Source organism: Akebia trifoliata, chromosome 7, assembly GCF_017979445.1.
Source record: "Akebia trifoliata isolate Shusen 1 chromosome 7, ASM1797944v1, whole genome shotgun sequence".
Lineage (NCBI taxonomy): Eukaryota > Viridiplantae > Streptophyta > Magnoliopsida > Ranunculales > Lardizabalaceae > Akebia > Akebia trifoliata.
Window position 1 is genome coordinate 27,058,316 of NC_141381.1, and position 72,089 is coordinate 27,130,404.

General features: G+C 33.7%; 4 protein-coding genes across 5 annotated transcripts; 2 read left to right on the forward strand and 2 right to left on the reverse strand.

Annotated features, from left to right (window-relative positions):
* Positions 1-2,196: 2,196 nt before the first annotated feature.
* Positions 2,197-8,689, reverse strand: LOC147398679 (28 kDa ribonucleoprotein, chloroplastic-like). The gene is made up of 4 exons (XM_086447937.1): positions 8,138-8,689; positions 7,937-8,038; positions 3,345-3,597; positions 2,197-2,537 (listed from the first exon to the last, which is right to left on the reverse strand). The coding sequence occupies exons 1-4, from the start codon at positions 8,639-8,641 to the stop codon at positions 2,443-2,445; spliced, it is 954 nt and encodes a 317-aa protein (XP_086304063.1). The 5' UTR covers positions 8,642-8,689; the 3' UTR covers positions 2,197-2,442.
* A 3,232-nt stretch (positions 8,690-11,921) lies between these two features.
* On the reverse strand, positions 11,922-16,750 carry LOC147398680 (putative galactinol--sucrose galactosyltransferase 2). The gene is made up of 14 exons (XM_086447938.1): positions 16,441-16,750; positions 15,755-16,014; positions 15,572-15,662; positions 15,402-15,450; positions 15,173-15,264; positions 14,960-15,067; positions 14,741-14,860; positions 14,247-14,657; positions 14,002-14,143; positions 13,512-13,579; positions 13,249-13,383; positions 12,926-13,152; positions 12,415-12,503; positions 11,922-12,328 (listed from the first exon to the last, which is right to left on the reverse strand). Exons 1-14 carry the CDS (start codon positions 16,617-16,619, stop codon positions 12,035-12,037), a joined length of 2,265 nt encoding a protein of 754 aa, XP_086304064.1. The 5' UTR covers positions 16,620-16,750; the 3' UTR covers positions 11,922-12,034.
* A 6,842-nt stretch (positions 16,751-23,592) lies between these two features.
* On the forward strand, positions 23,593-31,620 carry LOC147398681 (proteasome subunit beta type-7-A). 2 transcript variants are annotated; one of them, XM_086447939.1, is made up of 9 exons: positions 23,593-23,746; positions 23,848-24,008; positions 28,259-28,400; positions 28,638-28,734; positions 28,842-28,911; positions 29,027-29,131; positions 30,949-31,047; positions 31,171-31,261; positions 31,404-31,620. In XM_086447939.1, the coding sequence occupies exons 2-9, from the start codon at positions 23,865-23,867 to the stop codon at positions 31,478-31,480; spliced, it is 825 nt and encodes a 274-aa protein (XP_086304065.1). In that variant the 5' UTR covers positions 23,593-23,746; positions 23,848-23,864; the 3' UTR covers positions 31,481-31,620. The 2 variants fall into 2 exon arrangements, with proteins under 2 accessions (XP_086304065.1, XP_086304066.1); XM_086447940.1 differs by having other exon boundaries at positions 23,608-23,746; positions 23,832-24,008.
* A 17,886-nt stretch (positions 31,621-49,506) lies between these two features.
* Positions 49,507-51,396, forward strand: LOC147398682 (cytochrome P450 71B34-like). The gene is made up of 2 exons (XM_086447941.1): positions 49,507-50,439; positions 50,558-51,396. Exons 1-2 carry the CDS (start codon positions 49,552-49,554, stop codon positions 51,170-51,172), a joined length of 1,503 nt encoding a protein of 500 aa, XP_086304067.1. The 5' UTR covers positions 49,507-49,551; the 3' UTR covers positions 51,173-51,396.
* Positions 51,397-72,089: the final 20,693 nt, after the last annotated feature.

Sequence of the window (72,089 nt, forward strand, 5' to 3'; positions counted from 1 at the left end):
AAATCAGCCTATTCCAAAACTTCTAACCCCATCAAAAGTGATTTACAAAAAATGTTTGGCACAAAACTTGGCAAACTTTGGGGCTGTTGAACCGCTCCCTATATATATATATATATGGATCCCGTTCAATGGCTAACTTTTTGGCAAAACATTTTTCAAAACATGAGTTAGAAGTTTTGGAATGGGCTGATTTTTGGTGAGGATGATCTCTACGGTGAGGAGATCATCATCACCAAAAATCAGCCCATTCCAAAACTACTAACCCCATCAAAAATGGTTTACAAAAATGGACGATCTACGATTTTTCAACTTGTAAACATGGATTAGAAGTTTTGGAATGGGCTGATTTTTGGTGAGGATGATCTCCTCACCGTAGAAATCATCCTTACCAAAAATCAGCCCATTCCAAAACTTCTAACTCATGTTTTGAAAAATGTTTTGCCAAAAAGTTAGTCATTGAACACTATCCTATATATATATATATATATATATATATATATATATATATATATATATATATATTGAAAAGATAAAAAATAATTATTTTCAATTTAATAAATTTATATACAATCTAATAAATTTCTATCAAAATTTGGATTGTATCTCCTCTTAAAAATGAACATATGATAAAGAAAATACCTGCATCATATACAATCTAACATTCACATAAAGATGAAGGGTGTTTTGATAATAAAGTAATGATAATAAATTATTTTTGGTCTTAATAGCAAAGATGAAGGATATTTTGATAATTTCTTTTTATTTTTTAAGGTTAAGTTTGATTGAAAATTTAATTAAAAATTAAGGGTATTTTGGTAATTCTTTTTTATTTTTTAAGGTTAAGTTTGGTTGAAATTTTGATTAAAGATGAAAGGTATTTTGGTAATTCCCTTTTGTTTTTAAAGGTTAAATTTGGTTAAAAATTTGATTAAAGATGAAATGTATTTTGATAAAAATGAAGGGTATTTTGAAAGATGAGGGATATTTTGGTAATTGGTAAAGATGAATGGTATTTTGATAAAGATGCAAGGCATTTTAAAAGATGAAGGATATTTTGATAATTGGTAAAGATGAATGGTATTTTGATAAAGATAAAGGGTATTTTGATAATTTCATTTTATTTTTTAAGATTAAATTTAATTGAAAATATGATTAAAGATAAGGGGCATTTAAGTAAAGATGAAAGGTATTTTGGTAAAAATGAAGGATATTTTAGAAGATGAAAGGTATTTTAATAATCTCATTTTATTTTTTAAAGTTAAATTTGATTGGAAATTTGATTAAAGATGAAAGGTATTTTGATAAATACACTTAAATCGTTTTACGTTTTTGACTTCCCACAAAAATCATTTGAAGAAAACCCTATTGAGCAACTTCTTTTAAGAGCCACTTTTAGACTTCAATTAAAATCTACTGTAGCCAAAAAAAATCCAAACGAACATCATTTATCTGATTTTTTTGAATTAAAAAAAAAAAAAACTGACTCCTGAAGCTATACAAAGAACAGGGCCTAATAGTGTTGAAGTACAGGAGATAGTAGATTCTGCGTAGTAGAAAATTTAAGACTAAAAGTTCATAATCATCAAAACCTGATTCAAAGGATTTGGGGATAAAGAGAATTCTTCAGATGAGTCAAGCGGGAACTTTGACCAAGGCTCTGAAAAAAGTCCTCACTTCAGTGACTCCTTGTATCACATGTCAATCTCTTAATGGATCCCTTATTGTTGGAAATCATCAATCACGCTGGGTTCAATGGAATGGGTCAAGGTTTATGGCATGACCAACACATGGGACAGATAATTGTGGTCAACACCAATTGAGGCTTCCACTTGATTTGGACCAAGGTTTGAGACTCTTGTACAAGCCATCATTTTAGGGTTATTTGATTTTGAATAACCCACAATATTATTAAGGAAAAAGCTCATAACAAACCTACAAATATAAGAAGAAGAAGAAGAAACCTCATGTTAATCAAAACAAAGCTACAAAGACCATCACATCTACTTTTTTTTTTTTTTTTTAAGGATCAGTAAAAGACAATCCTGTCTTTCATGTGAGAATAGTAAATGAAAATGAAAAAGTCTGATCGTCAGTGAAAATTTTCTATTAAACCCAAACAAAAAATTAAAGATACATAAATTGACAGCTTCAGGTAAATTGCAGTCTTCCAGTTGCATCTTAATTGGATTTACGAAATGATAATAAATTTTAATCACATAGAAATGGATACTGAGTGATCATAAACACACCAAACTAATTAAAGAAAGAGAATAAGTAAAAGGTCATCTTACGAAAAGACTTTCAACTCCTAATCGAAAACTTTCCCTTCACTAGCTAATGCAAAATTAAACAAAAAACCAATTGATTACTAGAAATACTCCATTAGAAAGGAACCTATCAGACTTACAAGAAATTCAAAAAAGGCTCTTAGATCTCTTTGAATTAAAAGGAGCTACGCCTTGGTCTCTCCTCAGCAACGTTCACCCTAATTGCCCTCCCATCCAAACTCTGCACAACCAATAGCATGGATTCAGGTTGTTTGCTCAACAAAGAGATGACATAAAGAAAAAGAATCTTGGAAATAGACAAGAGGGTTTATGATAAAATCATGATGATTTAACAATATTTGCAAGTCTTAATACTAACAGGTTTTGGCTTTCTTAAGGTTGCAACATAAAACTATATAATTAAGGTATAATCCCACTTGTATGGAATTCTAATTTTTCCGACGCTAATGTGGCATGTACAATGGGGTCAAGAGAACCCTAACTCTTGACCTTAGATAAAATAAGGGTCCAAATACTTGACAATGTCTAAGGAAATATATCAATTCTATTTTGTATTATGTACCCTGGATTTATACTTTAACGAAAGGGTAAATTAGCCTTTGACCTCCTATGGTTTGGAATAATTCCACATTAACCCACTACCATTTTGATAATTGCACTTACCTCCCCTTTCATAGACATTGTTAAAGTTCAGATGTCATTTTACCGTTTAACCCTCTCATTTTATTTTATTTTTTTAATAAAAAAAATGGTTAAATTTCAAAATTATAAAAATGTCCCTCTCTAAGCATTCACACTCTTAAAAGAGAACCCATTTTTTCAAAGAGATACTTTTTGTTTATTAAAAAGAATAACATTTTGAAAAGGGTAAAATGGTCTTTATAGAATGTAAAAAATCATTTTCTACCTATTTGATTGATGGCAAGTAGACGGAAGGGGGCCTGTTAGTTAATTATAGAGGAGGTAAGTGCAACTGTCAAAATGTTAGGAGGTTGACTTAGAATTATGCCAAATCAGAGGGGGAGAAAGTGTAATTTACCCTTACTGAACGCCCATCCAATTCGGTCTGTGTGGACATTGTTACAAAGCCGAACCCACGTGAACGCCCAGACTCCCGATCACAAACGATCCTTGCATCCACGACCTTACCATGTTCACTGAACACCTGCTCTAGACGAGTCTCATCAACTTGCCATGGCAGGTTCCCAACATAGATTCTGCAAGCAGACTCAAACACTCGAGCGGGACGTTCTGGCCGAGACCCTCTTGGAGCAGCCTTGTTTACTGTCAATAGCCTTCCATTTATATCCTGTTTCAAACATTAAGGGAACTCTCAACCAAGTGAATAAAACCATTGAAGTTTCATTAAATGTCTACTTTAGTCACATAATAGTATATAGAACATTGGCACAAAAATGATAGAACAATAGTGGAAGAGGTAAATTGATGAGAACAGAAGATTTTGAGGAGGTCTTGCCTACATATTATAAAACTCTTGGGTGGTGTTATGGGTTTAGCCCCAAGTTACCAAATTCTTTCCTCGCATTCTGAAGTGTGAACTGATTCACCGTACAGTTCATTTGGGGTTTGTGGAATACAATGGACCATCTACCAACAAATCTGTGAACCCAATTGTTGCGGTTCGCTGATTTTTTTTTTTTTTTTGTTGGGCTCTAGAACCGAAATGTAAAGGTACAGCGTACTTGCCTGAGAAATCCGATTATGTCACCATGCTTTCCTTCTCAAAGACATCACCCCATAAATTTTAGCTTCTTTTCAGTGCAAGAGTCATCATCGACGAAAAGTGTATTTGATTCTTCACCATTTTCTAGCTGCTACCAAATGAATATTTACTTTCTAGCATGCCTTTTGGAATATGAATAATTGACAGTTAGAATTTGATTAATATGATATTTAACCTTGATACACAATGTTTTTTTTATGAAATAATTTTTTTCAAGTTGAATGTATGTTTTGGTTTCATTTGCTATTTTAATATGCGATATGTATAATAGTTTTTTAATGAATGTAAATATATGTGGGTGGGTGGGTGTGCATTGTGCACAACAGTGCCACTGGTGTACCCAAGGGGGTTTGATGCGTAGGCATCAACTTCCAAGTTCCAAGAGCAGCTCATCCCAGGAAGTTCTTTGATTTAGGTGGCCACTACCCACTAAGGCCATGGTACACCCCCTCTAAACCTTTATGTTGAAGTAACAGCCTTCATGTACATGATGTACTGAAACTATTCAAATTGTGTGTGATTTATCATCCAACAAACGAACATCATAAGCTGTTCTGATGCAAGGGCAACTAGATAAGAGGAAAATGGAGTTGAATTGCACTATTTTCCAAAGATATAAGTGCTGTTTGTTTTGGTCGTTTAGAAACATCTCACACTAACACTTGTTGAGTAACTTGCACCACCTAAACTATAGATAACTGTTAAGCAGTAGTGTAGTACATTAAATATTGTGGATGAAAACCATATTCTACTAGATTAGAGTTGAGATGAAATCCATTAATATCATTAGAGTAGCTCCTGGGAAATTGCATTTCCTTTTAACACCTGTAAATTTTTTTTCATAAATTACACCCGACAAATTATCCCTTATATTGGCAATTTCAAAAAGTGTGTGTGTGTGTGAGAGAGAGAAGACCCGTGTAATATGGGCTTTAGACCTCTACTCCCTCCCCTTAAAAAAATCTCCAGGCCTGCCAAAGACTGCTCACTTACGAAATAGGCCTAAGCCTATGCCAATGGACTCGTGACATCCATGCACTGAGTTGTCAAATGACGCACGTTAAGAAGGCCCGAATGAAAGACCCAAGCCTACGTGCACGGGCCCATCCAACAAAGTCCTACAAATGAAGACTTGGGCAGTCAGTTTGATAATGATCGAGTGACATTGCTTCTTCGGTCCGAACCAAGGAATCCCTTAGATATGATGCAAAATGGATTTTGTTCTATCGTTGATCAGAGATTTCTATATGAAAAATACGAATCGGAGTTTGAAGAAGGGGAAGGAGAAGGAGCCCTCGACCCGCAACAGATAGAGGAGGATTTATTCAATCACATAGTTTGGGCTCCTAGACTATGGCCAGAGAGAAGATTCTAGCCCATCCAGCCTCCCTATTTTTGAGGAGATTCTCTGCCAGGATGGGAGGTTGGACTCCTCTTGTTGGGTAGAAGAGGTTTGACCCTTTTGTCAGGTGTAAAAGAGGTTCAACTCTTTCGTGGGCTAGAGGATCAATCCTTTTTGGGTTTTAACCCTTTGCTTTACTTGTCACGGGCTTTTTGCATGGCGCAAGGAATCTTTCTTTAGGAATTCTTAAACCGTGGGCTCCATCTCCATAAGTTCTTGCTGAGGACTCATCAAAACAGCCCTTCCCTTCCTTCCTTTCACCAAGGGAGCCCTTTTTTGCTTACGCGCCTCTGCAAGAGCCATTATTTCATCTAGGCCGATTTCACCCCAAATGAGGGGCTTCGGATCCCTTTATAAAAGGATTATACAAAGAGTCGACTAGGCCTTGTAGAAGCGAAGATCGATGTCTGTCCCAGCCACATCCTCTTGTCACACAACGAGTAGATGTGAACAAGAGCAAACGATGGATAAGTGCACACCAATAGGGGAAGAATAACTATACCACTAGAACTGATATGGCATAAGGATAAAGAAAACAAAGATAAGAGAAGGGCCTGCTCAGCCCCGAACATGAGGTCCAATGATACCAGACCTACGATGCTTGTAAAAGGTAAGAGAATGGGAAGCAATAGAAACTAAACTAGTAAGTGCAATATCTTTCACACAAGAAAATTGAATCCTCTCCATAAACAATGACAAGTCATGCGACCTTAGCCTGCCATTAAATAAAAATGAAAATATATGGTCAGTACGGTATATATTCCTTTTGAAAGGACAACCCTCCAAGTCCAATACTAATAGCGATGCGTCCATGCGAAGATGGGACTTCTCCAAACTTGTACAAAATTTGGTTACTTAGGGAAATGAGATTGGGATATTGAAAAAAATTCAGGCAGGTTAAATATCCCCCCAGCAAAAGCATCTAGATATTTGTACACTCTAATATGGGCATTTTGACAGGTGAATTTGAAAAAAATTTAACAAACCCATAACTTAACTTTCTGATCACTTCAAAAAACTTTTAGGACAATTAAAAAACTTCTTGACAACACATGCTTTTCATCAAGACTAGCAAATAGGTAGTTGGGGATTATATAAATGGGCACATTATAATCAAAACATAAATAAATGGAACTTAACAAATAGGTACAAATCACACAAGTAATCAAGCAACTTTAATACCACTTGACAAGATAAAAGAGCATCTTCAAGATATAGGTCATGGAAAGATGCTATAATATATCTTACACTTTGATCAAATCCTTTAGACTACGAAGTATAGTAGAATCCTGAACATAAATTACTCAATCAGTTCTTCTAGTTTGAAGATTAGATATTACAGATTTAAGAACTATTGTTTGTTTAATTGCATCATCCGCCCACAGCACTTTTACGATAAACCTAAACCACTATTTACAATAATGAATTAAAAAATGATTTTCAAGTTCTATAAATACAAAGGATCGGTACCAAATAAAAAATGTCATCACCAGTATGATGTTAAACAGAACAAGGATCATCTTACTTAATGGATGGTTACAACTATCAAACTGAAGTATGCTCCAATGTTCAAATGTGAATTGATGGTCTCAGAACTCTGTTCAGTTGACTCAGTTTATGAGTTGGGTGCAATACCAAACTAATGCTCTTCTTTATCAAAATATACTAGCTCACTCAAAGTTGATGTAGCTGACTATGATATTAACTTTTTACTGAGTTGGACACAATGAACTCAGAGACAAAAAGACATCCACATTCAATCTTATTCTACAACTAGTAGAACCCTGGATAGACAAAATGGTGTATGTGTTGGTGTCAGATGCTAGTGCAATGCGAAGTGTCAGAGACATTAAGCCCCTGGTTCCACATGTTGAGAGATCGCATAATATAGAAAGAATGCAGTTAGATAAGTTGATTTACATTAAAAATGAGATAAACACTTTTGAATAACTCTAAGATTTCTTTGGTCACATGCCAACGTGTCTTGCATGTGAAAATAACAAGGTATCAACAAAAATCAATTCTTTGATGGATTGCCAGTAGTGCATAGGTGCAAACCAATATTACTACCAACAATTATACAAGAAGTGCAGTTAAACCAGCACCCATTCATGTTTACAGAATAAAAATTTAAGAGTATCAAATAGCCAATCTAATATTACTAGTACCAAGAGATGAAGTCCCAAAAGGGTTTTATAATTGCATTATAGTTGAATAGACATTAAGAACCTAAACCATCAAAATATCAAACTAAAGAAGATTCGAGAAAATGAACAAGAGATGTTGCAGCAAAGCACGAAAACCTTACAGATTGACACTTATTTGAAACAAGTACATTTCCACACTCAGTGTCGAAAAATGTATATTTTTTGTCTAAAAGATATCTAAACAGAAAAGATAAATATTATATTCAAGCAACAAAATTAATAAATTTTCCCCCAAAACAACTCAATCAGATAATAACACAGCCATTACTAAATTGAACTAAAAAAACAAACTTACATAACGGTGGAACATCTCCACAGCTTTCTCAGCTTGTTCTACAGTATTCATCGTGACAAACCCGAACCCACGACTTTGATCAGTCTCCCTATTGTAAATTACCTAAAAACAGAAATAAATCCATATATTGAAACTTCAAAATTCAACCATAATTGGCTAAAAAACAGAGACAATAACCATTAAAAGTGAAGAAATTTATACCTCGGCGATCTCAACAATCCCAGCTTGTTCAAAGAACTGAGCCAACTTCTCACTATCGATATCATATGGTAAATTGCCAACAAAAAGCTTGGCGTCTTCGGGTGGCTCAAACCCATCGTCACCACCACTATCTTCGGTTTCTTCGATGCTCCCCTCTGCAGTCCCTTCGCTCTCACCTTCCCAATCCGAGAGAACAGCTTCGGTCCCCTCTTCTTCTTGATTCTCCCACTTAGCTTCATCTTCTTGGACTTCGTTTTCTTCCTCTTGTTGAGCCCAATCTGAGGTGGAGGCAACCATGGAGATTAGATTTGATGAAGAATTCTTGTTTTTGATGGGAAGATATGAAGGAAAAGAAGAGGAGGAGAGGTGAAGGAATTTTATGGGTTTTGAAGGGAGAGAGAGAAATGGGTATGAAGTTTTGGAGATGAAGAGAGTAGGGAGAGAAGTTAGGCAGGCGTCTGCCATTGATAGAGGCTTGAAGATAGGTGTAGTTGCAGAAGACATGGTGGGTTGAAGCAGAGAGAGAGAGAGAGCGGATAAGGTGTAGAAAATAGAAATGCGAGTGAAGGCGAGTAGGTTAGTTCATGTTGTCGGACACAAATCTCCATGCACTCTAATTAATCCACGTCGTAGAGTTAGTTGACCTAAACGTAATATAAAATTATAAAGGGTATTTTAGAAATACCCCTATTAAATGGGTGATATTAGGTTTACCTCCTTAACAAATGCAAGATTAGGATTACCCTTGACCATAAGTCAACATTATTTTTACTGATGTTTTAACGGTGAAATTTTGATTTTGATTTTTTTTTTCAAAATCTTAAATTACTAAATAGTCTTGATAATCGTATGCCCCCTCTAATATACGCTCCCATTACAGAACTGTAAATCATTTACCTCGGGATACATAAGAAATAGATTTATTATTCTACATATCTCAAGGCTAAGGATATACGTTCTATGATGGGGCCGCAAAGGGGCGTACGTTAGAGGGGGCATCAGAAAATTATTATTCATTACTAAATCAAAATTTCATTGTTAAATCATCAAGAAAAAACAACATTGACTCCTTGCATTTTGCAAGGGTTAAACTTAATTTCTTTAATTTAACATGAGGGTGTTTCTAAAAGAGGAAATTATTAAAAAATCTAAAAAAACGTAATACATTTTTTATAATTATCAAATCAAATCCAAATCGGCACTTTAAGTATCGAATTTAAAAAAAACAAAATTCAAATGTCGAATTTTTTAAAAGAGAGAGAGATAAATGCTAAATTTTTTGGCTCACATCCTAACAAACATTTGATATGTGGCACAATGACATCAACAATAGAAAGAGCTTCTCTCTCTTGTCCATTGCCCACATATTTATTTTTTAAAATTTCAAATCTTAAGAAGGGTTATTGGTTCCACATGGAAAATCCAATAACACAGTCTTTTAGATTTCATGAAAATATTCATATTTAAAAAAATTATATTAATATTTTTCTAGCTTGATCCAAGGTGTTGAAAATGGATGCCCACCGAGCATCCAAATTTAAAAATAAAACTCAACGGTGAAAAATAACTATTTTTTATTTTTTTTATTTTTAAGTTCATATAAATTTTTCCTCTACAACTCCATTGCATCAGATCATGTTTTTTAATGTCACAAGGTGATCAAATTAGAAAGTTCACTTCAGGAGAGAGAAAGTGGTGTTGCCAAAAATAATGTTTATTTAACATTAAAAAACAACGCCCTTTTCTTTCTCTTGCCCATAGTGAAAAATAAAAAAATAAACTTTCTAATTTGATCACCTTATGGTATTCAAAAACATGATCAGATGCAATGGAGTTGTAGAGGACAAAATTATATGAACTTAGAAAAAAAAAATTAAAAAATAATTATTTTTCACCGTTGAATTTAGGTGCTCGGTGATTACTTATTTTTAACATTTTAAATCAAGCTCAAAAAACAATATTTTTTTAATTTTTTTTTTTAATATGAATATTTTCATGAAATTTAAAAGGTTGTTAGATTATCAATGTGATAATCAAAGTGGCCCCAACGACCCTTTTTAAGATTCAAAATCTTAAAAATAAATATGTGGGCATTGGGTAAGAAAGAAGTTCTCTTTATTGTTGATGTCATTGAGCCACATATCAAATGTTTGTTGGGCTATGAGCCAACACGTGATAGGACATGCGTAAAAAAATTTAGCATTTCTCCTTTTTCAAAAATCGAAATTGATCAAAATTTGATTTTTTTTTTTTTTAATTCAGCATTTTAAGTGTTGAAATTTTATTTAATTTTTTTTTTAATTCGGTATTTAAAGTGGCAATTTGGGTTCTATTTGATAATTATAAAAAATGTATTACTTTTTTTTATAATAAATTTTTTTTTCATAATTTCCTCTTTTTAAAATACCTAATTATAAATAGTCCTGGTTGATGGTCAATTAGTCAAATGTGATTGGACAATGCAGTGCCCTACGTATATTATATGAGTCTTGGTGGTAACCTGAGTATCGATACTGGATAGGGTTGTAAATGGGCAGGCTTTGGGTTGGTTCAAGTGGGTCTGGCCCAAATAAATTTGACCTACGTGCAGCCCGGCGCGGCCCACAACTTTTCTTCATTATGTTTTATAAAATTAATTAGCTATAACATATTATAGATGAAATTAGAGAGCTGTTATTGGCACCCCAATTTTACTTATTACACCCCAATTTCTTAAAGTATTTATCATCCCCCAGTTAAACATTAAAACATACTCATCAAACATTATAAAGGTTTGGGTCAAATTATAATCTCAACATTACAAAATTAATTATAACACTCATTCAAACAATCAGTTGTTGTTTACTCGTATAAAATCTCAAACCCAAAAGATAGAAATAACGGAAGAGCTTCGATTTGCATCTCAACTTTGACTAGTTCTTAACCTTATTTTCTTTAATTTTTAATTAGGGTGTAATAAGTAAAAGTTGGGGTGCCGATAACAGCTCTCTAAATAAGGATGTAAGATATCTGGCCAATGTTGGGTGGCCTGACGAGCCTAGCTGAGTCCAGCTCTAAATATGAATTGGACCTAACATGGCTTGGCCCAAACGATTAATCAGGTCTAGTCGTAAATTGGATCCATAATAGGCTCGGTCCGTTCGACATTGGGGGTGGTATTGTCAGGCAACTACATCATGATATGGGAATGATGTAATGGGCTTCAGCTTTAATTGGGTGCTCAAGATAACTTTTTAGAACTTATTTACGAGAGATTTACCGGGCAGACCTATCTGTTGCAATTTTATTACAAAAACTCCCCTACTTTATCAAGTTGTTACCTGCATAAACCTTACTTTATGAATCATGCTACCATGACTTATACAGTAAGATTTCAAATCTTACTAAGGGTCATTGGACCCACATGGACAATCAAATTAGCAAATCTAACAAACAGACCTTTATATTGCATGTAAAAACTCAGATTCTACAGAAAACATTAAAAGAAAAAAAAATCTTTTTGATCTTGATAGTAGATGTTCAAAAACTCTCAAATTTAAAATTAAAATTCAATGGCAATTTTTTTTTTCAAATTTTTTTGTTAAATTTCTTAGAATTTTTTCCTTCGTAATCTTATACAGATTACGTCAGATCATGTTTTTAAACACTTCAAATTAATGTGGTTAGAATCCACTCCAAGATATGTTTAATTAACAAATTAACTGCAACATACATATTTTACTAAAGTAGGAAACAATTTAAGATACTTTGTTTTTTCAAACTAGTTAACTTGCATCTTATAGTATATTTTAAATAGCCATGAGCACACTTCTCATAGGAACTGAACTTTGTTACTTTGATGCAATAATTTTAAAAGCATAACAAGAGATAGATGCAAATTACTTTGATGCAGAAACCTCAATAGATAACTTCGATTTCTCGCACATTGCTTTCATCTTGAACATAAGGTGGAAGTTGTAATGTCAAGAACTCAACCTTAGCGTCGTAATCGAATGCCTCCTCTTTTGTATCCACAGTACAATACTTTGGCTTTGTGCTCGAATATGCTCCAAAACGACCACAACCTCGCACTTTGATCTTTATCGTACAGCTTGAAGAATCCTTGGTGCAGTTTAGTGCTTCAATCGCTCCTCCTGAGTTATACATGTCAACCAATCCAATTGGTGCAAAGTGAACCTTTAGGTTGTATTCCTGGTGCAATAACCTTGCAAATTTTGGTAACTTGGAATATGAGAAATGGACAAAAAATGAACCATAAAGGTGATTGACAGACTGACCCTAATTGGAGATATTGTATATACTTCGCATTGTAGAACACCTAAACCTACTTCAATGTTTTCGTTCTTCGATAGTCTGGAAAGAGATCCTGAAACAAAAGATGAACCATGTAGTTGGTTAAAACATGAAATCAAAATGTGAGAAACCTATATTACCTGGTTCATCGGTTCACTTGGTTCGAATTTGGTTCCGTGGTTCGCCACTCTAGAATGAACCCATTTCATAGGGTTAAGTAGAGATAATTTGTTCCTTGGTTTGCTTGTGCCCATATATAATTCAAGAATATAAATTACAAGTACAACTATAATGTTAAAAAACTCTAAAATAGAAACAAATTGATATAATAATCCAAATTCTAAAAATAAACAATGAAAAAAAGATAAAAATTGTTGCAAACCCATGCTTTGGTTTGCCAAACCCAATCAAAATTCATGGGTCGGACTAGTACCAATGAATTGGGTAACATAGTGAGAAACGATACTTGGGTAGGAAGGGAGATTGGAAAATTACCTGAATTGAAGGCATAAACAGCACAATCACCAGTCCAATTCTCACCAGTAACATCTTCGAGAAATTCAACATTGTTGGGACTGACACGGCCCAAAATGGGCGAAAGCTTAAAGTCAGACACGAGCTCGCTCTGATCTTTCTTTATGCAAGGCCAACTTCCCACTCCTTGGCAATTAAAAACGCCTATAATTCCCGATAACTTGTTCAAATTCCAAATCTTCAGTAGGCTGCAAGATCAATTCATGTAGTGACCATAGTGAAACTCATGTACTTCTTTGAAGTTAATTAATTGGAGTTTAAAATATATACTTGAGGAAATTCACCTTTTCCCATCCATGACGGGGTCCTCAAATAAACAATCCCGAGTAGGCCGGCCAGCATATCTTGCCCTTAGAACACTTCCATCAGGAAGGACTAGCTTCTTGAGAATCTTGAAATCATGTATGCCTGGTTTGTCACTTTATAGAGCAGAGAGGATTAGTAAACAACTTACCTCACTATGAGAGAGAGAGAAATAGAAGCCTAGTATGAGAGAGAGCTTTCTATTAATGGGATGGAATCTTAATTGTTAGTGGTTTCTACTTACCTTACACATACCCCACATCCACCCAAAGCTCTAGCCACGGCATGGAATTCTGCTGCTTCGTGTTTGCTCTGAGATTAAGAGAGAAATGCTCTTAATTTCTGAAATTCACAAGTACTAAAGCCTCAGTTTTGAGCGAGACTGTTGAGTGAATATTTTCCTCAACTCTCAGGTGTGTCATGCCCCATTTAAGCCCCCATGACCCTCTTATATTTATAGTTCTCCCCCTCTCCAACAGATCGGTCTTTTGGAGTTGGTTGGTTAGCATGGTATCAGAGCGCTAGGTTCGTCTAAGTCACGGGTTTGATTCTTTCCACCCGGAGTGTTGAGTATATATTTTCCTCCACTTTAGGGTGTGTCATACTCTAGTTAAGCCCTGTGACCCTCTTATATTCATAGTTCCCCCCCTCTCCAACAGATCGGTCATTTGTTACAGACCACAATTGAGTCAACTCAAAATTCAAAGACTGTAACCCAATGTATCTCATCTTACTTGGAAAATGTCCCAATCCGGTACAACAATCTCCCCTAGAAAAAAACTGTTGAATGCAACGGATGCAACATGTAAGGTCTGAAATGTTTCTTCCCTCGGCATAAAATCCTCTGATGCTCTGGCAACGGCGCTCTTTTTTGAGCTGAAAGCAACCAAACTACTCATTAAGATCCTACTACTTGGTTTATAAGCTATCATATATATATATATATATATATCTGAAAAAAGAAAAGAAAAAGGTAAACCTGTAAATAGTATCTGTGTTGTGACACATGCAGCAAATTATATTATTTCCTTCAAAATTTCTCGTGATTGACTCCTCAAGGGCCAGCTGATATTGTCTGGTCAATGAGACCCGTCCTCCGTAGCCGGATCCCAGAGTTTCTATTACATTCTGCACATCTACCTTGACTCCATCAACACCTCTACTAGAAAGGTAACCATGAAGGTCATCATAGAACTCATATATCTTTGAAGGATCTATAATCCCAACCCCATATTTCGCCAAGCTGTCCATGGCAATATCTCTAATGTTCCCCGTGTGACCCGAAGTCATAATTGGGTATACGATCTTTGGGTTGTATTTCTTCAATGCTTCCGATGATGGTAACAGCCCACCCCAATAACCAAGCAAGGCATGCCACATGTAAATACGCCTACAACATCCAATAAATTTATTAGTTCATAAATACTGAAAGTTAGTGAAAATCAAATTTGGTGGTTTGATCAAGAACTATACTTCAATCCGTATCTCTCTTTGATAGCCTTGATGAACTCACTGAAATCATAGGATGTACTACCAAATTTTATGTCCCTAAACTTTTTGTTCTCTTTGATATCTACTAATCTACTTGCAAACCTATGGATCAACACAAGATCAAGTGAGGGGGATTAGAACCAATCTATAAAGACGACCCAACATAAAGGGTAGCAGAAAGTATTGGTAAATAACACTTACTGTGTCCCTTCAATGAGCGGTTCACCTTCCTTTTTGAATTCATTTACTGTTTCTTGCCAACCATCGTCAATGATCAGAAATCTTGCTGGACAGCCCCCTGTAGATAAACTGCAAAAAAAAAAAAAAAAAAGATTATTAAATCATGTCTCTTGACTGGGTTATTGGTCATGTTAGACTGAATAAAGATTGAAATATCATATTTTATTTTAGAACCTTTCAAGTCCCTCTTTTATTCCTTGTGGATTGACTTCAGTGTAGAAAGCATCCCAAGTACACCACCCAAACCAATCTAAGTTTGCTGGGATCTGTCAATTAAATCACAAAAAAAGACATTTTTTTCAATAAAATAATTTTCACCCGAGAAAATCTTCCAATTTCATTGCGTTGTCCGTGCTCACAAACATGCATAAAATATAAATTGAAGATTCGGGTTTTTGCTAACCTTCTTGCTCTCAATGTGATTGAAGGTGCCCTTGTGTTTCTCTAATATCCTACACCCATTTCATGATTTAAAACATAGTAACTCAATTACTTTAAAGAAACATAATAGAATGACGTATATCATTTAACGATAAATCAATTAGGTAATCTTGATGTTTGAAGCAAACCCACTTAATGGATTCCTTCATGAGCTCAAATGGGTTATCCCCCGAATTGACAAAAACAGCTTCTTGAGCTTGTGAGGTTTGAACATTAGGGTCCCCTGTAGAAACAAACTGTTTCGATGAGACAATCGAATATAAATCAAAAAACCCAAAACACAAACAAAACTAAAAGACCAACCAACAAACTAACCGCTTTCGATGTATAATTGAAGCTCATTGGTAGAACTACCCTGCAAACTTGTACGAAATTCACCATCTAATACCGGTAATATCAGTATGTAGAAAGTGTCTTGGGTAGTTGAATCAATTGTTTCTACATTGAGAGCAGAATCTACTTTTGCTTCCAATAGCAACATTTGGGTTTCGATGGGAATATCGCTTCCTGATTTTCCGAAACGCGGTATCATCCACCAGATCTTGAATCTGAAGAGAGATAGACATCTATATCCCCTGCAATGCCCACATAGAAACCCAGTTTTATACCTCAAGAAAAAAAAATGAAGACCTTTGTTGTATGAGATGACTTAATGGTTATGTTTTTTGAAATAAATTCAATTTGTAAAAATAAAATAAAAGAAAGATATTTATATTAAAATTGACAAAACCTAAAGCCCTATTCTAAGCATGCATGAATGCATCTTTTTTTTCAAGCAATTCTTCACATTGTGATCTTCTTGTCTCTCCAAACTCTCAAATTTAGTGAAAAACAGTAAAATAACCACCAAAAAAAAATTACCCATTAAATTATTCTACCCATTTAACCATCTAAATCCATCAATTCCTAGTTTGACATTCAAAATATTAAGCAAACTAAACAGAATTACACATAAATATATGTATGTAAGAAAAATATGCACAAACAAAGCAGAAACTTACTCAAGAACACCAAGAGTGAAAACATGGTAAGAACTTCTAGTAGTTGAAGTTGCTCCGATAAAAGCTGACCCACAACTTGCCGGAGAAGTGACAATATTTGCCGGAACACAACTTAGAACCACCTTACCACGTATCATGAGGCACCCATCTCTAATGCTAGGCGTGGATGTGATCGTCATCTCGTAGGTTTCTTAGACACATAAACATAAACACAAACACAAACAACTTTGATGGATAGAAAGAAAGAAAGAAACTCAGAAGAAAGAACTAAGAGTCTAAAACGTGGAGAAGAAAGTAAACCAGCTGCACAACAACGACTAAATCTATGGACTAGCTACTTACAAACAAATATATTTTAAGAATAATGATTTTCTCCTTGTCCACCTCCTACGTGGCAACACCATACTCTTTCCACGTGACTGTATATAAAATCATAGATTGTTTTTTCTCGGGATACTTCACACATCAAAATATATATATATATGGGAAATGTTCAGCACCCTAAGTTTTACCACACACTTTAACAAACGTTTTTTGTCCTACATGAGTTAGAAGTTTTGGAATGGGCTGATTTTTGATGAGGATGATCTCTATGATTAGAAGATCATTCTCCCCAAAAATCAGCCCATTCCGAAATGTTTAGCCCCATGTTTACACATTGAAAAATCGTGGACCGTCCATTTTTTGTAAACCATTTTTGATGGGGTTAGAAGTTTTGGAATGAGCTGATTTTTGGTGAGGATGATCTCCTCACCATAGAGATCATCCTCACCAAAAATCAGCCAATTCCAAAACTTCTAACCCATGTAAGACAAAACACGTTTGTTAAAGTGTGTGGTAAAGCTTAGGGTGCTGAACGGGACCCTATATGGAAATGTTCAGCATCCTAAGTTTTACCACACACTTTAACAAACGTTTTTTGTCCTACATGGATTAGAAGTTTTGGAATGAGCTGATTTTTGGTGAGGATGATCTCTATGATTAGAGATCATCCTCCCCAAAAATCAGCCCATTCCGAAATGTTTAGCCCCATGTTTACACGTTGAAAAATCGTGGACCGTCCATTTTTTGTAAATCAATTTTGATGGGGTTAGAAGTTTTGGAATGAGCTGATTTTTGGTGAGGATGATCTCCTCACCATAGAGATCATCCTCACCAAAAATCAGCTCATTCCGAAACTTCTAACCCATGTAAGACAAAACGCGTTTGTTAAAGTGTGTGGTAAAACTTAGTGTGTGGTGAGGAGATCATTCTCACAAAAAATCAGCTCATTCCAAAACTTCTAACCCCATCAAAAATGATTTACAAAAAATGAACGGTCCACGATTTTTCAACTTGTAAACATAGGGCTAAACATTTCGGAATGGGCTGATTTTTGGGGAGGATGATCTTCTAATCATAGAGATCATCCTCACCAAAAATCAGCTCATTCCAAAACTTCTAACCCATGTAGGACAAAAAACATTTGTTAAAGTGTGTGGTAAAACTTAAGGTGCTGAACATTTCCATATATATATATATATATAATTATGTATCCTGAAAATATATCTATAATTCTATACAAAACCACGTGGGGAGTGTATGCAAGAGGAGAGTCAGAAAATCATAACTTGTGTTTTAAGAGTCGTGATAATCTGACATCCCTCTTGTCATACTTCCCCTTAAGTGGTACATGGAAAAAAAATATTTTTTTTCTCGAGATACAAAAGAATATATTTTCATAAATTTATGTAATTATGTATCACGGGAAAAAAATTCATGATTCTAACACATATCACCTTAGGAGAGTATGCCACGTGGGGGTTCAGATTATCATTACTCATATTTTTAATGGGGTAAGATATTTTATAAATATATTTTAAAGGTGTAAGATATTTTTTAAATAAAATATTTGTTTGCCTTGTTTTTATTTTATTTTGTCTGTTAGCTAATTTCTTTAATAGAAAATATGCCTTTACCTTTCAATCAAACCGACAAGCCTCTTGGATTTATTTTTTTATTATAAAAAAATTTATATTTATAAACCCGAAATTCAAGGGTTTGAATTTGGTCCGGGTTCAAGTTCTAACGACTAAAATCAAATCAAAATTTTCAGGTATTTTTTTATTTAGGTTCAATCCAAATTCGGGTATCTATTAACTTCAGATTTTATCTGTTCAATCGGGCTCACGTAGATCCAAAATTTAACTTATAAATATAAATCTATATAATTTTACAAGTGTTATTTTTATAAGTTTATATTACATAAGTATATAATATAAGCCTATATATATTTATATAATTATATAACATTATAATTTATAAAGGAGCACCTAATTAACTTTTATATATATATATATATATATATATATAGTTATTTATAATTATACAAGGGATTAGACTCCTAAGAATGACTCATGAAAAAAACATATGATCCCAACTCTTTAAATGCAAATTCCAATGGTTGAGATCTATGACTATCTTAATAACACAAATCTCGAAGATGCTTATCCCGATGATAGATCTCAATCATTAGATTTTACATTTAAAAGGTGGGGTTGGGATCATGTGTTTTTTTTCATGAATCATATTTTATGTCATTGTTATTATTAGAATTTAAATTTAAAAGTTCTTTAATTGAAATTAAATTGTACACAAACTTTAGCAGATTTAACATATTTTTATCCTGAATTTTTTTTTTTTTTTTTGTAATTTCAATAAAATTTTGAAAATAATCACAAATATTTGATGTATTATCTCAATTATTTTATTATATTTTTGTCTCACTACGTGTCTTCTAAAAAAATAATTAAATTTGTATAACGAACTACATGTTGTAACATATAATAGGTGGAATTCCAACGATGTGCGCATCTAATGATTATATATATGGTGGGTAGTAAGCTAAATAATACATAATATTCATCGAATCATTGTTTACTATGAGATACTTTTACACTACTAATAACGTCCCAAATAGATTTAAATTATTCACTTAATACTATCTTGTACTATTAAATTTAAAACATGTGTCGCACAACGAACGTGTAATATTTTTTTTTTAAATTTCTTTGTTAAGTAAAGAATCTTTAAAGTAATTCACAACAATATTTTTACCAGTTGTATTATCTAGTGTAATTGTAAATATTTTATTAGTAATTTCATAATCTATAAAAATATTTCGTAAAGTTTAAAAAATTACTAAGCCACTATGTTTTGCATTTAATAAAAAAAATTTGCTATTATATAAATTTTAATTTTTATATATAAAATATGTTGTAACACATATATGATATACCTTGAATTGAAGTCCATGAATTAGAAGTTGGGCATGTGTTGCTATGTGCATTTTGTAACAAGTACTTAATCTCTAATTTTTGTTTTTGAAATATTTTCATTACATCTCTTTTAAATGTATTTCTAGAAATACTTTTAAAATGAGGAAAATATATATATTTTAAATAAATTCTTTATAATATATTTTTTCAAGGACTAAAAATGGAATTTCTTACATAATAAAAAATTTAACTATTTCTCGTCGTGTTTTATCGGTATCATATGTTTATGTGTTTATTTCGCTAGTGATTGATCAACTAAGCATATTTTGACTAATATCCGATTGTTTTCTTTTTGAACACGTATTTTTATATGTTTGTCCATTGTGTTCATTCAAGTAGATTTAGTAGAAATAGCTAAAACTTTACAGCAATAATTGCATTTAATATTTTTCATTTTCATTTTGTATGACTTTACAATATTTATTAACGTAAAATGTTGTTGTGTCTCGGATTGAAACCTTTTCAATTTTTTGGGAAGATTTGGATTATAGGATTCAGGCTCATTGCTAGCCTCTTAAGCAAAAGAATTAAAATCATCATTAAGCGTATGAATTTGATTAAAATGAAGACTATCATCATACTTTTGAAAGTCTTGATTATTAAAACTTTGGGGACTCATTATTATTTTATATATATAAAAAAAGTTGAGATTTTAGAAATAGAGAAAAATAAAAAAGGAGGAGAAGAAGAGACTATTAATATGAATAAAATTAGAATCACAACACCTTATTTTCAAAATTTTGATTTTCATCGGTTGCCCTTGCCACATGTCAATTTAATCGATTGTCAATTCCCACGTAAAAGAAAATTTTTGACTTCGAATTTCGAATTCACAAGTGCTTGAGTCTTTCTTTATGATAACTTGATTTTTATGTGCTTGAGCCAAAATGATGATTCAATTTAATGAAATCGAGATAAAATTGAACTGATTAAGAAAAAAAAAATCTCAATTTAATAAAAAAGAGAACTTTGTAAATTAAGAGAATTTGTAGATAATTATGGGAATAAATTATAAAATGAGATATTTAGAGAGATTAAGAGAATTTGTAGAGTTTTAAGAGTGGTAGATTGTTTTGAGAAATATGAGGTATTTATAATGTTTTGTATTTTCTTTTCATTTTTGTGCGATTTCCGGTCCTGGTTGACAGTTGGGGAGGGAATCAAAATATTTTGATTTAAAAAATAAATGAAAAATAAAAGTTTATGATTCACGGTTTGGGTTCGGGTCCAACTTTTTTGTTCGGATAATGGATTTCGGGTAAAATGTACATCCTTAGAGCAGTCCTGCATCTCTCCAAATTCTTTTGAACCATTGTATTTGTTAGACTTGAATGTCTATAAATAACTATGAAGCCCACTCGTCTTTAAACTCAATTTTCTCTCTAGTCCTTTTTACGTTTTGTACTGTTGTAATACATAAAATTTAGTCGTGCTTCATTTTTTTTTTCTTTGTTAAATCGGGGCAAAAGGATAGAGAGGTGAGATTTTTATGATCTCTGTTGTCAAACTCTTCTAGCAATCCCAACCATCCTATCTCTTAGCTTCTCCATTGAAGGGGTGTTGGCTAGGTACAAAATTGATTGACTGTGGCAGCTGCACTTATTACATGCCTCACATTCTATTAATAAAATGGTGAGCCCATGTCTTTTCTTCTTTAAACAAATCCACAACAAGTAAATCAAATTACAAAGTTACAACTTATTAGAATCCCTTTTACATTGGAAAAAAAAAAAAAAAACATTAACCACTATATAAATAACAAAACAAATTAAACCACCAGTGATAGGTACAAGGAAGATTTAAAAAAAAAAAAAAAAAAGGATTCAAATAGTTGATTCGTAATATCTGTAAAACATTATATGTAATATAACAAATGATCAGATGTCAACCATCCTTAAATAATCGGCTAGGATTGGGCAAACCGTTACTAGGCATGTTATTAATCAGGTTGATATAGGGTTGATTTCCTTCTAGAGTTGGGAACTAGGCCCATCTAGTAGTCGAACATAATTTATAATATATTAGAAGTAAATCCATGTGAGTCATGTTGGATGGACCTTAATTCTCTATTTGTTGACATGGAGGTGCGCACAGAAGCATAAATGATTTTCACTCGTATCTCAATGAAAAACATCAATGGTTTCGACCACGCCTCCAGGTCAACAATGTGTGAATTGAGGTCACTCTAACATTATTCAAGTCATATATAAATGGGGCTTAGGCTCATAGCTCAACAACTTTGAGGTCATGGCTTCAAATTAAGAATAATAATAAAATAAATAAATAAATAAGTAAATAAATAAAAATCTAAGGGTTGGTGAGATGGCCAAGACCACGTTTTTAGAAGTGGAGATCTTGAGTTCTAATTCCCCCATAATGGCCAACATCAAGGATTTATCCGAGAAATGACTTGGTACATGTTGTGGGAGGAGACTGCATTTGCCCCGATGATTAGTTTGATGCTTCAAGAGACCTAAATATCAAAACTCAAAAAAAAAATAAAAAAATAAAAAAATAAAATTACATCATGCTCAAAGAAAACATGCTTGAATCTCATAAATATGCCTAAATACTTGTTGGGTAAGGCTTGGCTTGGACATAGGCCTTTTCAGACTTCGATTCTAATTATTTACGGTCTTTTTATATTTTTACTCGATTTGTCTCTTAGATTTTTTTTAGAAGTCCTTGTAAATTTATCACACAAGACCATGCTTTTTCAAATTTCTCAAAATGAAATCTTTTCAAAATATAAACACCATGGTTCCCTATTTTGAAGATATGCAAATATCCAAATTTTATACCTTATATATTTTCTTATCCTATTCTCAACACAAAGATTTGTATCCATTATTTTTTATGATATATGCATGGATCAAATATATCATGGTCAATTTCTGTATATGTCATGGTTCCTTATTTCAAAAATGCGCAAATATCAAAATTTTACCTTTTATATATATTTTTCTGACCTATTTCCAACACAAAGATTTGTCTCCAATTTTAATGATATTATGCCTGGATCAAATATTTCATGGTCAATTCTTCAGAAATAGTTAGGAGTAATTCTTCTACTATGAAATATGATAAGTGAGATTTTTGAGTCAAGTGTTTATACAATCTTCTTCTATTCCAAGAAATGAATCATCGAAATAATGAGTCAATTTTGGAAAAGGCATGGATTATATACACTCACTTTTTTGCTCACTTCACCCACTTTACTGCTTTCATCCACCATCCCTACCGAATCTCATTTTCCTCCTCAAACTCCTCATTCTTCTTTGTATCTCTTTCTTTCTCATTTTTCTTGTTCTTCTTCTTTGAACCCACATAAGTTTCAAACTAGGGTTTCATGATACAAGAAACAATACCCTTAAAACTTATAAAATAGGTTAGCAATAATTGTGATAATCTCAACTCCTAATGTAGTAATTACTAGAAAATCTCGTTAGCGAAAAAAAAAAAAATCTAACAAAATTTCGTTCGGTAAGTCAATATCAAATTTGTCAATCGATAAATTCCTACCAAGTTGCAATGTAAATTTTCAATAGCTTCCTACCGAACAAAAAATTAGTTTTTTCTTTTTTTTTAAAGTGGGTATGACCGAGTACTTTCACGATTTATTGGAAAGGGGTGAACGGGCAAAAAAGTGGCTGCATAGTTCAGCCCTTTTGGGAAAAAAAAAAAAAAACCTAAAGGAAACTAAGAAACCATTTTATTTTTGTTATTTATATTATCAAGTTTTGCCTTCAAAAAATAGTTTCCAAATGGGTCCAATCAAAGGGGATGTTGCTCATTAATTTTAACGGTCTAGATTTATTGGTATACGCTTATACAAGGTCTCGCATAATATACAAGTGGAACCCTTTTTTCTTCTACTCCAAGTCTCCAAACCCTCTTTCTTCCTTCCTCTAAAGCCATTTTCGATCACTCTCTGAACCAAATAGTTTTTCTGTAAGTTCAGGATTTAAAATCTCTTTAGGGTTATCTCTGTAAGTTTATCTTAATCTCTTTTACAAAACCCTAGTTTTGATTATTACAGCTATAGTAGACAGATTTGAAATTAAACAATTGAAGCTGTTTGGTTGTGTAGGTTTAATTAGTTCCAGAATGTCGAAATCAGCGATAGATCTTCCACCTAAGGGAGGGTTTAGTTTCGATCTGTGCCGAAGAAACGAAATGCTCTCGAAGAAAGGTGTTCAACCTCCATCTTACCGAAAGACTGGAACAACAATTGTTGGTCTTGTTTTTCAGGTACGCGAGTTTCCACCACTCTTCAATCGAATAATTTTTATTTATCTTTTTTTTTTTTTTTTTTTTGAGACTTAGATTCACTTTATATGATGCTAAAAAGGCTGAATTCGTCTATTTTTGGTTCGTGGGTAGACCTGAATTTATTTTTCTTGACATATTGAGATTTAAAGTTCCAATTTTTTAAATAAGTTTCTAGGGTTAGAGAAGTACGTAATTTAACAAAATGTGTTCTTTATGTATGAGTTCACTTTTTGTTGTTGTTGTTGCTGTAAAATTAGGTTTAGGGTCAACCTTTATCCTCAAATTTTTAGTCTGGGAAAATCCGGATTGATGAAATTTTGTGCCACATTTGATAAATCCCCTCAATCTGAAGGATTTTGGACCGGCTTGGACATCAATGATTCATCTTGGACTTGAAAAATTGATAAGATCTATCTAGTTAAGCTTGTAAAGCTCGAACCTTTTTCCATGATTGTAGTTTACAACCTGAAAAGTTTTCATAGTTTATGGGATCATTTGGCTCTAATAAAAAAGGAGTTACTAGACCGTTTGAGTGGTAGATGTGGTGCATGAATCGTGACTTCTTCCATATTTCTTTTTTTCTTCTTGTGTTATATTTTTTCGTGTTTGAGAGCAGTGTTCCGTTGAAGAACTTGTTGGAAAAATCTGCAGATTTTTATGACCAAGTGGGTCACTTTGAGCTATGTTTGAAGTGGGGCTCACACTTTTTTTGAGGCGGGACCACTTGGAAACTTATTCTTCTCTTTGAAGAGAATAATTTCATTTATTAAGTTGTCGTAAATCCCTTTTGGGTGAATGAGAAATTGGCTTCAAATAACTTCTACCAGTTATGGTTTGTTATATGTGGTTTGTAGAATTATTGAGTTTGTTAGTGAAACTCTTTAGTTTTACATCGGATAGGAAAGAAGAATTTGTCTAGTTCTTATATAGAACTTATCGTATCACTTAAGTGAATATGAGAGAGAGACTTGGGTAAGTCCACGCACACGCGAGGGGCCCATAGGCTCAAGAATGATTTAAATTATTGGTTCAAAAAATCTTTAATGCGTGTGTGCGCGCAAGGGGGTGCACATTTAGATAATTTGACTTCACGTGGGTGTGCACGACAGGTCCTTTTGCTGATTTAAGTGTTGGACTTGAAAGACACTTCTTTTAGATTTTGGGTTGTCTCTTGAGAGACCTTTCTTTTTCCAAGAGACATCATGTCTCTTAGAAACCTTATTTTTTCAAGAGATACCATGTCTCTTCCTTTTTATTTGATTTAAAATTTTTCTTTTCTCTCCTGTTTTAACTTGCATTCTGAATTTCTTGTCTGCATTCTTTGAGAGTACAAACTTAGCGTTCGGTTCGCTAGACGTGTAGATTGAAGTGCTGCCTTTGCACGTGTGATCATTGTATCATGAGAGACAATTGTTTATAGATCCATGGGCACTAAATTGTGGGAACAAAATTGTCTTAAGGACATTGTGTTCAAAACAAACCTCAATCAATCATCAATTTCTTCGATTCTCGGGTATCTACCAAATAACAAAACTTTATCATGGAAACTTATCAGGAAAAAAATTACTATGGACGAAGACATGGATGATATGGTGAAAGAAGATATGAACACACTCTCGAAAATATAAGATGTGACGCTGGACAGAGTCAATTGGAGGGACAAAATTAGTTTAGCTGTTATCCAATCTTTGGGAGAAGGCTTTGATGATGATAATGAGGAAAATTTTCACAAGATGGGAGAACTTGGTTCAGAAGATCGTGTGGAGCGAGGCCTGCATTAGTCTAATCAAGTTGCGAAACTTAGAATTTCACAGCAGAATTTCTTAGGATAGCCTTTTTTTTTTTCCTTATCTTCTCTTGACGCCTCTATTTCTCCTTTGTATCATCTTGTGTTGGGTGAAAAAATTGTGGATTCCCTATTTATCAGTATGTAATGCTCCACTCCTGTGGAATCTAATTTGAATACAATTTAAAAAAAAAAAAACCCAATCAAGGGTTTCTAGTTTATCATGCTTTGGCAGTGGGTGGCATGTCAATGCCATTGGACTTAATCTGGGTAAACTGGACGAAGAAACGGAGTTTAACTCATCTTTCCCTATATTTATTGCCAATGACTTTGTTGATGGTGCCTTAGGTGGTGTTGTTTTTGGATTAGTTGGGAGTCCTGGGAAAAAATGGAGAGAGGGAAATTAGAACAATTTTCTATTGAATTCAGTGTTGTAGATTCTCATAGAAGGGTTGAAAATATTGGCTGTGTTGTACTCACAACTTACGGATAAGTGAGTGGCGAAGTTTCTATTTAAATTAGGCAGAAAGCGCATGGGAGGAGGAAAAAAGAGAGGAATTGGAATGCTTACCCTCTAAGGGACATAATTTTCCTCCTTGGGTTTGATCTTGCTCCAAAGTTGGGATTCTCTTTGATAAACATAGGTTAGCTCATTTAGCTCTTGTTGTAGCATAGTTATGCTCCTTGATAAATCCATGTTATTACCTTGATAAATTCATGTTCTGTCACCTCAAAAAAATTGCAAAAAGCAATCTGAAATAAAGTAATGAATTTATCTTGATATTCATGAATGTGTACATACATAGATATGAATTGGAGTGATGGTAAAAGGGCAAGACAAATAATTTCTGGAAACAAGGTTAAGTCAAGAAACTTCTATGTTAGATGACCAATTTTGCTTCTTTCCATGGAAGTCAACTATCTGGTATATCTTAATACTTGCATTTAACAAAGATGTCTCAAGAGAAAAGAGAATTACATAAAATATATTCTTAGAAAAAAAATATTTTGTTAAGAGTCTGTAGAGATTTAAATTGATGGGTATTAGTAAAAAGGAGAATCCCAGGATATAACAATGTTTATGACACACGTGTGATGGAGTAATAACTAGTTGCGGCGAATTTGCTTGTGGTCGACCTTTGGGGTTTGTATGTTACTAGAAGTTGGGAGGTATCATTATTGTTAACTAACCAACTACTTTTGAGGAGGGAGAGAACTATGAATATAAGAGGGTCACATGGCTTAACTGGGGTGACACACCCGAGAGTATAACCAACTGCTCCAAAAACCGATCTGTTGGAGTAGGGAAGATCAATGAATATAAGAGGGTTATGGGGCTTAACTGGGGTATGACACACCCGAGAGAATAGAGGAAAATATACACTAAACAATTATCATAATGGTACCGGGCATGTACAACAATGATCCATAATGGTACTGTTGAGAAGGAGTGCTTTGATGCAAGTTGAATGCTGTAGAAAGACAGTTACTGGTTGTAGTAAGAAAATGTGGGTCAAGATAGGGTTGGATAGCAATGAAAGTTTCATCTTATGACCTTAATATTTAGGATAAGTTGCAAATATGGTGATAATGTTCATATTGACAAAGTTGGGATTCAGGAAAGTTTGGCACGGGAAAAATTGGCATAAGTCTGGGAAAAAAATAAAAATATTCTATTACTTATTGGTAATATAAAAAATGTACACTTCATATGTTCAACATAAAATTAAACAAAATTAAAAATTTTAAATATAAAATAAAATGTATTTTCAAAGCTTTGCGTTTAAGTCAGGATTAAATCGCCGATTGAAAGGATCTTGAACTAACTGTGACTTTTTAAAAAAAATCAGATAATTTTTTACTATGATAGTGATGAAAATATATCACTGTACCATATGTTCCATTACTTAATAACGAAACCTAATGCTTTTGGGCCTCCACAACCTATAGATTTTTGCATTTAAACACATATGCAAGTTCAGTTACCAAATCGTTGCTTATTGTTTATTTCAGAACATGAACTCTTGATGAAAGAAATGATCTTCTTCAGTATGGAAGAATGATCCTGATGGTGGTTGCGGTCATAAGTTTTAGAAACAAGTAGCTTTATTTTATCTTATCTTATATATAAGCAAGAAAGATTTATGTTAAGCAACTTGCAGTAAAATCTCAATTGTATGGAAAAACAGTCTTTAAAAGTAATAATGGTCCATCATACTTGTTGGAGTGTGTTAAACATCTTCCTGTATGTGACCCCTATGGTGTATGTATTAAGAATCTATCCAACACGAATGTTGTTGAGAAATACTGGTTCTTTCTAATACATGTCTAATAGAATTTTATCATGGCTTCTTGTTTTACCTGATATAATTCTAAGTTCAAGTTGTCAAAGCTTTGTTCAGATTCAGTTATTCATTGTTTTCTTGTTCTCAATTATTCTCAGGACGGCGTTATTCTTGGGGCGGATACGAGAGCCACTGAGGGACCCATAGTTTGTGATAAGAACTGTGAGAAAATACATTACATGGCACCTAACATTTATTGCTGTGGGGCAGGAACAGCCGCTGATACAGAGGCAGTAACAGGTAGTTTTAATATTGATGTTTCTCAGTCACATACCAGCATGTGCTTGTAATTGTATCCTACGACCATACTGCAGGAACACGTGCTACCTTCAGAACATTTGTGTTTATTATCACCAACATTCTTCATGTTTGCTCTAGTTTATGTATTGATTTATGTATCACGAATATTCTATATGTTTGCTGTAGTTTATGTATTGATTTATATCTTAAAAATAAAATTGTTTTGTTTTTTTCCAGACATGGTCAGCTCCCAGCTGCTGCTACACCGTTATGCAACTGGTCGTGAATCTAGGGTTGTTACAGCTCTTACCCTTTTGAAGTCTCACCTTTATAGGTAAATTTATCTTTCTGTGCCTCATTTGTGCTGTCCTTTTCAATGTTTTTTATATGGTAAAACCATGTGATAGCTGAAAAGGCCTAACTGGTTTAGCCGTTCTTCAGTTACCAAGGTCATGTCAGTGCAGCTTTGGTACTTGGTGGAGTTGATGTTAGTGGACCACATTTGCATACTGTGAGTTTAAATCCTGCTCAAGGCCTTGGAACAAATGAACAGCACTTACTTTTTTTTCCTTTTCTCCTAGTTTGTTGAATGTTAAAAGAATTTATGACTCATATCTTGTTTGTAGATCTACCCGCATGGTTCAACTGACACACTTCCATATGCAACGATGGGTTCTGGTTCTCTTGCTGCTATGGCCATGTTTGAATCAAAGTATAAAGAAGGCCTCACCGTAAGTTTTCACCCTTTAATTGGACTATGCTCTTCCTTTTGTGTTATGTGCTGTTTTTATGCAAGATAATCTTATTCATGATTGGAGCTCATGTGCTTAAATTCACGTTGTTTTTCTTTCTTCCCTTGTATTTTTTATATGTAATACATGTTAATAATAATCAAAGTTGGGCTTATGAGTTGGAGTTCTATTACAATAGTTCTTGTTTTGTACTTATTGTGGTGTGTCCTACGATGCCACACTACCAAAGCTGAGTCCATTGTTAGAATAATCAAAACCTTTCAACCCTCACATTGCCATGTAATGCATGACACTGCACATGTTATGGTTTCCACTGTGCTTCTCAGTGATGGCCTCTGCTTGGTGTTATGTTGCAAAAATGCGATTCCTCGTTCCCAAACGGGATGGATACCGTGTAATAGGGGGGAAAACACGATTCCTCCCAAGTGGTTAGAATTATATTAAATAGATGAATTTTTTTTCCGGGTAGAGAAATGTTCAACATTACTGATAAAAATAAAATAAAATGTTCAACATTGCACCAAAGGCCCAATTTGTAATAGCATTTTATACTCACAAGGAGCTACCTAGGTTTGCTTATTAGCAGTTTGCTTGGACATGGGCCCCATATTTGTAGTAGTTCTTATAGAGTATGCTTGGGATTCTATCTTCCTTACTGTCCATTTTTATTGCCTGTTGTTTCCATTAAGTTTTCAGTACCTGATCATGGATGGTAGACGAGGGTCTGGGTGTCGAAGCCAATTGAGTCAATTCCTCTGTTTACCCCTCAGAGCTCAAACCTGGATTAATAGAAGGCACTATACTTTGGTTTGTTGGACTCTTCTAAGGGGTTGGCCCATGTTGGATTTACCTGCCTGCATCTGTATCTATGTAAAATAGATGCTTTGAAAAGAGGGCCTTAATGTAATGTATAAAATTCAAGACCAGTACACTTATCTGATATCCAGTTTACAATTTTTTCCCTTCACCTGTTGATTTGATTTAGTAAATAAAACCAAGAGAGAGATAAGTTGATTAATTCGGTTATTGAGTTGATGACTAGGATATACACATACTTACTCTTGCTTAATGAGATATGATACTGACGCTTGTAATTGATACCACTTGGTATCTTCTTTCTTAGACTAATGATATACTGATGCTCTTTGTATGCTTTCTGACATGGCAGTGCATAGGACCATGGATTTTTTTCCTTGTGTATCCTGGAGAAAAAAAACTATGGTTCTATGCATTGCCACGTCAGAGAGCATACAAAGAGCATCAGTTTATCATGACTCTATTTCTTATTGACTCATCATTTTATTTTATGTTTCGCCAACAAAAAATAATAATGGTATATTGTAAAGAATTGAACAATGCACTTTTTGTTTAATTAGACTAGAAGATGATACTTGGTTTAATAAACTGGAGTTGAGTGTACACAATTGAGGTGGAGGATTGATAAGAAGACAACTATTTAATGACAGGTAGTCGGTTTCCATCACAAATACAGTGTCAGGCACATTTACCCCAACAGATCCAATATACTGAAACATTTCTACAACCTATTTTCTAGTGTAATTACATCACACAGATGGTGTTTTTAGATAAGCTGATATACAATAAAGTTATATAAGCAATTTATAATTAATATTTGAATATAAAAAATTGGAATAGATAATTTGTTTTAGATTGACAATTTGTTACGGTAGTTTGGTTTGATGAGCATGCAAGGAAATAATTTACAATTTGATCTTGAGTTTTATCTTGTGTATTACTATAAGTTAAAGTTTGATACTTTTGAGTATATTTTGCAGAGAGATGAAGGCATTAAGCTTGTTAGTGAGGCAATATGCTCGGGTATTTTCAATGACTTGGGAAGTGGTAGCAATGTCGATGTTTGTGTAATAACCAAGGTTTGTTCACCCCCCCCCCCCCCCCCCCCCCCCCCCCCTCCCCCCTCCCCCCCCCAACAAACAGATCTCACATTGTTTGGGTTGATATATATTTATGTTAATGCTCTATATTGGTAACAACAGGGGCACAAAGAGTACCTGAGGAACTACCAGTTACCAAATCCTCGTACTTACGTCAGCTCAAAAGGATATACTTTTGCCAAGGGTCAGACTGGTTAGTGACTTTCATCTTATATTTATATTCATTCAGTTTGGCATCACTTGTCAACCCTTAGTCATTACTTCAGTCCAAGAACTCTTCTGCCGACAAGGATCTAGAAATTGTCTGATCTTGCTGTTATGAATTATGGTTGCAGAGGTTCTGTCAACAAAGATAACTCCATTGACGACAAAAGTAGAGGTTACTGAAGGAGGAGATGCAATGGAAGAGTGAGATGCGCACTATCTCCATATTTTAGAAAGGAAAGGTTGATTTCTTTTGCAAAACCATTTCTGGTCCTGATGAACTATTGAGATATATATGCAGTTGTTGACCATTTCGTATCTTTTTAACAGAATATTCGGTTTTAATGATTGTGAGTCTACATTCATTATGTTGGCATGGTTGCGGCTCGAATAATAACTAGTTGAACTGTGTCATTACGGTCATTTGGTTTTTAAAATCAAATAGAATTCAGGCTACTGAATCTCTTTCTGGTTTGAAGCAATTGGCTATAAATGAGGTCTGATTGTACTCGGGTCTTTGGGCCTCAAAATCTTAATCTTAGCCCAGCTTGTGTAATGGTTGGGTGGGTCCATAGTCTAAGCCCAGCCTAACGATCACGCCCGTCTGCAAATTTCACGGGCCATAGTCCAGTCCATCCATTTCTCTCCCTCACTGTTTTAGAACACACCAAAATTCTGCTTCTTTGCCGACCTCTCCTCTGTTTAGAATCCGCACTCTTTTGAAATTTGAAGAAGGGGTGGATGATGAAACCTTATATATGTATTTAATAATATTAGTAGTTTGGCTTCCTCAAATGTACACATGTATTACAAAAAATTAGGATTTATGTATGATTAAAATATTTTATAAATATTTAAACAAAATATTTAAAAAAGTTTAAATAGATAGTCTAGTTTTATACCATATTTCAATATATTGTATGCATGATATACTATGACAATTAAATGATAAAAGGATAGTTTTATAATTTTAGAAAATTAATTAACATGGTTATAAGGGTTGTGGGATTTTAATTGATGAAAATATTTTGATAATTAAAAAGTAAATGTAAATGAGGGGTTTACGTGGTATGCCAAATTTTCATCTCAATAAACACCACTATTGGGAGTTTTCTCATCATATTATTAGTAGTATAATTACGTGTTATAATAAAAAAATGACATGGTAATATTTTATTTTTTATTATACGGTTTATCCTACCAAAAACTCCTTGAATATTTTTGTTCCCTTGGCAAATCATCTGATTTTCGGTGTGCAAGTAACAAAAAGAGGACCAAACTTTCATAGATTATTCGGCCCAAAGAGTAGCGCATGGGATATGAAGTAGACCAATAATTGTGTAGTAAGTATGCCAATAAGAGTAGGATTTGATTTCTTTCTTCTTCTATGAATATGATATGGACAATAAGGAAAAAGTAATTCTTTCTCCATTAATTTATTTTGTTCTTCATCTGTCCTGTGTGTTTGGATTAAATTCTTACAAAGAGATATTTTAAAGTAAATGTAGTTGAAGTAAAAATAAAAATAAAATAAAAATGTGAAGTCTTTAATTTTTACCCTTTCTCTACATGTATTGCATTCATTTTTCATATTTTTATACAATTTCAACAGCAAATTAATGATTTATACATAACTTTAGAATCACAATAAAACTAAAGCCGTGATGACACGGTTGACGTGAAATGTGCATAGAACAGGATACACAAGGAAAAGATCTATGGTTCTTTGCACATGCCACATCAATCACGTCAGTTTTAACAAGAAGTTTATCATTATTCATAATTTTATTCTCAAAAGTTTGATTTGTTTGAAGAATTTATTGTTTACATTAACTTTCAGGCGAGGAATTATAAGTTAAATTTATAAATAATTGTCTATTTTATTAGATATTCATTTTTTTTTTCTCATTCAAACAAAATAATCTATCTTACCTGATGGCGGGTATTTGTTAGGTCGGCAATGGTTCCAACGACCTCATATTTGGAATCGAAATCAATAATAATCGGAATCGAGATTACATTGAGGGGTCTTATTAACGTGTACTCTAAAGTCATTAGCTAAGCTGCATTTTAATACAGTCGCACTCTTTTCTTTTAAGGATAATGTCTATCCAAGAATGTCATACAACATTAAATAGATTTACAAATGGGTGGATCACATCATTAAAATTGGGGTCTTGTTAACGTGTGCCCTAAGGGCACACGTTATAGTGAAATAAATGCACTTTAGAAATTAGATTTTGTACCAAAAATACCCTTATTTTTTTTTTTTTAGTGAAATACCCTCAGATTCCAATATTCAAAGTGTATTTACTGCACTTTAGAGTGTGCTCTTTAGTCACACGTTAACAAAATTCATATATGAGTTCTGTTATAGTAAGTGGTAGTTTTCAATGCATCGTTTTTCAAGTAAATACTGATGACTTATATCCCAAAGATTCTTTCATATAAATATAACCTTACTCGAATACATCTCTCAAATTTTACGTGATATTTTCAACACATAACTACAAAACATACAACTTTTTCTTTGTTTGTAGAAGATTTAGTCTTTCATGGTGAAGCACAATGTCCATTCCTTAAAAGAGCGAGTTTAAAAAAAAAAAAAAATAATAATATATCTCATTGATCTTGACAACAAGCTCAATCGTTAACATGGGTGGAGCTTGGATTTTCTTGTAGTAGGGGCAAATTGAAGTTAATGGTACAATGGAAGAGCTTGAAAATGAATGATTTTGAGGAAAAATTCAAAGGTCTTTTTTTAGAAGTTGAAGAAAATGATATTTAAGTCATTTTCAATTAGTCTATGAAAGAAGGCCCAAGTCAAATGGGATCGTAAAAATTCGAGGGAGGTGAGGGCTAGGGGGCAAATGGGGAGGGGGGGTGAGGGCAAGTGTGACTTGTAATTAGTTGAAAATACAAGGGGTTTTGTGGGGGGCAATTGCCCCTACAACCTCCTTACTAGCTTCGCTCAACCACTAGTGATGTTGATGCTTGATGACCTAAGCGGCAAAATCGTTGCTTTTCAAATTTTTAAATGGTGAATTTGTTTTCAATGGTCGATAACAATTTTAAAATAACCCACCTTTTTTTAGAGGTTTGAAGGTCTTTAGGTTGAAAACAAGAGTAAAAATAAAATTTTCAAATTGAAGATATTAGGCTGTAATAGATATACGAGCTGTAAATGATGATAAAATAATGAACAAAAGAAAATCTTGGCAAACAAGGATCGAACTACAGAAACAATGTTAATCCAAAGTATTTTTTTACCTCCAATCCAATTCAAGCTTATGGAAACGATTAAAAATAATTTTTAAAAGGGATTTATCTAAAATAAACTATTGAAATAAAAACTAAAAAAAATACGATAGAGAAGTATAGATCAATTGGATCCACCTTCACAAGCTTTATCAGTGAATTCTGATTTTCTTCTTATCTCGATCCACTAAACAAAGTTAATGTTTGTGGATCAGAAAATCAAACAGCTATAATATAAACAAGATCAAAGCAATAATTTAGGCAGAGATTATTAGATAAACATTAACTGTTCTTTGTGAAGCATGGTTCTTCTTGAACTTATTAAAAAAAGAAACCATCAAAACTATGAGAAATATTTAATATTTAACCTACACTATCTTAATAACTCAGGCCGAGATTATTAGATAAGCATTGACTATTTTCTATAAAGCATAACTCTTCTTAACTTATCAAAGAAAGAATCATCAGAACTTTGAAAAACATTCAATGATTAACCTAATAATACAAACCTAACATTATCACAATAAAGTTATGAAGTAATTTCAAGAAAAATCAAAACACTAACAAATCTTGGTTCGGCTTTTTCAACCAATCTAACAGAGATTTAACCAACAATTATCGCAATAACAATAAAGTGCAAAATAAAGAAAACATGAAAAGAAAAATAGAGATGAGAGAAAGAAAATATCTTTATTGCTTGACTTGAAATCAACAGAGCCTTCTTACAATTTTCGTAAAACTAAGAAACAAAAAATAAAAACTAAAACTAAAAGAATAGAAGTTGATCTCTAGGGAGATGAGAGATCCCTTCGGGAGATTGAAGATTCCATGTCCTTTAGTCTGGTCTCCTATTTATAGAGAGACTAGATTAAGGTTTCAAAAATATTTCGTGATTACAAAAATATCAAAGTTTTACTTCAATACGAATGTCATTCAACCGCTAGGCTTCAGTACAAATTTCGAGGCTTGACTTTCTTTTTTAATCGCGCCGCCACTGTTGACCATGATGCCTTGGTAAAGTTTTTGTCAATTGACTTGAATTTGGTCCACGATCTTGTTTTGGATCCTGGATTATAGTGGTAACTTTGGATTTTCCTGATTTCGCTTTAAAACTTCGCGAATAATTCCTGTTACACTTAAATAACAATAATTAGTTTCGAATTACATAATTAAATTGAAAACAAGAATTATTACGGACTAATCATGAACTATATGCAATTAGAAGGTTTAGTGTATGATTTAATGATAAACTCTATGTAATTAGGGCTATAGAAATGATTTTTTAGACCCTGATAAATAGAAAATCAAAGTTTTATTTTTATTTTTTTGTGTGTGACTATTTAGAGGTTGAAGATGTGGGCATTTAGATAATTTTATATTAGTGTTTCGGATAACGAGATAAGACCTAAATCAAGTGGCATATTATCAGTTTGAAAAGTTATGGTATTTCAAAATTGAACAAAAATGGAGGGGGCATGTCTTAATCATCCTTTATTTACTTTGGACACATCTCATGCCCAACCAAAGTTTAGAGAAATCGATCCTATAATAATAAATAGAAAAAAGTAAATTAAGATGTAATTTGACACGAAATACAAAATTATTCATGTGGTTCCCTCAATATTGAGGTACGTCAACTCCTTGCTCAATGGCAATTTTAGATCGATAAGCAGTTAATGCCCGTAGGTCGTGAGTTTGACACCCAGTATGAACATTAATTCCTCAGGGCCCACCCGTAAAGGCGCACCCTCACTTACCTGATGCGTGTGATGTGCGGGCATTGCACGTGCCTCGAAACTAGTTGTTGGACAAGATCATGGTCTATAGATTGGGCAAAACCTAGATATGGACTCAGTTCGTTGTCTATAGGGATATCCAGTTATCAAAAAAAAAGAAAAAAGATTGAGATATATGTCCACAGATCACGTTGATTCCACTATTAAGAGAAAATGTACAATTACAGATTACACTTTTCACCGAAATATAAGTAGGATTTTACATAATATCAATCAAATTACAAAACCCTTGGAAAATTTTCTCTTGGGGACTCCGCCCCCAAATCCCCACCTTCCAAGCAAGGGGGCCATTGGCCCTCCTCCAACTGCCGAACGATCTCGACAAACAGGGCGTGTTACCTTATTAATAGTACCTCCTTATTTATCAGTACCATCAGACTCCACAAATCTCAATACAAAGGTCTAATTAATATAAATTCTAGATTAATTCATGATTAGGATTCCAAAACATTATAAAAGATGTAACTGAAGAGTATTATAACAACTCCTATACTCTTCCCTAATCTAATAAAAAATCTCAAATAAGACAAACAACACATGAAAAAGTCCTATTTTTTCTGATTACATAAAATCAAGAAGTGGTGTCTATCCTCCACCACAAAGCGAGATAAAATAAGATAAACAATACATGCAAAAAGTCCCATTTTTTTTTATCACATAAAATCACCACCACAAAGCGAGACAAACTAAGACAAACAACACATGAAATAGTCCCATTTTTTCTGATCACATAAAATCAAGAAGTGATATCTATCTTCCACCACAAAGCGAGATAAATAAGACAAACAACACATGAAAAATCCCACAAATAAGACAAACAACACATGAAAATGTCCCATTTTTTCTGATCACATCAAATCAAGAAGTGATGTCTATCCTCCACCACAAAGCGAGACAAATAAGACAAACAACACATGAAAAAATCCCACAAATAAGACAAACAACACATGAAAATGTCCCATTTTTTCTGATCACATCAAATCAAGAAGTGATGTCTATCCTCCACCACAAAGCGAGACAAATAAGACAAACAACACATGAAAAAAATCCCACAAATAAGACAAACAACACATGAAAATGTCCCATTTTTTCTGATCACATAAAATCAAGAAATGGTGTCTATCCTTCACCACAAAGCGAGATAAAATAAGACAAACAACACATGAAAAAGTCCCATTTTTTTTATCACATAAAATCAAGAAGTGATGTCTATCCTCTACCACAAAGCGAGACAAATAAGACAAACAACACATGAAAAAATCCCACAAATAAGACAAACAACACATGAAAATGGGCCTTCATTCGAAAGGATAAAAAAATATTAGATTTTCAACAAAATTTGCCAACGGGCCTCAAAGGCCTAAATCATTGAAAAGTGACATTTTTATCGAATCGAGGTCCTTAAGATCCCCTAAGGGTCTAACGGGCCCACAGAAAAGAATTGGCGTACCCCTACTTTCACCGCTCTGTTCCCGAAATCCAAAATAATTGATTTTCAATCAAATTTATCAACGGGCCTAAAAAGCCCAATTTGTCAACATGTGGCATTTTGACTAATTCGATGATTTTCAAAACCCCTAAAAAGATGAATAGATTTAAAATGAGACTTGGGATACCTACCACCTTCCTTACCTTTCACCGCTCCACTTCCAAATAAAAAATATCCCAAACCCGCTCAAATCCCACGAACCTTCAACTCCCAAAAAAATTGTTTCTCACCTTATTCAACCTAATCTAAACCTAATTCCACATTACCCAAATCTTAAAACTTACCCACGCTAAAAAACCCATGCCAAAATGACCCTAACCAATTCCAAATAACCCAAAACCCTTTCTAAAACCCAAGCCCAATATATTAAAGCCCAAAAACCATTATCCATATCCAATCCACATCAATACCCATAATCCTAACTCATAAAGCACTATCCACATTAATCGATCACCTTTTAATCATCAAAGGGGACACATGTCATTACCCCATCTCACCTCCTTCATCCAACTACCTACTCCCATCACCTTTCTCTAACAATCCATCTACCCTCATCACCTCTCTCTAAAAAAATCATTTCAACCTACACCCTTCCCTAACCTACCTACCACATTCTTCTCTAAAACAACCAACCACCCATATCACTATCCATACCCCTACACCCTAACCCATCACATTTCTCTAAACACTCCACCAACTCACATCACAACCTACACCCCCTCTCATCATTTTTTACAAATCCACTTCTACAACAAAATCCACACCCTTCATATCCAATCTAACATTCCTGATCTCTAATCAATCTATCTAAATCACCTCATCTCCCCATCCTCTTAATATATGTCATCATCTCCTTAATCTTTCTAAAAATCCAAACACCTAACTCCTTACACAACCCATTCTCTTAATCTAAACACCCCACCTTTTCAACCAACCTAACACTCTATCAACACATCAATCCTTACACTTCCATTCTCTCAAACCAAACATCCATCATCTCACCTTCATCAAACACTCTACCCAACTGGATTGAATAAGATCTAAATCATTTGGTCAAAACAATACCCATTTACGTTCATTACACTACTACCCTCATCTCTATTCTAAATTTCATACTCACCACCTTCAAAACCTATGCCATTTCGTACTTTTTCATTTATTCATCCCATTATATCCCTAAAGTAACCCCTAAACATCTATAAATACTCTCCTCCTCTTCCCAAAAATGACTACTAAGTCTCACACTAAAAAAGATATCCTCTTTGCTCTCTTCTACTCTCATACTCTCATATTAACTTTCTAAAAAAGAATTACACTCAAATTTACTAAGGACTTAAGAAGAAGAAGAAGAAGAAGAAAGAAAGAGGAACAAGTTGAAGCTTCAAGGTGGTCAAAGAAATACACCCCCTCCCCTTATCTCTTTTCAACTTTCTTCTTCTACTTATCCCCCTTCTCTACACCTATGCACACACCACAAATGATTTGAGTCATCAAAGGGCCATTTTTTTTAATAAGGGTGCCCTCAATGATTTAAACCCACATTGAAAATCTCTCATACTTGAGGGTACATATCAAAATTTTCCAACTTTTTTATATTATTTTGAATAGATCGAATCCAAGGTTACCACCAAAGGTGGATGGAGTAGGGTGTCTAAAACCTTCCTTACTCCTTAATATGGATCCCCTTACCTAGAATCAAAAGTTGGACCAAATAAGCCGTATCTGTACGAGAGTCACAAAATGTCAAAATAAATGATTTTTCAAAAGAATATATCACGGGTGACCATTCACACCCTTTTGCAATATAATGGTGACGACTCCAAAATTCCCCAAAGTGGTCGATATATTCAGAAATGAATAAATCACGTGTCCACACACATCATTAATTAAGTGGGCACCAGACTCACTTACATTTTTAACTATATCTTTTGCAAAGAAGGTAAAAAGTATCCAATATTTTTAGAAATCTTCTCATTTTTTCTAATTTTATTTTATCACTAAACCTACTTTTAATAAGATAGTAATATGGTGATGAAGGGAATTGAATTTTTGTGAAGAGGTGTCTTGTATTTAATTTGTGAATGATCTCCTTCCTTACTTCACAAGCAGCAGCTAGTTCAGGGCTCCATTTGCAAGTCTCACGAATAATTTCATTATCTTAATGAGCAAGATCACGTCCCTCATTACGAGCTTGTACACACGCTTCTAGGGCACCCGGTGCATTTTCCCAAGGGTGTCCTAAAGTTCCTCCACCGAACTTGAAAAAAAAGACTTGGGTTGCGACATACATATGAAAGAGTATACACTAATGATGTATTTGGCGAATCAAAAACCATGGTCTAATAACGAATCATTTTGATTGCTTGTTAACAATGGAGAATAGATGAACACAATCCAATGATGACAATTGGGTTGTTTTTTGACAAACAATGGATACATAGAACACTCAATGAAGCAATGAGTGTTATTAGATCGCATAGTTTTTTGCGAAAGCATTTGTTTCGCATGTGATATTCATGACTTATTAACATTAAAATTCAAATTATTTGTTTGATGAGATGCAAATTATTAACTTAATACATATGCAACTACCAAATAACAGAGTGCACTATTAATGAATGCAACTTCTGGCCAAGTCCAGCTTTGAAGCAATTAGGTAGCTTCGAAATGTTGACATGACACGTCGAGTTTTGTATTTATTTCACGGCCCTAGGTTTTGGTTAATATTTTTTATTTTTTGTTGTTGAAATTTTTGGCTTTTAATCTGTTCGAGTTCGATTTTGATTTTTGGTTCTCTGTTCAGTTCGAGTCTTTGGGGTGGAAATTGAACCCAAACCAAAATATTTTGGTCTTGATCTTTGTTAAGTCTAATTGGGTTTTGGCCTTTTTCTTATTTGGGTTTTAATCGGTTCGAATTCAATTTTTGGTTCCCCATTTAGTTTAGGTTTAGACTGATTTTCAGGGGTGGAAACTAAACCTTGACCAAAATATTTCGGTCTTGGTTCGGTTCAATCAAGTTTTGGTCTGGGTTTAATTTCATTTTTTCAGTTTGATTCCGATTCGAATATCTGGAAATGGGTAATTTGTACATGCCTAGTTTTACTAAAATTTTGAAGATATATATAGGGTCGGGTTCCGTAGACACATAAAACTACTCATAAAGCTACAACGTTTTTGTCTTATATGGTTAAAAAGATTCGGAATAGGCTGATTTTTTGGTGAGGGGATCATCCTTGCAAAAAAAAAATCATCCCATTCCCAAAACTTCTAACCCCATCAAAACTGATTTACAAAAAATGGACGGTCCAAAAATTTTCAACTTGTAAACATCGGGCTAGAAGTTTTATAATTGGCTGATTTTTGGCAAGGATGATCTCCTCACCATAGAGATCATCCTCACAAAAACTCAGCCCATTCCAAACATTTGCCCATATAAGACAAAACACGTTGTAGCTTTATGTGTATACGGATCCTAATCCATATATATATATATATACATAACAATCATTTAATAATCGTAGAACCTAAAATTCAAAACAACCAATCTCATTGAACGAGAAGTTAATTTAATCATTATTTAAAGAAAGTTGATTACCCCGAGGGGTAAGTTCAATGGCAATTTCAGACTGATAAGTGATTAATGCTCATAGATTGTGAGCTTGATATTCAGTATGAGCATAATTCCTCAGGGCCACCCGCGAGTGCAGACCTTCACTTACCTGATGCATGTGATGTGAGGGCATTGCACATGCATCGAGATTAGTCTTTGGATAAGATCATGTTCTATGACTGGGCAAAACCCAAATACGGGTTCTGTCCACTGTCTACGGGATACCCGCGATTATAAATAAAGAAAAGAAAAAGAAAAAGAAAAAAGAAAGTTGACCCTTTAATGATACAAATACTAACCGGATGACTAATTTTATCTTTAAATAATAAGTGTTTAATTTAAATATTAAATATGATTTGACCCACAATCACTTTAAAGCCACATGAACCCTCTCTTCTAAATGACACATGGTCCTCCATATCCTTTAATATTTGCAGTACTTTATATTTTTCAAAATTTGGACATGCCCCTTGATCTTGCTCCTTCCCTTATCAACTAATGAAAAATAATTATGAAACGTTTAATTTTCCTTTCCAAAATCAGTAATCTTTGACGATATCTTGGATATGAAGATGATCACATGGGCAAGGTAATGAAACAAAGATGATGATTAAAGGTAGTAATGGTGATGATAAGGATAGTGACAATAATGATGGTGATGATGATGATGATGACATCTCATATATTCACGGATTTAGAGGGTACGTAATTATAAATTAACCTCTAGAACTTATCGATCTTCCTCTACTTATGTAGGAGTACCCCTCTTCTTCAATTAATTTGATTTGACAATTTTCTTGTATCATGTTTCTTTCCAAGATCTCAAAGATTCCTTCCGTGATTTTAGAAATCGTTTTCTTATTTATTTCCGATCTTCATTGAGAATTGGAGTCTTCAAACCATTTCTATGGTGGAACTCACTAACTCTAGACGAGATAAGTTCTCATCTCGAATTTCATCCAAGGCCTGGTTGGTTCCATGTGTACTCTACTCGTGACTTCTACTTGTCTTGTCATGACCTCTATTAAACGAGAAAATATGTTCCCCTCGCAAATGATACTTTTTGGACATGTGTACAGTCTAGATGAAATTTTTTATCCTATACAATATCTTCAAAATGAATCTTGTCCCGTCTGAATAAAATCCACAAGTACTCAAATGGAGAATAGCAATCTCTAAATTAGAGAGAAAACTCTGTCTCAAATATTCAAAATCAATTAAGATTTATATAAGCAATTTTTCTTTATATATAGATATTTAATCTTATATCCTCCCGAATAACTTACACAAGTCTCTACCAAGTAATGAAATGGGATCCAAAATAATGTTCAACATTTTTGCTGCTTCTTTTCATAAACATATCCTACTAACTTCATTATCTTGTTATTATTATTAAAGTCAGTTTTGTAATTTTATAGAATCCATTGATGCGAGAGTGTTCCTTGGAGGTGACGCACTTCGGCGGGTGCCCTTTATAGTGGAAAGTAGGTGGGATTAGCTAGGGCATCCTAATTTGAAAACGATCTGGTTAGCAATTTTAATAGAATAATGATGAATGCACTTGGTTTTAGCACCTGGTTCATCATGGGGCAGATAATCATGTCTTTTTCATGGGATACACAGGAAAAAATGTGTGGTTCTGTGCTTATGATACGTCAGCTGCGTACCCAATCACGTACGAAATCTGCATGCGTTCATCATTATTCATTTTATTATTAGAAGCGTTGGCACTGAAGAACTATGACATGATGACGATGGTTTCTTACATTTTTGGATTATAACAAATATAACGACATGATGATCGTTTTCTAACATTTTTGGATTATTATATTGAATAGATAACAAAATTAATCCCTTGAACTGTCCAAGTTTATAAAATTGTCGAAATAGTTTATTACAACTAATCATGTTATCCATTTACCTCACAATTACTAAATAATTTTATACCAAAATTTCAAAAGAGTACCAATATACTTTCTCCATCTTAGTTTCAATTTATAAATTTTAATTTCATAACTTCCAAATATTTATAACTTTGTTTGTGCTGAAGTATTTCTAGTAGAAAGCTCCTCATGAGCTAGCATTAGTAACAAAAATTGGATTTGATAATTAATTTTTTGTGGGATCTCCATTCAATTAATTCGGGAAAGTTTATGTAAAAATGTGCAAACTTTGGAGGAACTTACAAATGTTGTTTTTGGGTTTTTTACTAAATCCAATCATCTTCAAAATCCCTAAAAATCATATTTGGTTATTGAGATTTGAATTTTGAAGAAAAAATTTAGAAAGTAAACGGTCAAATTATTACCATATTCTGCGATTAATCAATTAGTCACAAGATGCAGCTGAATTTTCAGTAGGTGTCGGTCTTCTTGTTATAAATGTAGATTAACCCTCTCATTATTAGGTGTTTGGGGGTGTTTGTTGGAAGGGTATATGAATGCCCTTGGGTTTGGACAAATTTACATGGGAAGAATATTTTGATGGCTTAGAATTTTAGCAAATTTGATATTAGTCAATTTTTTATTTGCCTTTTGTATTATAAACTAGATATACTCTCCATTGGGACTGTTCGATCCATTAACTTTGGGTCTAGATTGACGATTTAGATTATGATAAGGATCCAATCCGATATGAAGGACATGATCTAATGCCACATAGTTATAAAGGACACAATTCTAATTACTTAAAAAAAAAGCTAAAAGAGAGAGAGAGAGAAGAGAGAGAGAGAGAGAGAGAGTTAATTTTCATTGTTGAATTTTAGTTTTTAATTTTGGAGTTTGGTAACCATCCATTTTCAACACCTACGATCATGGTCAAAAAGTTTTTTTTTTTAATTTTCTTTTGAATTTGAATTTAATTTTTTCATAAAATCTAGAAGTCTTTGTTGTTGGATTGCTAATTTTATAATCCATGTGGGCCAATGATCCTTAATAAGATTTGAAATCTTACAAAGTTAATTGTGGTTGCTTGATCCATAAAGTTAGGTTTGTTAAAGTAACAAACTTGATGAAGTAAGAGAGTTTTTGTAATAAAATTACAACAGATAGGTCTGCGCAGGAAATGTCTCTTTTAATATTAGAAGAGTTGGCTCTCGACAAATATGACATGATGACGATGGTTTTCTAACATTTTTTGGATTATTACATTGAACAAATAACAAAAGTAATCCCTTGAATTGTCCACATTTATAAAATGTCGAAGTAATTTCTTACAACTAATCATATTTATCCATCTAGCTCACAATTACAAAATAATTTTTGTACCAAAATTTCAAAAGAGTAGCTGTATACTTTCTATCTTAGTTTCAATTTATAAATGTTCCATAACTTCCAAATATTTATAATTAAGTTTGTGCTAGCATTAGTAACAAAGTTTGGATTTGGTAAGAATTATTTGGTGGGACATCAATTCAACTACTTCGAGAAGGTTTCTTTAAAAAATATGTAAAATTTTGAGGAACATACAAATGATGTTTTGGGTTTCTTACTATATCCAATCATCTCGACATCCCTAAAAAGCCTATCTGATTCTTGAGTTTTGAATGCTAAAGAAAACAATTGAAGGTAAAAAGTTAAATTATTACCATATTATGCGATTAATCAATTAATCATCGATTCACTTGTCATTTCACCAAATTAATCACCTAATTCCTTATGCAGAGAATTTTACGAATTTTAGAAAAAATTTGGAGAAATTTTAACCATGCTCATAAGATCACCATCATCATCAAAGAATTATACCAAATATTTGAGGTTGGCTACATTGCGACTCTTGTTCCGATGACAATAAAGAAACCCTTAAGGCTTAAACCTTTGCATGAATATATCTGACTTTGAAGTGGCCTGCCCATACATGCTTCTAAATTTTGGGGAAATCCTCTCTTTTACATGACATGTGGTCCTTAACGTTTTCAAAATGAGGACATCCCCTCCACAATTTTGATAAATATTTCAAATATATCCCTAGTTTTTCAAATTTGAAGACAGGTACCTTGAACTTGGTCTTATCTCATATATTAATGAAAGGGATTGACTAATTGCACACCACCCATTGCTACTGATTGCACTCCATCACTTAAAAATTCACTTCATTTGGATGATTACACTCTAAAAATAATAGAAAAGATATTGCACTCATTTTCTTCTTCTTCCCCAATCTTTCCTACATAAATTATTGTTGTTTCAATCATTTTTGTATAGTCTAATTTATGCGTAAACATCACAAATCTCTTTTAATCATCATGTATCCGTGATAAACTAATAAAGGACTGATTTTGACAATTTTAAAGTCATGGCGAGAGTTAAGAAAACTCGTTGGAATCCATGTGGAAATTTTAGGCTAATCAATGATCATAGAATTCCAAGAGATAAGGTCCAAGCATAAGCTTTTATGATCAATTTCTAAATAAAGCCTAAATAGAGATTAGAAAAGTAATACCTTCAATTGGTGCCAAAGAGAAAATGAGCAAAGTCAATCACAAAAAAAATAGAGCAACAAAATAAAAGAAGACATGGGAAGATGAATAGGCCCCTAAATGATAAGATTACCATAATGAAATGCAATTCGTCAATTAAAAATGGGGTTTTTTTAACCCTGAGGGATTGTCTCAATGGTAATTTCAAATCAATAAGTGATTGATGCTCGCAGGTCATTAGTTCGATACCCAGTATGAGCATTAATTCTTCAGGGGCCACTCGAGTGGCACTCTCACTTACCTAATGCGTGTGATGTGATGGCATTGCACGTGTCCTAGGACTAGTCCTTGGACAATACCATAGGTCTATGAATTGGGCAAAGCCTAGATACGAGTTTGGTTCTATCTACAAGGATACTCAGTTATAAATAAAAAAAACGAGGTTTCATAAAAAAAGATCATTTTTTTAATATTAGAATGCAACCAACAACTAGTCAGTCCCTTAATGAAAATGACTTCAATACTCTTATCATCATCGTCATTGCCATCCTCCTCCTCATCATCTTCTTCAGCATTGTTGTCATCATCATCATCATCATTTTATCCAAGTGCATGAAGATGATTGGTTTAGGGAAGAAAAATTGAGGTTTGGAAAGAAAAATCAAGGGATTTCTACTCATTTTTCATTAATCTATAAAATAAATAAAAAAAATGAGATTAAGGGGTATGATGGACAAAAAAAAAAAAAAAAGGATTGTTTGGTAAGAAAATCAAAGGTTCACTACAAAATTTTAGGTTTTTAGCAGGGTCAAAAACCGCCATAAATACCAAAAAATCGCCTCTATTATTAATAGTGATGGCCATGTGTAACGCCACTATAGGTGAGAACTGAAAATTTTGACAAGAAAATTTGATGAGCCAAAACCCACAAATTTTAGAAATCGAATTTCGATTGGCCATGAACATTGAAATTTTTTATTGGTTCCCTAATTTGACAGCTTAGAGTCTTCAAATTTCTCCCATCCTCTATTAATTTGACAGTTTTGGTTCATTGAATAAAACAATTGATAACAAAAAATTCGACACCTTGATCCATTGAATTTTATGAAATTCGACTACCTTGGGTCGTCAAATATAGACATTTTTCATGTTGAGAAATCGATTGACAAGGTAGCATGTAGTTTTCTTCCACCCTTATTGGCATCCGACACACTTGAATTTTCCTTTTAGTAATTGTTTTAAAATATGAAAACTAGACCTGAAATATGTCAAATTATTCTCACGAAGGTATCAGTTGTGGGTTCTATTTAGTTGGATCAATTAACATTTGTTGTAAAATTATTTTCATGGTATAGATAGATAGTGGACCATGTTCTCCTACTCATACTCGCTCACTCTCACTTCGTCATGCTCTCTCATTTTGAAAAAATCAGAAAAAAATGTTAATGTTTTAAATTTTGTTATATTGTTATTTTTTTTTAAATGTATGAAAATTATTAATTATTTAATAATAATAAAATACTATATTATTTTTGTAATAATTTCCCCTTATTTTAAGGAAAATTGTAAAAAAATTAATATAATAATTATATTATTAAATTTTTTTATTATATGTAAGTATTAATAATTTTTTTTAATATAATAGTTACAAATAATTATTAATATAACAAATAATATTGATAATATCAATTTTCTTTTGGTTATCAAAAATAATGTTAGTAATATATGTAATTATGAATATTATTTGTAAGTATAATAGTTACAAATAATAATTATTAATATAACAACTAATTATTGAGCATAAGTTAATCAAAATTGGTTGTCATTGTGAAGTCAATCAAAGTGGTTGTACATCGATAACTGATTAAGTTGTCAATGTTTAAGTTAAGTGTAAAGCTGAACCAATCAATCAAAGCGGTGTTTAAGCAATTTGTAAAACGAAACCGATCAATCAAAATTGTGCTTAAGTCTTATGTGAAGTTGAACTACTCCGTCAAAATGGAGTGTTAGTGTTAGTGTGTACATTATGTAATTGTGTTACTTGTTTGGTTAAGCTCATCGGGTAAGAACCTTTGTAAAAGTTCGGGTGCCAAACCTTTGTAACATGTGATAATTAATTTAAAATATTGGGGTGTAATAATTAAAAATTAGAGTGCAATAACAACTCTCATAATTAATCTTGATTTACAAAAAATAAAAATAAACAATTATAATATAAATAATATTATTATAATAGAAAAATAAAAAGTACTAAAATTTATAATTATTATTCTAATATAATGTATAAAAAATATTATAAAAATGATAAATTATAAAATAATATAAAACAAATTTACTTTATATACTTTACAGTATAATTTATAATATTATCTATAAATGCAGAAATCACATTTAAATAATTCAATATATATTTATTTAGGAAAATCGGCGATCCAACTATCGGTTTTCAAAAAAATTTTGAATTTTTTGATTTTTTTTTTTAATAAGTAATGCATTATTTTTTTAAATTTTTCCCTAAACAAAATCTTGAAAGGAAACATCAAGTACTAAAACAGTTATATTTCTACTGGCTTACTTAAAATGTGTATATTGTTTTATAAAAAAAGATGTTAAAAGGTTTTTTTGGTATCAAAATAACGTCCATTTAAAATTTTACCATTTTGATAAAATAACTTATTTTCAAACATATTAATTACCATTTTTGAAATTAACATGACTAGTGTACCATTTTAGTAATTTTCAATTTTTAGTGCATATTTTGGTAAATTAACTAAGAATCAACACAATGTGGATGGAGAAAATGAAAATGCATTAGAACTCAATTTCAATGATAGAAGATTGACTCTAAATAGAGTGGAAAGAGGAAACATGATTCATTTAGTTGACCAAATCTTTGCAACAAAGCTTTCTGTTGTATGTTGTATATATTTTCTGACACTAGTTATATTTAGTTTCATAAAAAATAATATTTACAAAATCATAAAAATGACTTTTTTGTACAAAATTTCCCAAAATGATACATAGAAATTAAATGACCAAAATGGTGCACTACACATTTTAATTCCAAAAATGATCAATTATCGTTTAAAAAAATAAGTTAATTTACCAAAATAATAAAAATTTTAATGAACAATATTTAATACCAAAAATGCCAGTTTTACCATTTTTATTATTATAAAACATTTTTATTATCCCTGTTTAAGTAGATAGATAGAAATATAATTATTTTAATACAATAATATTTCCCTTCAAGATTCAGTTTATTTCATCATATTGTACTAAAACAGTTATATTAATATTTGTTTAGTTAAACAGGGGATATGTACACTGTCTTATAAAAAAAATGGGAATATGTGTTTTTCGTAATGTAATATTATTCATTTAAAATTTTATCATTTTGGTAAAATAACTTATTTTCAAAAATGATAATTTACTGTTTTTTGAGTTAAAATGAATATTGCACCATTTTGATATTATGGCTGGAACACAATAACAAGTTTGCAATTGAGCATATTTCCTTTTTAGAAGAAAAAAGGTTGTTTTTTTTTTTTTTTTTTTTGGTGGGTATTTTAATCAGAAGTTGAAATGTAGAGGCCACTTGTTTTTCTTTGATAAGGATCCAACATTCCTACTGCAGGTTATTTAAAGGGGGCCATTCACTCATAAAATTCACTAATTTGCACACTAACTCCTCTCTATAGTCTAGAACATGTCTTTGTGGTTGTCTCTCCTTCTGCTTCTCGTCGTCGTCCTCCTCCTGTTGCTTCTTACACAAAAGAAGAAACATGGGAACAAAACTTTTAACCTTCCTCCTACCCCTCCTAAGCTTCCCATCATAGGTAACTTGCACCAACTTGGTAAGTTGCCTCATCGTTCTCTATGGAACCTCTCCAAGCTTTACGGTCCCATAATGCTTTTACAATTTGGTCGTAAACCTACACTAATCGTTTCCTCCGCCGAAATGGCAAGAGAGGTCTTGAAGACTTACGACGTCAACTTTTGCAGTAGAACTTCTTTTTTAGGCTCAAGGCATCTTTCTTACAATTTCTTAGATGTTGCTTTTAGTCCCTATAGTGACTATTGGAGGGAGATGCGTAAAATTTGCGTTCTTGAGCTTTTAAGCATGAAAAGGGTGCAAGCATTTGGGCATGTGAGGGCAGAACAGGTTGCACTTATGATTAACTCTATCTCCCAATCTTCATCGTGTCCTATTAATCTCACTGAGAAGCTCTTTTCTCTCACAGCCCACATTACTTGTAAGGTTGCTTTTGGTAAAAGTTGTGACGGAAGAGAGTTTGATGGCAATAAATTTCATGAAATTGTTGTTGAGGCCATGGACATGTTAGGTAGTTTCTTTGCAGCCGACTTTATTCCTTATATCGGGTGGATCATCGATGTGTTCACAGGACTCCGTTGGAGACTTGAGAAGTGTTTTCAGCAGTTGGACACTTTCTACCAGCAAGTCATCGATGAGCACCTTGATCTTGAGAGGACAAAAGCAGAGCAAGAAGACATCATAGATGTCTTGCTTGGAGTAATAAGGGATCAAAGAAGTGCAATTCATATCACCAAAGACCACATCAAGGCAATTCTTATGGTGAGCTACGATCCTTGCCTTCTTTTTTTGTGTGTGTGTGGCTTTAATTAGTCGATTTCTAAATCTGATTATAGGAGAATCACTAAGATATTTCATTGCTTCAATATGTTAATTTCAGAATATTTTTGTTGGTGGAGTAGACTCATCTGCTCTTACCATGGTGTGGGCAATGGCAGAGTTGTCTAGAAACCCAAAAGCAATGAAGAAAGTGCAAGAAGAGATCAGAACTTGTGTTAGAGACAAAGGGATTGTGGAAGAAAAAGATCTTCATCAACTTCAGTACCTTAAAATGGTTGTGAAAGAGACTCTAAGACTTCACCCACCAGGGGCATTATTGATTCCACGAGAATGTAGGCGTCATTGTAAGATTAACGGATACGACGTGTATCCCAAAACAAGCATCCTAGTGAATGTTTGGGCCATTGGAAGAAACCCCGAATATTGGGAAAACCCAGATGAATTCATTCCAGAGAGGTTTATGGATAGTTCCATCGATTTTAAAGGACAACATTTTGAGTTCTTGCCATTCGGAGCAGGTCGAAGGGGTTGTCCTGGGATTAATATGGCAAATTTAGTGATAGAAATCGTACTCGCGAATCTCCTTTACTATTTTGATTGGAAATTGCCCAATGGAATGAAGAAGGAAGACATAAATATGGATGAGTATTTAGCGGGTATTACTATCCACAAGAAATCTGCTCTTCACTTGGTGCCTATCAATTACAATTGGTAATCCTCATGAAGTTTTCTTTAGAATCTTTGATTATTTTCTTATATAAGATATATAGGCTAAAACTGCAATGTAACTTTGAGGTCTTGGGTTCAAGACCAAAGAAAATCTATTATTAGCTCCATCTCTAATTATTGTGTTATGAGAATGCCTCATCTAATATTAGAGACATGAAATATAGTTATAAGATCATCATGATAAATCAGCTTAGCCGTCCATTTACTCCCCATGTGGCATGTGAATAGAACTATATATCTTTTTTTCCTCAGGAAACACAAAGATACATCTTCGTTAACATGTGAAGTTGTGTATCCCGAAAAAAAATATTATTATATGCATATGCCACGTCAGCAGAGTCAGTTGTTATTTTTTTTTTCTTTTATGAGTAACGTAGACTTGAATCAATGATAGTCGAGATTGTCATATGTCAATCAACTGTAACTATGGGTTCTAAGCCGTCATTATCACTATCACTGTCACTGTCCCTATCACTATTGAAGTTGTGTTTTTTTTTTTTTTTCTTTTGTTAAATGATTTTCTAATCTCATGTATTGAATTTCTGACTTGGCTGTGTGAACTGGTTTAAATGAATTTTAATACTGAGTCAACTCAAAATTATATCAATCTTAAAAATCTGGGGATGTATCTCAAATACAGACTAACATATGGGGATGTGTGCCTAAATAACGTGGGACCTAATGGCCTGTCTAAATCACCCCCAAAAAACCATGCCTTATCATACCACTATTAAGAGGAGAGAAGGCAGATTAGAAGAAGTGGTTGTACCCCCAAAATTTGAATACATATATTTCTATCAATCTTTAAAACATTGAGATGCTCTCAAATATTGACTAAAATGTGAGATGTAAGTCTAAATAACGTGGGGCCTAATGACCTATGCCTAAATCACCCTAAAAATCCATACTATTATAAGGAGACAAGGCTGAATTGAAATGTTGTGTTGTGAAGAAAAATCAATGGCTCAATATCTAAAGTGTTGTACGACATAACTGTAGCATGACTCACAAGTGTCAGGTTGTTAAGCTGTTAAAATCAACTACGATATAATATGTATCCACTTTGAGTCGTGATAAATGCATGCGGTTAGTACACGTCTAATGTTGCAAGGGCATAGAATTATATATTTTTTTCTTCAGGATATACTGGAAAAAGATATGTGGTTTTGTGCCCTTGACACGTCAGTCACGTACGAAAAACTGTATGCATTCATCATTATTCATCTACTTTATGTGGTAGAAACACAAAAGGGAAGTGTTTGTAGGCCCTAAAGAGAGTCAAGGGGTTAGAAATTTCTGAATGGGCTGATTTTTTGTGAGGGTGATCTTTATGGTGAAGAGATCATCCTCACCAAAAATCAGCTAATTCCAAAACTTCTAACCCTAGTTTAACATGTAAGAATCATGGACGGTCCGATTTTTGTAGACCACTTTTAATGAGGTTAGAAGTTTCGGAATGGGTGGATTTTTTATGAGGATGATCTCCTCATCATAGAGATCATATCCTCACAAAAAAAAATTTGCCTATTCTGAAACTTCTAACTCATACATTGAAAAAATGTTTGGCACAATGTTTGGTTCTCTTTAGGGCCTCTGAACGCCACCGAATACAAAAATTATGAGACATGTGTTTTGAATTTCACATCCTATGGAAACGTGGAAGTTTTTGGTTACTTTACAACTAATATCCATTTTTATTGACAATAAATCCCAACTTGTTCTAGTGGGTATGGTCATGGATGGTCGCACAGTTACTCTCATCCGACATAACATGTACTACTTTCACAATGTGAAATAAAGCCCAAATTTGAAGACTTTGAGTTGTCAAATTTCGTAAAATTCGACAGACCAAGAGGTTGAATTGATGTCAAAATTTTCATTGTCAAAATCTTTTTTGTTTTTTAATGAGTTGAAACTGTCAAATTAATGAAGGATGGGAGAAAGTCGACTTCTCTAAGCCGTCAAATCTGGGAATATCAAGAATTTCGACGGTCCTAGAGAAGTAGATTCTAAAGAGAGAAAGTGTTGGATAGATGGGTGGGTTGTCCAATCTTACAAATTTCTTGAGAGTGATTAGAAATCAATTCTCTAACACTCTATTTGAATCTTACCAACTATATATATAAGGGGGCATGTGGAAACGCACACGTATTATAAAGATTCTTTTGTAAGTTAAATATTGTTGACTTACAAGCGGTGGTAATTGCCATGATTTTAGCGAGAAAATCATTGTTGAGAGGAAGAGGATATAATATATATATATATATATATATATTGATTTAAAGAACTGAGGGTATAATAGACAATTATCTATTAATATGATGTGGATCTTGCTTGAAGATCTGATGGGCAACAAACTTGATAAAGACAGATTCCTTTAATTTGGAATTGTCAAAATTTGTCCAAGGTTTTTTATTTTTATTTTTTTTTAATAAAAATGTAAGTATAGGTGTGCCCAGTAAAACTTTTATAGTTGTTCACACGTCTAGCTAGGTAAGTTGTAAACAAAAGATATTATTGTTCATGAAAATTTAATAGAGTTGCACGACTCTTTACATATAGGGAAAAAGGTTGCATGGACTGAAGGAGTGCGTAGAACTTAGATCAAGCCTTTCTTTTGGGCCATGTAGATTGTCATATAGGCCGAATAACATCTCATCTTTACAATTTTCATGGTCTAAATTGGATTTGAGGAAAAAAACTATTGATTTAAGGATAAGATCTTGACTTTGAAAATGGACAGTCATTGAACTCTCAAATTCATATATGTATATATCACTCAACTTCCCTCTTCTTTGACTCCACTCACCACAATGAGATAGGAGCATGCGTAGGGATTTGCTGATGAGTCGAGATCTCATATGATGTCCCATTTCTATAGATAGGAATGATGTCTATGTGGCATAATTTGATTAGAAAATAAATACATTGGACTATGTGAACGGCTTGATTAGGAGTCCGGGGTGTTTTAAACACCAACTAAAGTGTGCCACATAGACATCTATTCTATTTAATAGATCCTTAGTCTTTGCTAATTGCTAGTAAGGGTGTTAACACGTTAAATCAACTATGAAACTCCTGTCATCTAAAATGTAATATTGAAGTTGAAGGTACATAATTGTCTCATCATGGGTTTCCATCTTCTTCTGTTTGGCAAACTAATATTAATTTGTAAATTTTTAATGGACTCATAGTAATTTGTAATTGATTTGACAGCTTAACACATTCTGTTAAAAGTTAATAATTCTCTCGTGAGAAAAGCAACCAGGGCTCAATACCTCGCCTCATCAATTACGAATTTACTGTGCTTTAAAACACTAGACTACAAGCTTGATTTTTTTTTTTTTTAATATGTATTCTGTGTAGAAACCCATGGCCTAATTCATCCTCACAAAATCGTCTTATATATAACGCAAGGTTATGATCCCAGACAATGTGAGATTATCTCTTACACTCCCTCTCATATGTAACGTGTCTCCTACATTCCTATGATTACCCACTCCGATACCATCTAGAAATCCATGGGTCTAACTTGTCCTCACAAAACCGACTTGTAAGATGAGGATTGCCTCAGATTTATATACAACACAAGGCCATGATACTCATGTGATGTGGGACTATCTCTTACATCATGTCATTTGCATAAAACAAAAATAAAAAATTCTATAGATCTAACAAGATATATATCATGGGATTAGTAGGTTCAATTAAATGTACAAAAGGGCAAAACTTTTTTGACAGCTTAACACATTCATTTGTTAAAAGTTAATTCTCACCTATAAGAAGAAGCAAGCAAAGATCCATATATCATCAATTACGAGTCTTTTTTGTTTATCGTGGGTAATCCCACCCTTCCGATGAGACTAATCTCACGGTCACATGCACTACCCTCTCAAAAAGCCCTACGTGCAACTAATTGAGCTGAGAAGGACGTCCCCAAGGAATTCGTTACTTCTCCGGGTTTCATTTCAATTATATTTTTTTTCTATAGGTGAAGCAAGATATATATCATGGGCTTAATAGGTTCAATTAGATGTACAAAGGGCTAAACTTGTTTTTGTTACAAAAACAACTTCACATTCCAATGATGTGTCATGCATTCAGATGGTTTTCTTCTACAACAAACTCATTTAACAAACTAGGTTCTTAAAACCATAATGTCCACTCTTTCTCTCTCTCTCTCTCTGAGCATCTCCAACCCACGTCTCTAAATTTTTGCTCTAATTTGGAATCTTCTATAAAAGAGGGGTCAAAATAGGTATGTTAAAAATGTGTTATAGATTTATAGAGAGACCTATAAAATTTCTCGGGATCCCCCAATTTGGAAACGTGAACAATGATATAGTGGGGGTTTATCTAAAATAGAGACCGGTTGGAGTTAAGTTTGGACGTCTCTCTCTCTTTCTCTCAATTTAGAGATTTAGAGACCTGGTGGAGTTGCTCTTATAAGAATATTTTTTTAGAAACACTTTTCTTATTACATAGTAAGATCTTAAGACTTACTAAGGGTCATTTTCTTCAAATAGATTAACATATCAGCAATCCAACACGACAGTCATCTAAAGGGAGGGTTCCTCTTGAATTTTTCAATGGTCGGTCATTTCAAAGTTGGACTCTTACAAGCATGTTTTTAAAACTAGTTTTGACGTCTCGTCTATGAACAAGATTGAATCATCTTTAGACGAGTCGTCCGATTTGTTCAAGTTGTCTCGTTCAACCATGAGATAATGAACTATATATATTTTCAAATGAGATCATGGTTTGAGATGATTTGTCTATCTATTTTGTTGGTGGATGACGCTGGAATTTTTAAAATAAAATAATTAGTTTTTTGTGGTTTTATTTTGAATTTTTTTAAGGTTATAAATTTAGGGATTGTGTACAAGGTTTAGTCCCACATTGCTCACAAGTGAGAATGTAGGATACCTGATAATAAAGAATAAATAAAACAAGTTATATTCGTTTCACACCTTTAAGATTTTGATTTGGTGCTTTGAGGTGATGCAAAGCACTCCCCACGCACGCACGTATGTGAAAGGGCGATTGGGGGCCTTATGACTTACTTTGCACTTCATATCGTCACGAGGAGTGGGGGAATCTTAAATTTTTGGAGATTAAAAGGCATTTAACGGTTGTGGTTGATCCATCAAGTGTGACGGATCGAGTGCAATTTGCACTGCACGATCACACTAGTATTTGATCAATTTTCGATCAGATATGATGAATCAAATTAGTATCTAGTTGAGAGCGACCGGGTGTGTTAGATCAAGTTAGTACCCGATCATGATCGATCATGTATGTTGATTTGTGATTTGTAAAACCTCGAATTTTAGATTTGTATCTCGAGAAAAAATAAATAGTGGACATTTGAGAAAATCCTAAAAGTGAGACTTAGGATAAAAATTTAAAATATTTTTCTAATCATTTTTAATGAAAATTGACCTTACCATTGGATTCAAAATGATCGAAATCATACTTTAGCTTGTAAGTATGCTCAAATGTGAGTCGGAACAGAAAAGTTGTAAAGCCCTCGATTATCGAGTCGGACCAGGTTAAAATAAGAACTTTTTGCTAGAGGAAGAATTGTTAAGATTTAAATATACTGTTAGATTTGTAATAAAAAATTATAGAAAATAGACTATCTACATGTCATTTTTGGAGTCTAAAAAGTTGAATTATCGTAAAAAATAAAAAAACAACATCAATTTTAGGGTCTCATCGGGTCAAAAATATAAATTTTTGTTAGAGACTGAATTTGTATAAATTGACCACACCATTAGATCAGGAACAAAAAATTATAAAAAATAGAGTATTCACTCGTTAATTTTGAAGTCCGGATTGTCAAGTTATCTTCTAACGAAACAATAGGCAAAATATCGAAATTATCCCAAAAATTTATATAAATAAAATTTTAAAATAAAAACATTATTCATTATCATCCAAACGTGTTAAAAAACCAGCTAAGACATTTTTTTTTTTAAATTATTTTTTCTCTAACTTTTAAATTCAGATCCATCACAAATGAGCCGTCGTTGACTTTCGTCGTCCAAACCCCACGAAGCAATGAATTTCTTGGGACCACAACTAGGGTCTAGTTGACCTTTGATTTAACTAGTTGCACATAGGACTTTTTGAGGGGGCGGTGTGTGTGTGACTGTGGGATTAATCTCACCCAAAGGATACGGAAACCCATGAAAAAGGGGAAAAATGTTCATTTTAGTTCTAGGTATTTTGTAACTCAAGTTGATAGGATAACTCAAAAACTCACTGAGGTGGCATGTTTAAAGAACTATGAACTTTTTGCCTTGGGATACACAATTCACATCCCAAAAAACATGTGTAGTTGTGTATCCCAAGGCAAAAAATCTACGATTCTTTTGCACATGCCATGTCTATAAGTTTTTGAGTTATTTTGATAATTTAACTTTCTATTTTTGTCGGTTAAGATCATATGGTCATTGGTTGGTGGCATATCATCAATTTGGGAACAAATAAGGGGATAAAAGTGGAACTATTTTGGTATGTGGGTCCCACAAAGGAGGGTGGGCCGACGAGAAAGAATGCCGCTCCTCTGATCATAGCTCTTAACCTCCTCCTTTGTGTACTCTTTGTTTAATTTAAGGGAAAATTATTTAATGAAGTCAGCGGAGGGATTTCTTTCTAAACCATGCTAATTTTTCTATGGCAATTAACTTGGTGGTCCATTTAGCAAACTTCTCTTTTTTGACGCTCTTTCACCCCCTATCAACCAATGAGATCGATGATTCAAATTATCAAGATTGACAAGTCAAATCATTGAGACCAACCTTTGTTACAATCATTGATATCAACTTTTGTACAATTGTCGATCTCAACATCTTGATATGAATCATCAAGATCCACGATTCAAATTGTTGATATCAAATATTTGAATATTCAATCTCCACAATTTGTCTTCATCATTTTATTGGGTTGTTAAGGGGCATTAAAAGAGAAAGATTTTACTAATTGGGTTGTGAAGATATCACCCAAAACTTAGGGTACATTTAGAAAAATGTTGCCATCATAGGGTTTATTAAGTAATTTTTCCATAATTTAATATAATTTTTCAAAAGAAGGAAAGAAAAAAGTTTGCCACTCAATGAAGAAACAAATGCAGATGTCGCGTTGAAAGGCATTGGTGTGTAAATTTTGTATTTTATACACTACAGTCAAAGTTTCGTCCCATGAAAATTTCCCAACGTGCAATAAGATAAGTTAGGAGTCCATCCAGTTTCGATCACACAATAAGCGAAAACAAATCCTTATAACTAACTTTTAATATGTTTCGCTATTCAACAAATGATTTGCATGGATCGAGCTTTGATGTTTATGATCATAATCATTATATATTATGAATATAATCCATGATCATTTTATATTAGAGGATGGTCCAAAGTGGAAGAGCATGTTTATTAACCGAATCATGATAAATCAACGTGCTAAAGACACGCGATCTGTATGCAGATGATGTGTTAAGGGCATTGATCGATTGTAAAGCTTGCAATAGAGATGCAGAGATAAAGATTTGAACTAAGACTTTGGACAAGTCGAATTCGTTCCACAGGGACAGTTTGGATTCAAAATCTCATTCGGTTAGAAACAAAAACAAAGTTTTGAAACAGATTGATTTAAAAACAGAATTGATTAATAGAAACAAAGAAGCAAATAACAACTAATTTGTAAAAGAAATTGAAACTGAAAAGAAAGATTAAAAATCTAAGAGAGAGAGATTAGAGAAGTTAATCAAACATTTGCAATTAATCCATAATGTAAATAAATTCAGAATATAACTCAATCCATGGAGCAAGTCATTGCTCATGGATCAGATGGTGGAACAATTAAATCCTTGAAAGTAATTAAAAGATAATCATGAAAACACTAGCATGATTGAGATTGCCCAACTTATATTCTGATTTTTCACATAGCATAGCCATTCTTGAACTTATCTAAGTAATGGCTATCTAAGTTGGATCAGAATTATAAGTTGGATTACCTTAATCAGAAGAGAGTTTTCAGATTTAGAACATGTAAGCAAAACAAGAATTTAAATCTACACTAGAGGGATTAATTTGCTATGGCTTACTTAACTTCTCTAATGAGAATTTAGCCAATCATCGCAAGAACTAAAATTGCAGAAATTAATAAAAGAGAAAAGAGAGAATGGGTGAAGAAGATGATGATTGATTAGTAATGCTCCTTTAATAGCTCTCCAAAGGATTACAAGAAGTATGAATGGATCATTCTTGATGTTCTCACTACACTCAAGATCTCACCAAAAGGAAAATTACAGAAAATTAAAGAGAGGAAACTAAAGAAAATTATAGAAGAGAAGAGCTTAAGAGGGACCCAAGAGGGGACCCCTTCTTTGAAATCAACCCTCAAATTTATAATGTTTGTATTCGGGTAATCGGGTCAACTTTTCGGATGATTTGCTTCGAACTACCCATTCAGTTACAACCACCGAAGCAATTGGAAGCTTCTGTGAAAACTTCGAGGACAAATTCCTCGAGATGACCGCGGCGCGGTCATGCCTAGCCGCGGCGCGGTGACGTGGCGCCCAAATCGATCGAGATTTTTCTGGAAACTTCCTTTTGACTCGCATATTGTAACCATAGTTGTTTCGCGATTTAATAACTTCCACGTGCGCTTTATTTATCTACAATTAACAATAAAATCTCATTAGCTCTATTAATTTGGATAAATGAAATAATTTTTTAATTATTTAAAGGAACTAACATTTATGCAATGGTAATCTTAGTGCAATTATGGTCCCAAAATCGAATAATTGGGACCTTATCACACCCCCAAACCTCAATTTTGTTAGTCCCGAGCAAAACTTAAATCTAAACAACTCCTCTTTCGTGAGGTTCCCGACTGCATTTAGCTTATGCAGTAAGCCCTTAAACCCCTAGGTTACCCCTAGTGGACGAGTTTGACTCGTGAGGGTTTGTAGTGAAAGAATATACCCACAAAATTCTAACATTTTACAAAAATATTAAAATCAAAATCAAAGTATATAAAGTGAACATAACGACATTTCATAAATCAGTCAAAGGTCATTTATGTTTGAATAAAGTTCTAAGTTTTTATTCCTCATTTTCAGAAAATTTGAAAGATAACTTGAGTGCTTGTGTGATTTTCTGATTTTTTTTTCTTTTTAAAAGCAACATCTTTTTAGGAACAAGATTTCACCTCTTAACTGCTAAGAATGGTCGGTTCTACCTAAGTTCTAACTCGAAACTAAGCATCCTGTCTGGGATTGTGAGAGGTGTGGATATTCACTTTAATACCTCTAAGGGGCTTTATCTGTGACATTCCAGTTTACTCACATTTTTACCATTGACGGCTTTCACCCTACTGCACTATTTGGTCTCATTGGACTCTTTTTTCATTTTTGCAGTTCTAACCATCTTTTGATATTTTTCTCGTATTTTCTGCTTCTTTTTTAAATTTTATCACACTTCACCATTTTCTGATATTCTTTTTACAAAAAGCATGTAGTCCTTTTCAAGGTATCCAGTCTAATCCTATGGTTGCTGTCCAAGTAATACTAACTTCAGTTCTGTTTTTCTTCTAACAAGCCAACCAAGGGATAAAGAAGTCATAGTTCACTAGACTAGGTTTTCCCTAACACTCTAGTCAGAAAAGAGGGTCAACTTTTGTTCCATAAAATCTATCTTTCCAAATACTTAATCAGAAGTAAATTTCTAAAGTAATTCTTTCATAATTTTCTTAATGAGGAATAACCAAAAACAACTTCTGATCAAAAGTTAGAACATTAGCCTGAGATTTGAAATTCATATGTAAAAAATATATACAAAGATTTTGAAGAAAATATTTCGAAAGTGTTGAATATTTTTGAATTTTTTTTTTTTTAAACATGAAATTAAACTAGCAATGAAATAAACTTGAAACTAAACTAGCAATGAAATAAACCTGAAACTAAACTACTAATGTAATGCAATTGTGAACTAACCTAATACCCCCAAACCTAAATGACATATTATCCTCAATATGCAAGTAGTAAGGAAAAATAAAAAGGTTAGATCACACCTGAAATAGATTGGGCATTAATGTGCAAAGTCTTGTTACAACTAATCTGAAAAGAATGTAAGTTATAACAATGATAATTTCCGAAGTAGTTTTTTTTTTTTTTTTTTTTGCATAAAAGAAATCCTTTTTAAAATAGAAAAAAAACTAATTAAGAAATTAAAAATTAAAAACATCCTAATCTAAAATTTAAACCTATCTTAATCCGAACATTCAGTGGTCTGTGCCTTTTTCTCCTCAATATAAGTTAACATCTATCTCTGTTACTCAATCAACAATTAGTGATCAGGCTGCAGTCCTAGTGACACTCATTGATTTGATTTGATAGTGGACTTGAAGATGAAGAGAATGAGAAAGGGATTAAGGTTTGAGGTTTTTTTTTTTTTTTTTTAAAGAAAAATTTTATTTCCTAACTACACTACTTATTAAAATAAAAGCACATGGGTTGCCTCCCAAGCAGCGCTAAGTTTAACGTCTTCAGCCGGACCTATCAAAAGGTCTGATATCTAGGAATTTTCTTAACATTCGTTTTGATAGACACAACGATCGATTTCCCACACCAATTGATAGGTAGACAAATTTTTACTATCGTTAGGACTTGGAAGTTATTTTTAAAAATGATTAACAACCCTCGCTTGTCCTCAGTTCTTAGTGTCATCACCTTTTCGAAAAAATTCTCAACCATCGTATTCCCTAAGAGAATGGAAGTTGTAAAATAAGCAGGATCTTTACAATCTTGTAAAAAGATAGGCTTGATAGGGTACGAGGTTGGATCAGTAATGGTCGGAATTGGCGTGACTAATATATTAGAATTCATCATTGGTTCTTCCTGAACAACAGTCTCCTCAAATGGTGGATCAGTTTCCTTAACCAAATTTGTACAATTGGTTAACCCATTAGGAATTTGAAACATTGGTTGGCTCTCATGGGTTATCTCATTTGAAAATTGACCATTCTCTTTTTCTTCTAATGGCACAATAAGCTGACCTAGTTGGATTTCCATCGTTGCTTCAGTTGGAATTGTAACCTCATTGGTTTGAATTTGAACTTCAATTGAGACAGGGTTATCAATTGTTGATGGACAATCATCGAAATCTTCAAAAGAGTAGAACTGGTCACTAAGGTTATTTTGAAAGAATGGTGGATTTTCTGGGATTGAGATATCTTCATTGTTGAATTTATCAAATTTTCCTTCTTCTAAGGATAACGCTAGGTGACTCAGTTGAGTTCCTATGTTGACTAAGGCTTGATCCATATCCCATTGTTGTTGATGATTTAACAACTGTTGTTGATGATTTATCAACATTTGTTGATGGAGCTGTTGTTGTTGGATTAACTGTTGTTGTTGAATTAAGAAGGCAGACATCATAGACTCTAATGACGACGATTGAGGAGAAGAAAAATATGAGTGAGTGGATGTTGGCTCAGGCTCTGTAGCTCTATAATCGGAGAAATGTTGAGAATCATAGGATTGTTGGGAAATTATGGTTGGATTCATCATCGAGGTGTTATGCAAATAAAAATCCTCATGGTTACCAAAATGACTACCTTGAGTGAACTCGTTCTGACACGGTATGGAATTTTGGGAAAACAAATTATCTACGTGGTATGGTTGGTCGAACGAACTGGGTGTCGGCATCCAATACGAGTTTTGAGAATTATGCATATTGGCCTGTGTAGCATGAAACATGGGCTGACTCGGACAATGCTCGGGAGAATGACCATAATTATCACATAAGCCGCACGAGATCAAAGATTCTCTCCTAAACTCCATGACGATGTAAATCTGCTCAAGGTTCTGTATCTACTGTAACACACACTTTGGACTTGCACACAAGAGAGGGAGGAATTCACACGTGATAACTGGGTGCCTATGACTAGACAGCTCCTAACTGGTTCAAAGGATTAATCAAAGCCTCCAACCCAAATCTCTGAAATCGGAACAGCCAGTTTAATCTCTAGAGGAGAGGTGGCGCACAATGCTGAGCAAGGGCACTCTCAGATCACTTCTCGTCTTGAATAGATGTAGTCTATCCCCTGAATTCACGTAGAACTACAGGGCAAGATTGCGCTAGGCACTGTTCACGATCAAGAAGTGCAATTGGTGTAACTTTTGATTAGCTTTGCTTAATGAGCTCGATGGAACCTAGAGTCCAGTCTAATCAAATTTTAATTAATTAATTTACTGTGAATTTGATTTTCCTAGAAGGGCAAGATATCGGTAATGAACTCCGATTCTTATCTTATGGTGCCATCCTCGTAAGGGTGCCCTTATTACTAGGTGCAATCCAATGTGTACAGATTAGTCACTCAAAAGTAATACAGAAACTCACTAGCGAGTGATGCGTGAATGTTTCGAAATTTACCTCTCGTTCTAGACGGGGGATGATCGAGTTGAGTCGACTCGGGCCACCAACACCAAATTTGGTGTACGAACCCGAGGGGCTGAGATAGTTTCGTCCCACTATCGTCCGTCCCTAAATCTATTACAATCCGAGCCCTCTCGGATGAAATTAAAAATTAATACAAGTTCAAGTTTCTAATACAAGTTGGTTTCTAAAAAAAAAATAAAATGCAGAGAATTGAAAATTGCTGATCTTCTTGGTGATGGAACTAATTTAGTGGATAAAAATTCCACGTGTCGTCTTCCGTCAATTTCCGTCGAATTCCGTCGAGTCCTTCACCTGAACAGAACAAAATTATTCAAATCAGAATACTAAAAAAAAAAAAACAATATGACCATTACAATATCCATGATGTCAGAAACTTGTCCAGCAAAAATCAGTAGAAAATGTTGCCACGTCACCGCGACGCACCAAGGGGAAACCGCGGCGCGGTAAAATTTTGATGAAAATCGATTTTTCAAATTGGAAATGATTTCTGATATCCTGAGGATTGTAATGAAATTTTTTTCAATTTTTTTTCTGTTCGTTTGGCTTCTGTTTCAAGCAAAACATGTTCGGTTCTGTTTCGGAAACTGTTTCGGATACATTCCGAATTGGAAAATGAATCAATTCGCTGTCCCCGGCAGCGGCGCCATTTTGATCGAGATTTTTCTGGAAACTTCCTTTTGACTTGCATATTGTAACCATAGTTGTTTCGCGATTTAATAACTTCCACGTGCGTTTTATTTATCTACAATTAACAATAAAATCTCATTAGCTCTATTAATTTGGATAAATGAAATAATTTTGCAATTATTTAAAGGAACTAACATTTATGCAATGGTAATCTTAGTGCAATTATGATCCCAAAATCGAATAATTGGGACCTTATCAGGCATAGAACCATAAATCTTTTTCTTCAGGATACACAAGGAAAAAGATCTAACTTTAATGTCCATGATATTATGTATGCAATTGTGTGAGGTAGGATGGAAACTATAACCATCTTTATAAGCCTCATTTAGTCATTTATGTATCATAAGGACTAGACAGTATACTAATACAAAGAAAACAGGATTCTATACATTTTGGGACAAGGCATTAATTTCTTCCGTATGCCACATGTTGTGTTGACGGTATTAGTTAAGAATCGTGATAATCTGACTACCCCATGTGGCAAACTCGACAACTATCCTGACGTGAAATGTTTGGGAACTGTAGATCTGTGCTCTTCGAGATACACGGCTGCACTTCCCCATAAAAAAGTTTTTCTCAAGGGAACCATGTATCCCAAGGAGCACGGATCTACGACTCCCTAACTTGTCATGTTAGGTAGTTATTGAGTATGCCACGTGGGGTAGTTAGATTTTCACGACTCATTAGGTAAATGGGGCAGAATGCATTCTACAAGTATTTGTAATTTTGTTGGGGTGACTTTATTCAAAATTTCCTAACTCTTTTCTGAGAACATTTTCATTTTTGTACGAATTATATATAAATTCATATTAAACTAGTATTACTATATTAAGAGTTTGAATAGAAAGTTTTTAATTTTATTGAGAGGAAGTGAGGTTGAGACATTGTATCCCCTCTTCTTTTTCGTGAAAATAGTAAAATGATCTCATCATTTCGCTTGTGGATGTATGTAATTTTACTAGACTGAGTTAATTTTGTATTTGACAAAAATTATGCTCAATGGCAATTTTAGACCGATAAGTAGTGAATGCTCGTAGGTCGTGAGTTCGACACCCAGTATGAGCATAAATTCCTTAGGGCCCACCCGTAAAGGCGCACCCTCACTTACCTGATGCGTGTGATGTGCGGGTGTTGCACGTGCATTGAGACTAGTTGTTGGACAAGATCATGATCTATAGACTGGGCAAAACCCAGATATGGACTCAATTCGTTGTCTATAGGGATATCCAGTTATCAAAAAAAAAAAAAAGATTGAGATATGTCCACAGAACACACTGATTCCACTATTAAGACAAAATTTACAGTTACAGATTACACTTTTCATTGAAATATAAGTAGGATTTTACATAATATCAGTCAAATTACGAAACCCTTGAAATTTTTCTCTTGGGGACTCCGCCCCCAAATCCCCACCTTCCAAGCAAGGGGACCATTGGCCCTCCTCCAACCACCGAATGAGCTTGACAAACAAGATGTGTGGCCATATTAACAGTACCTCCTTATTTATCAGTACCATCAGACTCCACAAATCTCAATACAAAGGTCTAATTAATATAAATTCTAGATTAATTCATGATCAAGATTCCAAAACATTATAAAAGATGTAACTGAGGAGCATTATAACAACTCCTATACTCTTCCCTAATCTAATAAAAAATCTCAAATAAGACAAACAACACATGAAAAAGTCCTATTTTTTTTATCACATAAAATCAAGAAGTGGTGTCTATCCTCCACCACAAAGCGAGATAAAATAAGACAAACAACACATGAAAAAGTCCCATTTTTTCTGATCACATAAAATCAAAAAATGTCTATCCTCCACCACAAAGTGAGATAAAATAAGACAAACAACACATGAAAAAGTCTCATTTTTTCTGATCACATAAAATCAAAAAGTGTCTATCCTCCACCACAAAATGAGACAAAATAAGACAAACAACACATGAAAAAGTCATATTTTTTCTGATCACATAAAATCAAGAAGTGATGTCTATTCTCTACCACAAAGCGAGACAAATAAGACGAACAACACATGAAAAAATCCCACAAATAAGACAAACAACACATGAAAAAGTGCCATTTTTTCTGATCACATAAAATCAAGAAATGGTGTCTATCCTTCACCACAAAACGAAATAAAATAAGACAAACAACACATGAAAATTTTCCATTTTTTCTGATCACATAAAATCAAGAAGTGGTGTCTATCCACCACCACAAAGTAAGACAAAATAAGACAAAAAAGACATGAAAAAGTCCCATTTTCAAAGTAAGACTGTCTCACTTTCTTAACAATAAAACAATACTTTGTGGGGGAAGATTGAGAGAAATTTGATAATCAAACCATAAAAGTTGGCTCCAATTATCATTTTCTAATATGATTTATCCTTTTGAAAAGAGTGTCTTTCTAATTTCGGATCTACACTGAAGACATCCCAATTTGAACGGGCCTTCACTCGAAAGGGTAAAAAAATGTTAAATATTCAACAAAATTTGCCAACGGGCCTCAAAAGCCTAAATCATTGAAAAATGACATTTTTATCGAACCGAGGTCCTTAAGACCCCCTAAGAGTCTAACAGGCCCACAAAAAAAGAATTGGCGTACCCCTACTTTCACCACTCCGCTCTCGAAATCCAAAATACTTGATTTTCAATAAAATTTACCAACGGGCCTAAAAAGCCCAATTTGTCAACATGTGGCATTTTGACCAATCAGATGATTTTGAAAACCCCTAAAAAGATGAATAGATTTAAAATGACACTTGGGATACCTAGCACCTTTCTTACTTTTCACCGCTCCACTTCCGAATAAAAAATACCCCAAGCCCGCTCAAAGCCCACAAACCTTTAATTCCGAAAAAAATTGTTTCTCATCCTATTCAACCTAATCTAAACCTAATTCCACATTACCCAGACCTTAAAACTTACCCACCCTAAAAAACCCATGCCAAAATGACCTTAACCAATTCTAAATAACCCAAAATCATTTCTAAAACCCAAGCCCAATACACTAAAACCCACAAACCATTATCCATATCCAATCCACAACAATACTCATGACCCTAACCCATAAACCACTGTCCACGTTAACCAATCACCTTTTGATCATCAAAGGGGACACATGTCATTACCCCATCTCACTTCCTTCATCCAACTACCTACCCCCATCACCTTTCTCTAACAATCTATCTACCCACATCACCTCTCTCCAAAAAAATCATCTCAACCCACACCCTTCCCTAGCCTACCCACTACACTCTTCTCTAACACAACCAACCACCCACATCACTACCCATGCCCCTACACCCTAACCTATCACCTTTATCTAAACACTCCACCAACTCACATCATATCCCATACCCCCCTCATCATTTTTTACAAATCCACTTTTACAAATAAAACCCACACCCCTCATATCCAATCTAACACTTCTTATCTCCAATCAATCCATCTAAATCACCCCATCTCACCATCTTTTTAACACATGTTATCATCTCCTTAACCTTTCTAAAAATCCAAACACTTAACTCCTTACACAACCCATTCTCCTAATCTAAATACCCCACCTTTTCAACCAACCTGACATTCCATCAACACATCAATCCCTTACACTTCCATTCTCCCAAACCAAACACCCATCATCTCACCTCACCAAACACTGTACCCAACTAGATTGGATAAGATCCAAACTATTTGGTCAAAACAATACCTATTTACCTTCATTATACTACTACCCTCCTCTCTATTCTAAATTTCATACCCACCACCTTCAAAACCTATGCCATTCCCTATTTTTTCATTTATTCATCCCATTATATTTTTAAAGTAACTCCTAAACATCTATAAATACTCCCCTCCTCTTCCCAAAAATGACTACCAAGTCTTTCACTAAAAAAGATATCCTCTCAACTCTCTTCTACTCTCATACTCTCATATTAACCTTTTAAAAAAGAATTACACTCAAATTTACTAAGGACTTAAAGAAGAAGAAGAAGAAGAAAAAAAAAAGGAACAAGTTGAAGCTTCAAGGTGGGTCAAAGAAATACACCCCCTCCCTTTATCTCATCTTCAACTTATCCCCCTTTTCTAAATCTATACACACACCGCAAATGATTTGAGTCATCAAAGGGCCCTTTTTTCAATAAGGGTGTCTTCAATGATTTAAACCAACATCGAAAATCCATCATACTTGAGGGTACATATCATAATTTTTCAACTTTTTTATATTATTTTGAATAGATCGAATCTGAGGTTACCACTAAAGGTGGATGGTGTAGGGTGCCTAACACCTTCTCTACTAATTAATATGAACCCCTTTACCTAAAATTAAAAGTTGGACCGGATGAGTCGTATCCGTACGAAAGTCACAAAATACCAAAACAAATGATTTTTCAAAAGAATATATCACGGGTGACCATTCACACTCTTTTGCAATATGAATAGTGGCGACTCCAAAATCCCCCAAAGTGGTCGATATATTCAGAAATGAATAAATCACGTGTCCACACACACCATTAATTAAGTGGGCACCAGACTCACTTACATTTTTAACTATATTTTTTGCAAAGAAGGTAAAAAATATCCAATATTTTTAGAAATCTTCTCATTTTTTCGAATTTTTTTTATCACTAAACCTACTTTTAATAAGATAGTAATACGGTGATGAAAGGAATTGAATTTTTGTGAAGAGGTGTCTTGTATTTAATTTGTGAATGATCTCCTTCCATACTTCACAAGTAGCAGCTAGTTCAGGGCTCCATTTGTAAGTCTCGCGGATAATTTCATTACCTTAATGAGCAAGATCACGTCCCTCATTACGAGCTTGTACACACGCTTCTAGGGCACCCGATGCATTTTTCCAAGGGTGTCCTAAAGTTCTTCCACCGAACTTGAAAAAAAAAGAGGCTTGGGTTGCGACATACATATGAAAGAGTATACAATGATGATGTATTTGGCGAATCAAATACCATGGTCTAATAAAGAATCATTTTGATTGCTTGTTAACAATGGAGAATGGATGAACACAATCCAATGTTGACAATTGGGTTGTTTTTTTGGGAAATTTGGGAATAGTGATCGGTATATTATTGACAAATAGTGGATACATAGAACACTCAATGAAGCAATGAGTGTTGTTGGATCGCATAGTTTTTGCGAAAGCATTTGTTTTGCATGTGATATTCATGACTTATTAACATTAAAATTCAAATTATTTGTTTGATGAGATGCAACTTATTAACTTAATACATATGCAACTACCAAATAACAGAGTGCACTATTGATGAATGCAACTTCTGGCCAAGTCCAGCTTTGAAGCGATTAGGTAGCTTTAAAATGTTGACATGACACGTCGAGTTTTGTATTTATTTCACGGTCCTAGGTTTTGGTTATTATTTTTTATTTTTTGTTGTTGAAATTTTTGGCTTTTAATCTGTTTGGGTTCAATTTTGATTTTTGGTTCTCCGTTCAGTTCGAGTGTTTGGGGTGGAAACTGAACCCAAACCAAAATATTTCGGTCTTGATGTTAGTTAAGTCTAATAAGGTTTTGGCCTTTTTATTATTTGGGTTTTAATCGGTTCGGATTCAGTTTTTGGTTCCCCATTTAGTTCGGGTTTAGAATGATTTTTAGGGGTGGAAACTAAACCTTGACCAAAATATTTCGGTCTCGGTTCGGCTCAATCAAGTTTCAGTCCGAGTTTAATTTCATTTTTTCAGTTCGATTCCGATTCGAATTTCTGGAAATGGGTAATTTGTACATGTCTAGCTTTATGTGTCGGGTTCTGTAGACACATAAAGCTACAACATTTTTGTCTTATATGGCTAAAAAGATTCGGAATAGGCTGATTTTTTGTGAGAATGATCTCTATGGTGAAGGGATCATCCTTGCAAAAAATCATCCCATTCCAAAACTTCTAACCCCATCAAAACTGATTTACAAAAAATGGACGGTCCAAAAATTTTCAACTTGTAAACATGGGGCTAGAAGTTTTATAATAGGCTGATTTTTGGCAAGGATGATCTCCTCACCATAGAGATCATCCTCACAAAAAATCATCCCATTCCAAATATTTTTACCTATATAAGACAAAACACGTTGTAGCTTTTGTGTATACGGATCATAATCCATATATATATATATATATATCTTTAACAATCATTTAATAATCGTAGAACCTAAAATTCAAAACAACCAATCTCATTGAACGGGGAGTTAATTTAATCATCATTTAAAGAAAGTTGATAACCCCGAGGGGTTAGTTCAATGGCAATTTCAGACTGATAAGTGGTTAATGCTCATAGATTGTGAGCTTGATATTCAATGTGAGCATAATTCCTCAGGGCCACCCGCGAGTCCAGATCTTCACTTACCTGATGCATGCGATGTGCGGGCGTTGCACATGCACCGAGATTAGTCTTTGGACAAGATCATGTTCTATGATTGGGCAAAACCCAAATATGGGTTCTGTCCACTGTCGACGGGATACCCGCGATTATAAATAAAGAAAAGAAAAAGAAAGTTGACCCTTTAATGATACGAATAATAACCGGCTAACCAATTTTATCTTTAAACAATAAGTGTTTAATTTAAATATTAAATATCGTTTGTCCCACAATCACTTTAAAGCCACATGAACCCTCCCTTCTAAATGACACATGGTCCTCCACATCCTTTAATATTTATGGTACTTTATAGTTTTCAAAATTTGGACATGCCCCTTGATCTTGCTCCTTCCCTTATCAACTAATGAAAAATAATTATGAAAGGTTTAATTTTCCTTTCCAAAATCAGTAATCTTTGACGATATCTTGGATATGAAGATGATCACATGGGCAATAGTAATGAAACAAAGATGATGATTAAAGGTAGTAATGGTGATGATGAGGATAGTGATAATAATGATGGTGATGATGATGATGATGAAATCTCATATATTCACGGATGTAGGGGGTAATATCGTCATTTTGGAAATATAAGGAGAGCATGAGACAAGTTAAAGGGAGGGTTCCTCTTGAAATTTTCAACGGTCGATCATTTCAAAGTTGGACTCTTACAAGCACGTTTTTAAAACTAGTTTTGACGTCTCGTCTATGAACAAGACTGAATCATCTTAGACGAGTCGTCCGATTTGTTCAAGTTTTCTCGTTCAAGAATGAGATAATGAACTATATATATTTTCAAATGAGATCATGGTTTGAGTTAACTTGTCTATCTATTTTGTTGGTGGATGACGTTGGAATTTTTAAAATAAACTAATTAGTTTTTTGTGGTTTTATTTTGAATTTTTTTAAGGTTAGAAATTTGGGGATTGTGTACAAGGTTTTGTCCCACATTGCTCACAAGTGAGAATGTGGGATACCTAATAACAAAGCATAAATAAAATAAGTTATATTCGTGTCACACCTTTAAGATTTTGATTTGGTGCTTTGAGGTGATGCAAAGCACTACCCACACACGCATGTCGTGCGTAAGGGCGATTGGGTGCTTTATGACTTACTTTGCACTTTGTATCATCGCAAGGAGTAGGGGAGTCTTCAAATTTTGGAGATTCAAAGGCATTTAATGGTTGTGGTTGATCCATCAAGTGTGATGGATCGAGTGCAATTTGCACCACACGATCACATTAGTATTTGATCAATTTTCGATCAGATATGATGAATCAAATTAGTATCCAGTCGAGAGCGACCGGGTGTGTTAGATCAAGTTAGTACCTGATCATGATCGATCATGTGTGTTGATTTGTGATTTGT

Bases quoted from the DNA above. Each gene is read 5' to 3' on its own strand.
- LOC147398679 (XM_086447937.1), bottom strand. From the start codon at position 8,641: ATGTCTTCTGCAACTACACCTATCTTCAAGCCTCTATCAATGGCAGAC. The intron at 3,598-7,936 runs GTAAGTTTGTTT...TGTTTGAAACAG, and splicing joins TGGAGATGTTCCACCGTTAT to GATATAAATGGAAGGCTATT. The intron at 2,538-3,344 runs ATGGGCGTTCAG...TGTTGAGCAAAC, and splicing joins GTCCACACAGACCGAATTGG to AACCTGAATCCATGCTATTG.
- LOC147398680 (XM_086447938.1), bottom strand. From the start codon at position 16,619: ATGACGATCACATCCACGCCTAGCATTAGAGATGGGTGCCTCATGATA. The intron at 15,068-15,172 runs GTTCTAAAATAA...TTTTTTTTGCAG, and splicing joins ATAAAAGAGGGACTTGAAAG to TTTATCTACAGGGGGCTGTC. The intron at 14,658-14,740 runs GTATAGTTCTTG...TGGATGTTGTAG, and splicing joins AAAGAGAGATACGGATTGAA to GCGTATTTACATGTGGCATG.
- LOC147398681 (XM_086447939.1), top strand. From the start codon at position 23,865: ATGTCGAAATCAGCGATAGATCTTCCACCTAAGGGAGGGTTTAGTTTC. The intron at 24,009-28,258 runs GTACGCGAGTTT...AATTATTCTCAG, and splicing joins TTGTTGGTCTTGTTTTTCAG to GACGGCGTTATTCTTGGGGC. The intron at 28,401-28,637 runs GTAGTTTTAATA...GTTTTTTTCCAG, and splicing joins TGATACAGAGGCAGTAACAG to ACATGGTCAGCTCCCAGCTG.
- LOC147398682 (XM_086447941.1), top strand. From the start codon at position 49,552: ATGTCTTTGTGGTTGTCTCTCCTTCTGCTTCTCGTCGTCGTCCTCCTC. The intron at 50,440-50,557 runs GTGAGCTACGAT...TGTTAATTTCAG, and splicing joins ACATCAAGGCAATTCTTATG to AATATTTTTGTTGGTGGAGT.